The sequence below is a fragment of the Rattus norvegicus genome, chromosome 5 (assembly GCF_036323735.1).
Source record: "Rattus norvegicus strain BN/NHsdMcwi chromosome 5, GRCr8, whole genome shotgun sequence".
Classification (NCBI taxonomy): Eukaryota; Metazoa; Chordata; class Mammalia; order Rodentia; family Muridae; genus Rattus; species Rattus norvegicus.
The window spans coordinates 127,242,788-127,310,419 of record NC_086023.1 but is presented as its reverse complement, the minus strand read 5'-3'; the positions used below and the strand labels follow the sequence as shown (position 1 = coordinate 127,310,419).

The window sequence follows — 67,632 nt, the reverse complement described above, 5'->3', positions numbered from 1 at the left end:
ACCTGACCTTCATTTCTTCTCAAATTTGACCAGTTCAAGAGACTCGTAGACGACTTTGCCTCCACAGCTGACTTCCTCATCATTTACATTGAAGAAGCTCACGCCACAGGTACAGAGCCTCCCGACCTCCCGACCTCCCGACCTCCCGACCTCTACTCTTTCCATTTTTATCTTTCTCCCATCATCGGAGCCCATGTTACAGTTGGGATGGGAAGGAGGGAGTGAGGGGAAGGAGGGAGGACCAGAGAAGCCCAGTACTGGCTTTCCCTCCCTTCTCTCCCTCAGCTTTTTTTTTTTTTTTTTTTTTTTTTTTTTTTTTTTTTTTTTGGTTCTTTTTTTTCCGGAGCTGGGGAGCTGGGGACCGAACCCAGGGACTTGCGCTTCCTGGGCAAGCGCTCTACCACTGAGCTAAATCCCCAACCCCCACAGTCTGCTTTCAACAAGGGCATAGAGAGCAGAAGTCTGAAGAGGAGCATAGTTAAGTGAGGACTTGGGGGAGGGCAACTGGTTTGAGCACACTGACAAGGAATTGAAACCTGGTGTGGCACAGTGAAAAGGGGTGCTCTGTAGCTATTTTTCAGGACATATCCTAAGATCTAAAGGACAGGACAATGGTTTGTCTGGATCATAGCTCATTCAGCTTTGGTAACCCCCCATACTCCTGGGGACACTGCTAACACAGATGCCTTCACAGATCTGAGTTGAGTTCTAGATGATGCTACCACCCCTGGTCTGAGGACCACACTCGGAGGAACACTGCTGTAGAAAAGCTCTTTCGTACATAAGTAGGAGTCCCTTTCCAGCCCTAACCATGCCATTACCACTGTTGCCACACAAGGCACCTTGTTCCTATGCAAAGAAAGTTGAAACGGTGAGACAGGCTTTCCTTACAATGGATGGACAGAACTTCCTTCTAGAACCATCTACATCATGGTTCTTGAACTCTGCAGGATAATCAGGATATCCCCCATTTTCCTGGCCCTCGTGGGGACTGGAGCCTTAAATTTAGTCCCAGTCACAAATTCAGAGCTTGAAGAAGGCTTCCATGGTGGAGGGGAACCAGTACTCACCTGCTTGTACACATGGTGGGAGGCTCTGAATCCTTGTCACCTGGGACTCTGAAGGGTCCATGTCCCAGTCAGGGCTCTGTGGAAACTGGGTGAATGAGCATCCAGGCTGCATTATCTTTGCTGGCTTGCCCACAAGTGGGGGCACAGAGATCTCTCCGATCGCTTTCATCCCATTTGGCCAAGTGGTGCACCTCTCAGTGTGGTCTGTGCCCTAGTGTGGTATTGAAGTCCTTGAAGACAGGACCTCCTAGATTGCTGGTTGAAAATGCATAGTCCAGGACCCTAACCTAAGCCTACTATATTTTTAGTTCTCTGCACTCATAACACCTGAGAATTTTCAACTTAATACTGTGTTCATTTGACAGGCAGCTTCCCCTCTCATTCATATTTTGGGGAAATTTTAAAATATCACCAGATAATAAGTGCATGGATATTTTTTTTTTGGTTCTTTTTTTCGGAGCTGGGGATCGAACCCAGGGCCTTGCGCTTCCTAGGCAAGCGCTCTACCACTGAGCTAAATCCCCAACCCCAAGTGCATGGATATTTAAGATTTCCCATAAAACATATTTTCAAAGAATAGCTTATGCATCTGACCGTGGTGGTATATGTCTTTAATTCCAACATTTGGGAGGCACAGTAGATGGATTTTTAGGTTGTAGGCCAGCTTGGTCTATAGAGTGAGTTCCAGTACAGCCAGGGCTACACAGAGAAACCCTGTCTTGAAAAACAAAACAAAACAAAAAACAAAGAAAAAAGGAAAGGAAAGGAAGAAAGGAAGGAAGGAAGGAAGGAAGGAGGGAAGGGGGAGGGAGGGAGGGAGGGAGGGAGGAAGGAAGGAAGGGACAGTTTAGGTAACAGGCTCTTCAGCACACGGCAGTGAATCTCTTTGTGAGAAGCAGCCCTGAGCAGTCAGTCCACTGAGATCTGTAGTCTCCATAGCTGAGAAGAGACAGGGCTTTGACAGTTTTAGAGATGACAGTTGGTGCTCAGCCAAAGCTGGTTATTTCTGGGGTGGCAGTTCTCAACTTCCATAAGGTCACCTGGAGATCCTATCTGGATGCTGGCGGGCTGGGGTGTGGCCAGGGAAAGCCAGGACAGCTGGCCTAGGGGACCACACTTTGAGGAACAGAGTCTTAGAGGGTCCAGGTTTCATTTCCAAAAGAGTAAGTTGCTAGCAGGCTAGGGTCAACTCAGCACTGACTCCTGGTTCTGGTGTCCGATGCATTTGTCTTGAAGTCAGACCCAGGACGTCTCACCCTTTCCAGAACTCAGACCTGTCCACCCACCTGAGCCCCTAAGGAAAAGCTTCCTGTAATTGTCACCTCTGGGTCTTGCTCCCCCACGGCAGACAATTCTTCCTTCCCGTCTCCTGCTCTGAGATGCTTGCTTTATCAATCAGACAGAACTGGACATGAACTTCAGAGACAAAATGTCCAGAACTGGTGTCACCAAATATAGGGACCCCGGAGTCTGTAGCCAAAGTCAGTTGCTTGGCTTTCACGGTTTACCCAGGTAAAATGCAGGGGCTCATGACGCAGTGGGATGAATGGTCACAGGCTGTGTTTCAACTTGGATCCAGGTCCTGGTCCATCATGTGCTGACCATGTGACCTCAGTCAACTTCCTGACTTGTTTTTCTACTTCAAGCATAGAAGGACAGCGCTGCCTTGCAGAATCACTCGGCTGTGTTCAACAAGCTCTTGCTGTGCTCCAGCCCGTGCTGGGCCCAGGGAGGGAGAAATGAGCCTCCTTCCTGTAGGAGCGCACCTTTAAAACTGAAAGACATTAAGGAGCCTGGGATCTAGCTTGAGAGTGACAGGAATCCATCAAAAGGTCAAGGCAGGGGAGTGACAAGGGCAGACTTGCATTTTGGGAAGAACACTGTGGTAAGAAATGGAAGAGTTGTTGAGATTCCAGAAGAGTAGATTTTGGTTTGGTTTGGTTTTGGGTTGTGCTTTTGAGATGGGTTTTTCTGATGTGGCCCTGGGTGGCCTGGAACTCAGTCTGTATCCCATGCTGGCCTCTGCAGACCCTGCTGTCTCTGCCTCTGGAATGCTGGGATTAAGGCATGCAACACTGTTACCCAGCCAGACTAGTGGTTCTTAAACTGTCCAGTACATAAGAATCATGGAGAAAAGTGTGAAAACGCAAGCTTAAGAACGCCTTCCTTGATGGCCTAGAGCAAGACCTGGTTACTAACAGGGGTTTGGGGTGAGGATGGGAGTCACGGAGAACGGGAAGGGGTAGAGGAGTCGGGGAGATGGGATGGGACCAGGACTGAACACGGGACCTCACACCGAGATAACCCCAACTCTGACCTTTGCTTCTAACTTCGGTTGAGGCACCAACAACCTCGACATGCTGGGAGCTGGCTCCACTCTCGCTGCCACCCTAGACAGGCTGACTCTTCCTCTAACAAAGCCCCCTCAGTGGTTCAAAGGTAGACGGAAGATCAAGAGCCACTTTGTCCAACTATCTCTCATTGAAGACCTGAGGCCTGCCAGTCGGCTACACGGGTAGTGCTTTGGTTCTGGTAACCTCCTGTGTGGCCTTGCATTTCATCTCTGACGGGAGACTTGGCCGATTTCTCTAACAGGACACTGCTATGTGAGGCTTTCTGTTAAAAATAGGTGGGACTTAGACTCTGGGAACTGTCTGTCACATCTGTGCGGCTGCAGTCTAACCTTCCTCTTGCAGATGGATGGGCTTTTAAGAACAACGTGGACATCAGGCAGCACCGAAGCCTCCAGGACCGCCTGCGGGCAGCACATCTGCTGCTGGCCAGGAGCCCCCAGTGTCCTGTGGTGGTGGACACAATGCAGAACCAGAGCAGCCAGCTCTATGCAGCTCTGCCTGAGAGGCTCTATGTGATACAGGAAGGCAGGATCTGCTACAAGGTGATGAGCTAGGCTCAGGGTCCAGGGAAGGGGAAGGGGATTAGTGTCACAGGGGCAGAAGAGGATTTCATCCTAGGGAGAGCACCACTCCATTATTTCTCACACATGTAACCTGGGGAGTCCTCACACCTCAAAGCCTTCCTGTCTTCTCTCTTGCAAAATGAGATTGGTCTTTGCCCCGTGCTGTATGAAGCGGTGACCACAAACACGCTAGTTGTTGACTAGAGGTGCAATCTCCTGGCTTCCCCAGCATCCAATAGCTGGCTTAATCTTTATCTCTTGGTGTTGTTTAGTTTTTATTTATTTATCTGTCTGTCTGTCTATCTATCTATCTATCTATCTATCTTATTTGAGACTGGGTCTCTCTGCATAGCTTCAGCTGTCCTGGAACTCACCAGGCTGGCCTTGAACTCACAGAGCTCTGCCTGCCTCTGCCTTCCAAATGCTGGGATTGAAGGCATGTACTTTAATTCCTAGCCTTCAGTTTTGTTTTTAAAATTACATTTGAATTTGTCTTGCACATGTGGAGGGGGAAACGCTGCCATGAGTGTGTATGGGTCAGAAGGTAATTTGTGGGGGTCAGTTTCTCCTTTCACTAGGTGAGTCTTGAGGATGAAACTCGGGACATCAGGCTTGGCAGCAGACACACTCACCCACTGAGCCGTCTTCACTGGCCCTTGGCTGAATGGAAAATGGTTCCATTTTATATATGATCTTCAGAGAAGGAATGGCTTGCTCAAGGTCACCAGGCAAGCAGTAGAGGGAGGCTCTGGTACTAACACTGCTGAGGTGACCTGCTGGCTAGAAGTTAGAAATGAAATAGGAAAATGCCTTGGAAACAGGGTCAGCCCAGCTTCATGGCTGCTGTCACACAGACGTCGTTACTGGAATACTGACTGCAAACAGGCAAATCTCTGGGGAACCATGGACAGGGAGTCTAGCCTAATTGGTAAACTCCGGACCAGTGAGAGACCACGTCTCAAAAAAGCAAGGCTAGAGCTGGAAAGATGGATCAGCAGTTAAGAGGCTTCCAGAGAATCTGAGGTCGGTTCCCAGCAGGAAGCTCAGAACCATCTGCACTTCCACCTCCACGGGATGCCATGCCTTCTTTTGAAGTCCATGAATACTGCTCTGGGGTGTATAGACTCACCCCTTCCCATATAGAGAATTTTAAAAATATGACTAAAGATCAATACCCAAGGTTGACCTCTGGCTTCCACATGTACCTACACACACACATACACACACACACACACACACACACACACACACACACACACAAATATACACACATACACTCACACAGACACAGAGGAGGGAATGGGGTAACAATAGAGTCAGCCTAGAAAGCTTGAGGAGGGTTATTTAATGGGAATATGGGAACTCTGTAAGCAAGGTGTGAGGCACACTAAAGCAAGGCATGGGTAGGGAATTCGGCATTTAGAGGGCCAGGATCTGGTTCTGGACCAGAAATCATCTTCCTCCAAAGGCCAAGGAGAGCCACAGGAAGTTTCTGGGCAGGAAAAGCATGGTCTGATCAGGTCTGTGCTTTCAAAAGATCACTGGTGTCTGTGGAGAGAGAGGACAAAGAGCAGCGACTAAGGACAGGAAGTAAGATTCTTGCCCAAATCGGGTTGAAGAGGACTGAGCTAGGGCAGAGGGTCTGGACGGCCAGAGGTCAGTCTGCAGAAGGAACTCAGCATGAAGGCTGATGTTTCAAGAGGAGCTTATGGTCTGGTCCCCTTCTCCCAGACCTCTCCTGTTTCCCCTCCTACTTCTCGGCCCTGTCTTAAATTGTAGAGAGTGTTGGACCACTCTCCACAATTTCCAAGCGACCTGACCCACCTCAAGGCTGTAACTGTCCTGTGCTGACAACGTAGATATCCTTAGCTGAGATCTCTCAGCCATACCCCAGACATGACAGGCATTGTACAGTGAGATCTCTGACACCTGACTCACCTCTCTTGCAGGGTAAACCTGGCCCTTGGAACTACAATCCTGAGGAAGTCCGAGCTGTTCTGGAAAAGCTTTGCATCCCACCTGGACACATGCCTCAGTTCTAGGGGGCCAGCAGGAAGGTCCCCCAAGCTTGGTACTCCTCCCCACCAGTACAGATGTCCTTTAGCTTTGACCTTCGTTCCCAGATCAATTACTAGCTCAGATTTTTCTGATCTGAACAAATAACTACCCGGGAGGCAATTCAGTTCACAGCACCCAACCAGCACAAATTGTTACAACCAGAGATAAAGCAATACCGAGCTGTTAGCAAAAGTAAGTGTGCAGCTTTGCACCACTCCCACAGCGGAGACCAATCCAGTGTGTGCCCCTTCTGGTGGAAGGGTACTCATGCTTGGTTGGCTGACTTCTGAAGTGTAGTGACTCATGATGATGACGTCAAAAGCTCAATCCATTTGCCCAAGTTTGCCACTCATAGAATCAGTTGTTTAGTACCAAGCGACAGGCAGGCGTATTTCTACTTGTAGGAACCAAAGACATTGGAAACACTTTTCTGGCCCTAAGATTGAAATCCGTTAATATTGTTGGTGATAGGTGTTTCCATGGCAACCTATAATCTAATTCTGCTCCCTCTGCCATCTTTGAATAGATTGCAGAGAAATCTGGCTCTCTGGTACTGACACAAAAGCTTTATAACTTTAACTAAACCAAATCACAGGCGCCAGCAAAAGCTGCCATTCCCCTGCTGTAACTCTGTTCCACTGGCGCCCAGTCTCTTACTGGTCTTTCATGTTAGATGGCTTTGGACTGACGGGTAGCCATGGGTTCATCTGTCATGTCTGCTTCTTTTTATATTTGTTTATGATGGTCACAGTGTAAAGTTCACACAGCTGTGACTTGATTTTTAAAAATGTCGGAAGATGCAGCAAGCTAACGATTAAAATCCATCAGGCTAATTTTGAATGGCTCCGGTGTGATCCTTACAATTTCCTTTCTGACTTGTGTATGTGGGCCTGCTCTGCCGTCTTTTCCGATAGCCCACGTGTAATGTAATCAGCTAAGGCATCGTTTGCTGGAGGGACCCCGTCCTGGAGGAAGAAGCTCGTATGTGGCACGCATCCAACATGTTGTCCTGTGAAGTGTTGTGGAAGGGACGTGGCTGTTCACGTCACAGCAAAGCACCTTTAGGGGTGATGTGTGAATGGACCTGGGGAGCATTCTCCAGCATCCAAACAGTTCCTCCTTGGCTCTGCCTTAGGGGCTACACCCAATACTGTAACATTGCATTTATGTATGGATTTAGGTGAGTCAGGATCTAGCTATAAAGTCGAGAGTGGCTGTGAACTTACAATCTTCAGACTCAGAGTAGCTGGGATTCCAGGTCTGTCCCCCTATATAAAAAATGTTTTACTCTTACAAGCACTCGGTTTATTTCATTTTATTTAGACGGTGTCTCATGTAGTTCACACTGGCCTCAAATTCTAGGATAACCACAGTTATCCTCAAATTCCTGGTCCTTCTGCCTCTGCTTCCCAAGTACTGGGATTAAAGGCATGTGTCACTATGCTTACTGCTTTACCCTAAAAAAAATCAGGTCGGGTATGATGCCTCACTCTTTAATCCCAGCACTCAAGAAGCAGAGGCATTCAGATTTCTGTGAGTTCAAGTCCAGCCTGGTCTACACAAGGAGTTATAGGCCATCCAAGGCTACACAGTAAGAATATATTTCAAAAGGGGGAAGGGCCCTGGAGAAATGGCTCAGCAGTTGAGAACACTCATCATTCTGGTAGAAGGCCTGAGTTCTGTTTCTGGCACCCATGTCAGATGGGTCACAAACACCTGTAACCCAGTTCCAAGGGACCTGACAACCTCTTCTGGTCTATAATACTCTAAAACGCACGACAGAATGCACACAGACACGCACACTCAAAAATCCCAAATAATTATAATAATAAAGAGTAAAGAGATGGCTCCGTGATTGAAAGCATTTGCTGCCCTCACAGAGGACCTGAGTTTAGCTTCTAACAGCCCCATGGAGACTCACTAGAGTATATAACTCCAGTTATAGGTGGTTGGGTTGCCTCCTCTGGCCTCCTTGGGTACCAGGCACACATGGTGCACTTACATACATGCAAATACTCATGCCAGCCTCGAACTCTAGAGTAGCTATGGCCATTCTCAAAGTCTTGATCTTCCTGTCTACCAAGTACTGGGATTATAGACATGTCTGCTATAAAAATAAATACTGCTGGTGTGGTGGTGCATGCCCTAGGGGAGGGTGAAGCAGGAGGATCCTAACCGAAGCCAACCTGAGCAACATAGTAAGACTCTGTCTCAAACAAACAAGTAAACAAACAAAATACACATTAGTAGTTAATCATCTACTTATCAAAAGCACCTTCAGGTTTATTCTCATAGAATTTCTTTCTCCCCATTTGTGGACGAGGAAGTCAGGGCTCAGGGTAATGTGAGTTCTCTGAGCTAATAAGCCACACAGGCCAGAGTCCTGGATCTGTTACAACTGACCTTGTGACATTGGTTAAGCTGCCTCAGTATCCTGAAGGATAAAAGAAGACCTGAGCAGAGTCTCTCCAGAGGATTCATCAGCAAGTTCTCAGAACCATTCCTGGCCCAGAGAAAGTGCCACGGAGGACCGCTGCTGTCCTGCTGTCCCGCTGTCCCACAACTGCCTCCTTGGATCCCCCTTTTCTCAGAGCCAGCATGTGTGAAAGGACAATACAGTCACTGAATAAAAATTTTCTGCGCTGCTCTGTAACTTGATAACCCAGGTATGGGTCTGTGTGGTGACCCAAGAGTGGACAACTGTGAGAGTGGCAGGACTGATGCAGGGTGGGGCACTGCCCTCCTTCTGCTGCCTTCGGTAAGACTGCAACCCCTGGACCACTTCTCATGCTCCCCCAGTCCCTGTCTGTAAAGCATAGCAAACTCCCTGTTGCCAACAAATGCTAGCCGCTGAGACCAAATTCTTGAAGTTAAATAGGCCTCCATTTTCCCAGTTCATTTCTCTACAATACACTAAGCACTGAGAGCTGATTCTTTTCTGGGTGCAGAGCAATGCAAGATGGGCAGGATATATGTCTGCTGTGAAGAGACACCATGGGCCCAGCAGCTCTCATAAAGGCAATATTTAACTGGGGCTGGCTTATAGTTTCAGAGATTCAGTCCATCATGGTTATGGCAGTGTGCAGGCAGACATGGTGTTGGAGAGGCAGCTGAGAGTTCTACATCTGGATCTGCACACAGCAGGAAGAGAAAGACCCTGGGCCTGGCTTCAGCATTTGAAACCCCAAAGCCCACCCCTAGTGACATACTTCCTCCAACAAGGCCACATCTACTCCAACAAGGTCACACACTAATCCTTTCAAATAGTGCCACTCAGGTGAGTCTATGGGGCCATTTTTTGTTTAAAGCACCATAATGTAGCTGAAGTGTTCCAACGTAACCTTATGGGGATCAGATCTAGGCTATGGAAACAGTCACTCAAAGTAGGCTAGGATAAGCTCAAGCTGAGGACATAGAGGAGACTCTCTGAGCTGGGAGAATCCAGCAAAGCTTTAAGGAGCTGGTGGCACTTGAGCTTGGTCCTCAAGGGTGCCCTGCACCTCCACACTTGGGAAAGGAGCCTGTAGAAAATGTGTATTGGTTAATTTTTATTGTGAGTTTGATGAAAACAAGAGTCACTTGGGAAGAGGTGACCTCCGTCAAAGAACTGCCTAGATCGGATTGGCCTATATGAGGATTTCTGTGATCATTTTCTTGATTGCTAATTGATTTAGGAGGGTTCAGCCCACTGTGGGTGGTATCATTCCTAGACAGATGGGTCTGGACTCGTGTGAGTGTGTGTGTGTGTGTGTGTGTGTGTGTGTGTGTGTGTGTGTGTGTGTACATACATACAGGAAGGGATGAAAGGGGTAGTAAGAGAGAGGGTGATAGTAAGTAACATTCATCCAAGTTCCCTGATTCCAGGTTCCTGTCTGGGGTTCCTACTATGACTATCCTCAGTGATGGATCAGTAACCTGCAACTGTAAGGTGGGGTAAACTCTTTCTTCTCCAAGTTGCATAGTGTTTATTACAACGACAGGAAAGTAAACCAGGTGGACAGAACTACACTGCAGAGAGAAGCTCAAGTTTAATTGATGATGGAGAGAGAGAGAGAGAGAGAGAGAGAGAGAGAGAGAGAGAGAGAGAGAGCTAGCTCGCTCTAGGTATAGACTCTGAGAATAAACTCCTTCTTGCCTGCACCCATTCTGACAGGACAGAGGCAATTAAAATAGTATATTAAGCCCAAGAATGGTAGCACATTCTTGTAATCCCAGCACCAAGGGGGCCAAGATAGATAGATTTCAAGTCAAGACCAGCCTTGGCTGCTGTACACAGGGTATTTTAGGATAAACTGGGCTAATGACATGTGAACAGATTCTTTTCCCTTCTCCATGTATGTGTGTATTTTATCAAATATCATTAGCTGCTCCACTGAGAACAGACTCCAGGATTAGAATCCCTAGCACTTTAGTTCACTGAAGCTACCAGTACCAAGGAGGCCACATGGACCCTCTGCCCCGAAGCCTCCCATGTTCACAAAACCCAGCGGTTGCCTTTAAGCTGAAAGTACGGTGGCTGAGCTAAGGCATCTCAAGCTCCAGTCTCTGAGATTTATGGACATTGTTAAATGGTCTTCTGGCAGCTAAGCTATAGAGAGGGTGACTTGGGTCGACCTAACTTACTCCTCCTGGCACTTGAATAATTTATTCTGCTAGGGAAGCCATAGATCCCTTTATACTTGAAGTCCAGCAACTCTACCAAAGCCTGCTCCGGTGAGGATTGTCCTAAAGCAAATATTCCTGGCATTCAGGAGTCACAGGGGTTGGCAGATGCCTACCTCCAGTCCCAGGTACCCTGTCAGAAGGATCACTTGAGTCTGGGAATTCTGTGTGTAATTCTCTTGCAAATCATGTTCTGAATCTCCTTTATTTTCCGGAGACTTGACTTGGTTTACAGTTTCCAGTCATCTTCCCCACAGCACAGTGGTTCTCACATTTGTGCATGTGTTAACACTACCTGGAGGGCTTGAGAAAATGCCGATGCTTGCAGAGGTTGGGGTCCGGTAGGCTTGGCGGTGGGCTGAGGGACCTGCATCCCCAGCAAGTTTCCAGAGATGAAGCCACCGCTGCTGTTCCAGGACCACCCTTGCAGAGTGCTACCTCAATGGATGTTGCTGGTGCTCTGCCCAGATGCCGCCTATGCTAGTGACTCATGTGGTAGCCGATGTGAGTGCTGGCTGCTGAGGGCTCACAGACACCCCTGTTTCTGAGAACTGCCCTCAACTGACAGGAGCCATCTACCAGAAACACCTAAGAGACCGCCCTCCACCTGAGTGTGGGCTGAAAGTGTTCAAATGCTGGTCTCTTGTTATAGGTGAATAGCATACTCTGTCACCTCTCACACCCCGAGGCTCGCTGCATGATTGGGACAAGGGGAGACTTTGGGTGAAGCTATCTAGAGTTCGTCTTTGTCTCGCTCTCTGCTGCTCCTTACTTCCCTAGAGGCTTCTCCCAAGAGTACTGTCGATAAATCAGCCCCCAAAATCCATCGGCTGGGCATAGTGAGGTGCAAGCTTGTAAGCCCAATACTCAGGAGGCAGGAGAATCAAGAGTTTGAGGCCATCCTGGGTTACATGAAACCCTGTATTAAATCAAACACCCCCCCCCCCTGCCTGAAACAAAACCCAACTTTCCTTAAAGAACCTACCCTAAGCCCGATAGTCAGGCTTGGCAGCAAACACCTCCATCCACTGAGCCATTCGCACAGTGCTGGAGCTCTACGTCATACCCAGAAGTCTCTTGGATGTGTTTTTCCTAGTTTCAGTTTTGGTTCCCTATTTCCGCCCCTCTGCGTTATCCAAGCTAACTTGTATGGGGTCACTCTCCCTCTTCCTACAAGCCACCTGGGATTGCTGCCTAAGCCTTTTATAACTAGGACGTGTTAAATCTCTATCCCTGGGAGGTTATATGTTAGCTCTTAGCTTCCTCCTTCACCAAAGCCCTAGTTCTGTAGTTCTTAGTCAGTAATAGGTATGTATTCCAGTTTGAGGTCAACAATTATAACTGTTTCCTTGATGGCATTCTTTTTTTGTTATCAAAAGCAGGTTTTGAGAAAGAGGGTGAGACCATGCCTGTGTGCACAAGTGCGTCCTCGAGCGTCTATCTCTCCAGCCCCGTACCCATTTTAACAGATGCCGCTTTCCTGTCTTACAAACAGCACTGCTGAAAACCTTTATCTTTGTGTATTCATCCCTTGTCTATTTCATTCAAACATATCTTTACAGACGGAGAATGTTAAAGGCTGTGTGTTTGTCTAAGTCTCTGAGGCACACTACCATAGCCCTATCGTTTGGAAGGCTCACTATCAGGCTCAAGTTACAAAGGACTGTGGGGTGCTCATGGGGAAGATGAAGCCCACTGTCTTAGGGTTTCTATTGCTGATAAAACAATGTGACCAAGACAACTTGGGAGGGAAAGGGTTCATTTCACTTTACAGTTTATAAGTCTATCACTGAGGAAAGCTAGACAGGAATTCTGGGTAGGCACCTGGAGGCAGGAACCCAAGCAGAGACCATGGAGGAGTGCTACTTACGGCTTGCTCTTCATGGCTTGCTTATTCTGCTCGCTTATAGCACCCAAGACCATCAGACGAGAGGTGGCATCAACCAAAGTGAGATGGTCCCTCCCAACATCAATTACCAAGCAATAAAGTGCACCAGCAGTCTGGTGGGGGTATTTTCTCAATTGAGGTTTCCTTTAGCTGGTATCAAGTTGATATTAACTTACTAGTGCACAAACTGTTGCGTTTATCAAAATATAAGGGGAGAGAAGGAATGTTTTGTGGATGTGTAGTCAGGTATGGGGAAGGGGGTTCCTCCGTGGGCTCATGCTGAGGCGCCCCTTCCCCCTGAGGGACCAGCCACCTGATGGTATAGTATAGAGTATAGAATAGAGTTTATTCAGGGCATGGGGAGGGAAGTTGAGAGGGTAGGAGTGAAAGAGAGAGAGAGAGAGAGAGAGAGAGAGAGAGAGAGAGAGAGAACAGAGAAGCAGAGGCCAGCCATGAGCACATGGAGAGAGAGGGGGTAAGGAAATGGAGAGGGGGGGAGGGACAAGAGGACAGAGTGAGGGCAAGAAGACAAGAGAGCAAGAAAGTGGAGGGGGCAAGTAGCCAGCCCCTTTTATAGTGATCAGGCACACCTGGCTGTTGCCTTCACTCCTTATCTTTTTATAAACACAACAGCCACCTCTACCCCATGACCAGTACCTCAGTCTCCCTCCCCTCAGCTCAGCTTGGTCTCACCTTGTTTTGGAAAATGGGAGTTTGTATATAAAGGCACATCAGCTGGAGAGGGGGCCTCTCTGAGGGCACAGAAACGTGAAAGAAGTCCTGGGAGCAGCCCTGGGGACAATAGAAAAAGTTTCCAAAACTTGGGTGTTGGGCCTGGTGCCTTCTCATCTTACAGATGGTCAACTCTACTTCTTTTTGATCCAGAGGCCATTTTATCTGCATGCGGCTTGCTTTCTCTTTGTCAACAACACCAGGACCCCGATGAATCAGCTAAACCAGGAACACCAGGAAGATTTATTCCTACATATTGCCTACAGTGTTCTATTCTACAAAGACAGGGGAGTCCCTTCCTTGACCTCCACATTCCCCTTCTTCAGAACCCGCCCTTAATGTTCGAGGTTGTCTCCCTGGCCCCTTAGCCCCTTTCCTGTGCTTCTTTCTTTCCCCTTGTTTGGTCCCCATTTTTGCTAAGTCTCTCTGTCATATCCAATGATTGCTTCAGTTTCTACATCTTTTCTAATTGCCCAAGGGGCTGAGAACCCCAACAATCCCTCGATTTTACTATCTTCTTCTGTTAGGGTAGATGGAAGAAATTGAAATTGTGGGGAAAGGAAGAGGATGCATCAATAGAACGAACACCAGGTTGGAATTTTCAATAGTATATATATATTGTTAGCTAACTATATTAAAAACTTGGGTCTGAGATTGGAGCTCAGTTGGTAGTGTCTGGCTTTGATACTCAGAATCCCATAAACCAGGCATTTCTAAAAGCCCAGCACTCCAGGAAGGAGTAAGGCAAGGAAGAAGAATAATCAAAAGTTTAAGGTCATTCTTGGCAGTTCAAGAGCTATGTGAGACCACAGATAAAACTCCTCCACAAGGATTTCAGTATAAAGACACAGACAAGCACACCAAGAGTTCCTTTCAGTCAACAAACATTTACTACGGATCTGTATATCTAAAGCTACCAGGAAGGGAACTGAAGAATGAAGGCTCTGGGCAGAGAGAACAACGGAACCTCATCTACATACAGCAAGTTGGGATGGTGCGGCAGAACTTTAAGAATGGGGTTCAGCAAGTGGGGTCAAGAGCAGAATCAAGGGGGGTTGGGGATTTGGCTCAGCGGTAGAGCGCTTGCCTAGCAAGTGCAAGGCCCTGGGCTCGGTCCCCATCTCCGGAAAAAAAAGAAAAAAAAAAAAAAAGAGCAGAATCAATAAACCTTAAGAATGGGGTTCAGCGGGGTTGGGGATTTAGCTCAGTGGTAGAGCGCTTGCCTGGGAAGCGCAAGGCAAGGCCCTGGGTTCGGTCCCCAGCTCCGAAAAAAAGAACCAAAAAAAAAAAAAAAAGAATGGGGTTCAGCAGAGGGAAGGCAACAATGTCAATGTGTAAAGGCAAGCTGGAATGGAAATGGAATGAGGTGTCTTCCAGGGGAGCTTCTACCCTGTGAGAGCGACTGCTTTAAGGTCTAGGGAGACAAGCCAGAACAAGCAGCTTTCTTTTTTTTTTTTTTCCTTCGGAGCTGGGGACCGAACCCAGGGCCTTGCGCTTCCCAGGCAAGCGCTCTACCACTGAGCTAAATCCCCAACCCCAACAAGCAGCTTTCAAATTGTGCACGGTGTCTGTCTTTGTTAGTTGTTTGCTTTTGTTTCTGGGAATGCAACCAGGGCCTTGAGCTGCTAGGCACACACTCTACCATTGAGCCCCACCCCCAGCCACCTTCCGGTCCCGTATGAAGCAGAATTACAGGGATGTCAGTGACCCCTGTTCTCTGAATGCACAGAAGCTGCTTAAAGAGAATTCACCAGAGATGTGCCAGAAATGGATCAGATAAACCCTGGAGACCCCGTCCAGCAATCTGTGGGCCTCAACAGAGAGTTTCTTACACAAAGAATTTGAGTTTAGGAACTTGGCAAAAAGAAAATTCTCAGTATTGAGAATGAAAGCAATCGCTCTCAGTCACATTCTCAAAAACAGTAGTGGCTCCATGTCACAGGACACCGAGAGCTGTACAGGCTCCATGACTAGATGGCTCTTTGCTCCATTGGACTTTTCTGTTCATTCTTCCCCAGATGTGATCCATGAGCAACCCCTCACCACCCCATCTTCAATGACAACATTGCTCCTCACACTCCTTCCCGACTTCCTTTGTCCCCCACCCCAGACTTTACTTTTCTGGGGTAAATTGGTGTCACAGATTGTTGTAAGCAATTTATCATGAATCCCAAGGGCGTTAAAACCCTGGGCTAAGGATGTAGCTCACTGATAGAGCAATTCTGCCTAACAGTGTGAAGCCCTGGCTGTTATTCCTCACCCCTGCAAACAAATAAAACATTCAGCTGGTATTCCAGCTTGGATTTAATTCCCCGGGAATCTCATCTGAGGAAGCTATCTGAAGGACATATAAGATGTAAGCACGAGAGGTCTTCTGAGGTGTTCCCCTTAGAATCTACCCTTTTACTTTCCTTCAATAAATAAACAATAAACAATAAATAAAGTTTTGTAGGGTATTTTTACTCTTTCATCCTGAACAATCTTTTTTTTAAAGATTTATTCATTTATTATATATAAGTACACTGTAGCTGTCTTCAGACACACCAGAAGAGGGCATCGGATCTCCTTACAGATGGTTGTGAGCCACCATGTGGTTGCTGGGCATTGAACTCAGGACCTCTGGAAGAGCAGTCAGTGCTCCTAACCACTGAGCCATCTCTCCAGCCCCATCCTGAACAATCTTAAGAATACATTTTACAGGGTTGGGGATTTAGCTCAGTAGTAGAGCACTTGCCTAGCAAGCGCAAGGCCCTGGGTTCGGTCCCCAGCTCCGAAAAAAAAGAAAAGGAAAAAAAAAAAAGAAAGAAAGAAAGAAAGAAAGAACAACACCCAGCCTACAGGCAAATGTTCCAAATTATCTCTAAAATACATCTCTCAGTTGGTTTGTTCAAACTGCCTCTAGATAAGACCCACACATGACACGTCGATGTAGAAGCTCCATGTCTGTGAAGTGGAGACTCTCCCTTAACATTTTCCATGACAGTGACAGAGCCAGGTCGCTTGTGTATGGTTTGGGATCTGCAAGGTCAGACTGTAAGGACAGGCAGCTCCAGAAGCTCCCAAGCACAGCATAGTAAAGCCTTTTGATTCCTGTGAAGATAACTCAGATGAAGACGATCTGTATGCCATTGGCCTCACTTCCAAACCCAGACTGGATTTGCCACAGAACATTGCTGGCCATCTGAGCACAGAGAAGAGCCTTGAAGGCTCGCACCAAGGCAATTTAATGCTTAGCCTTTAATTATATTACTCTTGATCTCATTGGCCGCACTGACCACATGGCACTACCCAAAGAGGCCCGGAAGACTACCAGCCCAGCAGCAGTTAAGTCACGGATAGGAACATTTTAGCCACTTGTCTATTTATTCTCCTGGCATCATTTTCTTTGTTCACCTACCTTGAGAATTAACTGAAGACGGAAGTTAATTCTGGAGCTCGATTAGATTCATGCTCAGTCATTTTGGCCAGCATATCTCACAGGCTGCTCTGTGCTTCTTCACACAGTGCCATAGCAGGAAAAACCAAGATGAGTCTAACAGATTGTAAGCATCCCCACTCCCACACCTTTTACGCTCTTGCCCTTGGGAAGACTTGTATTGCGGCAGTGGCCTTCCCTCTGTGACATAATCTGGAAACCCCTTCCCTCTGTGACATGATCTGAAACCTGTAAACGTGCTTGCACTGGCTTTCCCTCTCCCTCTTTTGCTACTCTTCAGAATCGCTGAAGAGGCTCAGAGTAGACCATTGAAAGCTCTTCCTGGGGCTGAGTACTATCCCTGCTTGAGGCCACCTCGGTGCAACAAACCAGGTTGCCAGCCGACCACAGAAATCAGCCAATCAGGAATAAAGTAGAAACAACACTCCAGAATTGTGAGGTGACGCTGTTGTGTCTGCCAGGACATTTTGGGCTGGTTTGGAACTAAGCAGAAGCTAGGTTACATTTCAAAAAAGCTAGCAAGTCCAAACTTGCTAGGAAGTGAGAAGACTTGCAAAAGGAAGAGCCACGGGAGAGCCAAGTCTGCAGTTTGTCTTCTTGTTGGGGGAAGTAATCTTTGTTCTGCTAAGAGCGCCTGTGGGTAAGTAGACCATGCCAGAGACTTGGTAAGGTGGAGTGGGGTTCAGAAATCCCGGCATCTCCTACCTGAGGACGATAGATGTTTTACCTACAACCAGATTCCTGGCCTGGGACACATGACCACAACTCCCCATATAAAGAACATGACCACTGGTCACACAGCATAGGACACAGAGATCTCCATGCTAATGAGGTGTTTAGATGGATCCCGAGGGTTTAGCCAATGAGTGCCCCTTCCCAGACATTCCTTCCTGCAAAAGATATTTAATCTCTCGTCCACCCTGAGGAAGTGGTATGCACCCATTTCCTATGAAGGACAGCAAATAAACAGTATCAAGAACCACCACACGGGGAAGCCTTTGTTGTACAGAGCTGCCAACTAAGTCTCCCACAGAAGGCCCTTCCTTTGTTCTAGACACTTGCCCACTAAGAAAAGCCAGAGTTGCCCACCCCAGCCTCATCAAAGGCCTACGGGCCCCCTCTGTTCCCCATGGTTCCTCATGTTCCACATGGTTTCCAGCAGTGGCTGGGCGCTCAGGAGCTTGGTAACTCCTGACTCTTCAGCCTCAACCTACTTAGTTTCTCACCCAGGCTGAGGTCCCCATCTTAGGCTGCATTGTTCTCCCACCCATGAGCAGTGCATTGGTGCTTTTGCAAGCCCATCACCCGACAGCAGCATAGGGGGAGCCCAGCCTAGAGCTCTGTGGAGTGAGTTCACACACACACCAGTGATGATAAGCTCCAAATGGCTAGCTTAGGCTTAGTGCTGTATGGAATTCAATATACTTTATCAAAACCCTACCAACTTAAATGCTTAATTTATTAAAAGCAAACACCTCAAAGAAGCACCTAGAATAATGTTTGACAAACCTTTAGTTACCATGGGCCAGCCAGTTGATAAATAAAATTAACCCTTATATAAATAAAGTATGTAGTGAGTCTAACTTCATCTCCCAAAAAGACACATTAAAGTCCTAATAACTAGAGTCCATGAGTAGTAGGATCTTCCTTGAGCACTTCAGTGCAGACATGGCTAGTCAGGATGAACTTACTATATTGAGTAGGGTGGGCTGTTAATTCAACAGGACTAATGCCCTTAGAAGAGGAGACACATAGAGACATACAACCAGAGGGAAGAAGGCATATTTTGCAATTGCTTTATAATTTAGTTTTTTTGCTACACTGGTTATTTAGGTTTTCAAAATAAAACAATAGTAAAATATAGTCAAAGAAGTCTTATTTCACCAGTCTATCCAACTATGTTCCTTGCTTTATAAAATTATCAGGACATATAAAATGATGTCAATAATGACTGTTGTTGGGAAATAAAGATAACTCTGTGAGTTTGAGGTCAGCCTGCCCTATAGGGCAGGCCAGTTGGGGTTACAAAGAGAAAATCTGTTTTGGCAATAACCAAACCAAACCAAGCAAGCAAGCAAGCAAACTACAAATTGACTTGCTTTACGAGGTCTGGCTCAGGTTCCAGGACTGTGGTGACCCTTTCCATAAGGACTCCTCCCCTTGGCTCATACACTGTACTGTTTACACTGCTCACTTAGCCTTTTGCAAAAATCACTTAATAAATTAAAAAATCCATGCACCAAGATCTGATGGGCTCTGCGGCAGATGCCATGGAGGCACGGTAAATTATAGATAAATTTTCATAGAGTCATTTCCTTGATTACACTGTATATAGAAGTCAAAATTTCCTCCTAGCCTCCAATACTGCTGATTCATGGAACCAGAATTTCTTTGCCCAAACTACTGAAGAAAATACGAATAAAAATGGAAACAGAGTGATACAAATCTATTTAATAGTAAACATATCAAAGATAGCTTTGTGTTTCAATAAATATATTCTAAAAGTAGTTCAGAGCATGCTGTTGTAATCACTAAGGAAGACTTGAGACTGTCAGTCCCTCTGCAGAAATGCTGTGCACAGATGCAAAATGATCAAACGCTGAGACAATAATGAATCTCAAGAAAGTGGCGTAGCCATCTCGTGCCTGTAAGAGAAAAAGAAATCAATAAGGATGCATTTAGCAATCCTAGCAAACTATTAGAAGCATTTGGCAGAATGCACGCTTTGATGAAGAGTAACTTTTCTAACATGTAACAAAATAGAAGGCAAGGGTGTTCAGAAGGCAAGCTAGCGTCCTCACAGTTGTCAGAAAGTGATTCAGCACACTGTTACTCTTGGTTTTGGGAAAAACTGAGAAGACTAAAAGTTACAAATGTCCATTTCTGACCAACTCTTTTACAAGTGTCTTTGTAAATGTCTTTGTCATGCTAACCAGTTCTGTCGGTTAATAATGATACACTACCTTAAAGCATGACTACACTCTCACATTTATATAATTTCCCTGGAAAGCAATTTGGCAAGATACACAAAAAGCTATAAAATGTTTATATTCCTGTCTTGAGTAAGTCCGTCCTGTGGAATTTATTCCTAGACAAAATGAAAAAGGTGAAGGCCACACTGTGCACAGCATGTGCTGATTAATATCCACTGTGAATCACTGAGATGACAGAGCATACAGTAGCTTAAATATGTGTAAACAAGTAAACGGTGCCATAAAACATAATTATAAGGCTTGGGATATAATATTAAGTTTAAAAAGATGATATAAGTTTTCTATACTTTTTGTTGTGCTACCTGAGGTTTATGGTCAGCAGCTAGAAGGACAAATGGAGTCAGTCAACTATCAGAAATAAACGTGTGGGGGTTGGGGATTTAGCTTAGTGGTAGAGCGCTTGCCTAGCAAGCACAAGGCCCTGGGTTCGGTCCCCAGCTCCGAAAAAAAGAAAAGGGAAAAAAAAAAAAAGAAATAAAAGAAATAAATGTGTGAGTATTTTGCCTTACCACTTTTCAAATGTTCTATAACTCTCCGCAGCAAGTCCTTAACATATAATACCAAAGAATGCAGAAGCAATTTAGTATAATTAATCTTTCTTTCTTTCTTTTTTTTTTTTTTTTTTGATCTTATTGGCCTCCCAAATTCCTGGAGGAACTTATGTGGGAGAAAAATGAATTGTGGGGTTCAAACAATTCCGGTAGAGTTTCTAGTGTGTGAGCGTGTGAGAGTGTGTATGTATACCAGCAAACCCCAAAGACCTTGCCTCCCAGCAAGGTTACAGTTTGTGACGAGAACAAACTCAAGTCTTAACATTTGCACTATAAGTGGACTTAGCTCTCCGCTCCTGGAAGTGCAAAGCCGCAAACCTAGCAGGTAAGAAGCCACTCAAAATGTCATGAAGAAGAGCTGTATACCAACACTGGCAGCTAAACGCACTTGGAGAATTGTACCAGGACCCGATTGTCTAAAACTAGGGCGTGACAAACTGGCAGAGACAGAGACTCCTGATGAAGCGGCAGCTTCCCTGTCAGTGGGCGTTCACTCCACTTGACAAGCAGAGCCCAGTGGAATGCTGTCAGAAAACCTCTGGTTCTCGGTCCACTTCAGCTCTCGGGCTTATTTGTTCTGATCCTATGCTCTAGTTCCCCTCATCTAAACCTCTCTTGTCCTTTCACGCCTAATTACCACCCAACTCTGACAGCTCAACCCCCTTCGAGTCCTATTCTAAACAGAATCAAATAAACAGCGTAACCAAATACTTAAAAAATGAATCACTGACCAAATAAAACAAACAAATAAATTCAATTCTGTCTTATCCATGCAGCCTCTTTCTCCAGGATTAGGTTGTTTTTGTTGTTTTTAAAGAACCTAATTAATAATATATTTAGCTTATAATATTATTGAGAATAATCTCTAATGGTTGAATAGGCAAAGAACTGCTAATATCACAAGGTTTTTCATCATGAATAATTCATATTAGGAAACCTTAAAAATCTCAATTGGGCTCACTGGAGACAATCTTATCTCTATAAAGTATATACACTTACCATAATTTCTTCATTTTGAAGCTGCCCCTCTGTGTGTACTAAATCTAAAGCATAAATTTAAGAGAAACAGGTTAAGGCTCAAACATCTGAAGAAAGCCATGGAAATTGGTGCCAGCAAATGTGATTATTTGGCAAACTATAAGTTAAAGCTAGATTTAAATGAATTATTATCTGGGGGTTGAAATCTGATAAGACATTTGGCTTAAAGGTTTTAAAAAATGAGCTATAAAATACCTCCAGTGATTATAAATAAGACAATGCAAATGTAAATTATACTAAAGAAATATTACTAAAGAAATTACACTAGAGAATAAAGAAATAGATAAAATGCAGAAAGTCCTCCATTTTAAAACATGATTTCTTTATTTATTATATGTATACAAGTGCTCTATCTGCATGCACATCTGCATGCCAAAAGAGGACATCAGATCTCACATAGATGACTGTAAATTACCATGTGGTTGCTGAGAATTGAACTCTGGACTTTTTGAAGAGCAGCCGGTGACCCAAGCTCCTCCCTTTTATTGATCAAGCTCCTTACAGACTTTTATGTAAGAACCCATTTTCCTACATGAAAATTTCACCTGTGACATGACCTCTTCTTATACCCAAGTTTAATAATGTACTATTTGCATAATGGTAGGCTAGATTAGTTTATTTAGCCATGAATTACTTTGAGTATCCTTTCCGAAACAAGAATTATTTAGTTAATATAATATCTTTTTAAAAATTGTTTATTTATTTACATTTCAAATGTTGTCCCCCTTCCCACTTTCCCCTCTGCAAATCCCCCATCTCCTCCCCCTCCCCCTGTCTCTATGAGGGTGCTCTCCCACCCACCCACCCACTTTGGCCTCACCTCCCTACCATCCCCCTATGCTGGGGCATCAAGCCTTCACAGGATCAAGGGCCTCTCCTCCCATTGATGCCTGACAAGGCCATCCTCTGCTACATATGCAGCTGGAGCCATGGGCCCCTCCGTGTGGACTCTGTGGTTGGTGGTTTAGTCCCTGGGAGCTCTGGGGGATTCAGTTAGATCTTCCTATAGGGTTTTAATTCCCTTCAGCTCCTTCAGTCCTTCTCCTAACTCTTCCACTAGGGTCCCCATGCTCAGTCTGATGGTTGGCTATGAGCATCTGAATCTGTATTGGTCAGGTGCTGGCAGAGCCTCTCAGGGGACAGCTGTATCAGGCTCCTGTCAGCAAGCACTTCTTGGCAGCAGCAATAGTGTCTGGGTTTGGTGTCTGCAGATGGGATGGATCCCTAGGTGGGGCAGTCTCTGGATGGCCTTTCCTTCAGTCTCTGCTTCACTCTGTCTCTGTATTTCCTGGGTGTATCAGAACTCCTAGGGATCAAGCTGCCTCTGGGTGTGATTGGGGGGTGGAGGGCTTTGTAGCACAGGGTCCACTCCTGGGGTGCAAATGCAAACCAGAAGGCAATACCTTTTGATATTAATTTGTATCAAATAATGCACAGAATTTCAAAAACTAGCCAGCACCAAAGGGGAAATCTTTGGGCAGTAAGATTCTGGAGCCATTTTCCTGCTTCCTAATGTTTTCCTTAGATAATACAAACCATTTCCCCTGCTTTCCCATGCCTTCTCTAGTCATGTTTTCTGCTTCTAGGCTGGAATGATGGTACACACCCAAAATCCCAGCACTCAGGAGACTGAGACAGAGGATAGATTATAAGTTCCAGACCAGCCTAGGCTACATTCAGAGTAAAAACCTGTATAAAAAATAGTAGTGGAGGCTGGGGGGGAAGGGGACTACAGAGATGGCTCTGTAGTTAGGAGCACTGACTGTTTTGCTAGAGGACTTGGTTCAGTTCCTAGAACTCACATAGCAGTTCGCAACTCTCTGTAACTCCAGTCACGGGGGTCTGATACCTACCTTCCGGCCTCTGTAGGCCCCAGGCATGAATGTGGTGCATAGATATACATACAGACAAAACATCCATGCACACTAAAATCTAAACTTCAGTTGTTTTTCCTATAATACGGCTATATTCTCTTTCTTATATATTTGCTATTTAAGTCTATGTCACAGTAAGTAGAAATCAATACCCACTTCTTGGTCTAAGAAGTGTGCTGAAGGGGTTGGGGATTTAGCTCAGTGGTAGAGAGCTTGCCTAGCAAGCGCAAGGCCCTGGGTTCGGTCCCCAGCTCCGAAGAAAAAAGAAAAAAGAAAAAAGAAAAAAAAGAAGTGTGCTGAAATAAGAAATCAATTATAAACCAATCCTCCCCACCTCATTCATATGCCATGTCACTGGCTACTCTCAGATTCTAGGCTTTTCCGGGGTTGCATGTAATACGTGGGCTTACTTCTTGTTGTTCTCCTTGGAAGGCACTAGGTTCAACTGAACCTGCTGGGTTCTGGAAGCTTGGCCTGTCCCTCTGGCATCAAATTTATTGATCTACATTTGCCTGGTTCACTGGGTTTATATTTTCTTTTCTTCTTATAGCTTTATACCTTTTTGTTGTTCTGTTCTCACAGCATTTGCTAAGAACAAGAAATAGACACATGAAGTAATTGTGTGTGTTCATGCTTAACTGGAGGACAGTGGTTATTAAAGATTTTTTTTTTAAATAGGGACTCACTATGTAGTGATGGCCAGCCTAGAATGATCTATGTAGATTAAGCTGCCCTCAAACTCCTGGGCCTGAGGACATGTACCACCATACCCAGCTCAGCTGATATTTAAACGTTATTATTAATCCAGAAGAAAAGGTACGAAGCTAATATTTGTTTGCTTGTCATATATAAGCCACTAGCTCACAAAAGCCTTAAATGTGTCATCTCTGTTTTTTATAAGAAGCCTAAAATTTTGAAAATGTTGCTACATAAATAGTATGTCGAGGACTGAACAAATTTGTGTTTTTCTAGGCCTTAAGTGTGTTAAAGAATCATTAAAGTTCCCTGTTATTTACCAAAATCCAGCTGGACTGATAGCATAAAGGCAGAGGCCAGGCATTCACCCACTCCCTCACGCTCACTGGAGACATGAATACACACCTTTTTCAACCCACTGCTCAAAATCCAATGGCTCTTTAGATGTGGTCTTTTCAATCCTCAAAGTCCGCACTAGCATTATAAATAAACAGAATAAATAAAAATGTTAATTAGCTACTTAATTCTATATTGTTGTGTCTGCGCTTCTTTTCTCCGCTGCCCTTGTCTGCCATGGACTGTGGGGGACAACACAAAGTACTGGCACCAGGAATCCTGGAAGCTGTGACTTTTCCCATAAATCCTATAGTAAAGCACAACCTTCTATAGTGGTGCCCTGTTAGTATTTATCACTACAGAGCACAAATCTAGTAGTGCTTTTCTGAGTCCTGTTATTATCTGCAGTATTTGTATACTGGTGGGGATACTAGTAATCATGTCCTAAGTCTTTACAGAGAACACGCCTTGAGTCAGGCATATTTGTTCATTCTCTCTTGGCTGAAGTCTTTATGAGGAAGGTATTAACCTACTTTCCTGATGAGGACACAGGCTTTACAGAAGTCAGGAAAGGTGTCCAGTAAACTAGAGCTAGTAAATGCCAGAACAGGAGTTTACACACGAGGCCTGTCTAGGGTCTCCATAAGGAATGACAAGCATAGCACGCATGCACCTTCCTTCTGCACAGGGTTTTGCCATTGTCCCCACATGACCTCCAGAACCATCCTTCCCTCCTGTCCTACTCTGGAGGACATGACTCCTACAAATCATACTTTCTAGACTAATTTACCAATTCAATTGTCTTTGGGAATGGCCAGTGGCAGGCACCAGAAGATTGGAGGGCAGGGAAGTGAGACCAAGATATTTTATCTACCCTCTGTCCTGCTTCATGCCATGCCTTTGATGGTCCTTCCCCTTCAAGACTGTAGCTCCCGCTAGCCAGGCCAGCTAGTACATTCCCTGACCTTCCCCCTCCCCCTCCTCTCTCCCCCCCCTTCCTCTCCCCCTCCCCCCTTCCTCTCTCCCCCCCCCTTCCTCTCTCCCTCCCCTCCCCTTCCTCTCTCCCTCCCCTCCTCCCCAGGGCTCTGGTAACACTTTCCTTTTCTTGTCTCAGGACTCAGTGGCTCCCTGCTATAGCTGGTTTCTGAGGGCCCCATTATCCCTTATTCATTCCTGCAGCCCAGGCCAGAATTTTATAAGTAGATCTATTAATAAAGGCTCTTCATTTGAAACATCTGGGACCTATTCTGTTTCCTGCCATGATTCTAATATACTTTATCACAGACCGGACTTTATGTTCCAAGGGGAGATTCCACTCCTAATCCCCAGAAAATGTCATTAGCAATGGAAGAATCAGAACTATCTAATGGGAATAATTGGGGTTATCAGATTTACAGCAAGAATCTGAGAACTACAGGCTAAATGAACCTAGGACGAGGATGTCATAGAACTCAGTATTTGGGCAAGCCAGCTTCTTACATTCCTAAGAGTCTTCTGCCAAAGACATTCACACAGTAAGCTGCATGGAAATTATGATGTGCTTTGGAAGGGTTTGCAACTTAGGAGACTAATTGTGCTGAAGGCAGTTAACTCAGACTCCCCACCCTCCCATTGCAGTAATAAAACTGGGTCCCATGCTGTAAGGAAAAACTAGTCTTCTGCCAAAAGTTTACATGTGTCCTCTGCCTACAGAAAATTAAAGGATAATAAAAAATTAATGTGTGATTTGCTTACCCAAGTAACTTTGAATCACAAGCTTTTCAATCTTTACGTGTTTGTGGAAACAAATAATGAACTCCTGGGGAAACATGCCTGTGGTGGTCCAAAAGGTTTCTGGATTCCTAGTGTTAATTTTAAAGGAGGAAAGGGAATAGACAGATATAAAAATATAATCATAATGTTATAATGAATAAATATTAAAAACAGCTACTGCTTTATCTTATAATCCTTTTCTAATATACTTCTGCCTATAATCTCAACTTTAGTACTTTCTTAAACTGACATACTTTCTAAAATGCTGAAAGAGAACTGATGTCACTCCCACTGTCTCCCATTACGACATCACCCATCCCTGCTGCCACGGCCAGCTGCTTGTGACTCTCAAACACATCATGCAGATGCACGCTTCCATACCTACGTTAATGAGTTCTCTTGACCCCAAAGTCCTTCTTCCTTTTGTGTAGCTTATGGACCTTCTCTAACTGCAGCAGATGAGAGGCACATCCTTGGTGTTCTGCTTGCTTTATAACGTTTGTGCCCACTCTTTGCTTTTATGTCCCTAAGGGCTCAGACACTTGCCTTTCTCTATTTTTATGTCCCTAATAGCTATCTATTATAGTGGGGGGACTCACAGTATATAAACAATGTTTGCTGAAAAAACTGAAGTTTCAAGTATCTCATGATTCACTATGGTGACCAATACCCCCAAGGAGGATACAGAACAGTCCCATGAGTCCAGAAATTCTCTTATCTTTCTTCCAGACAATTTCCGTATCCCTTAGCCAATAACTGCTTTATTTCCATCACAATAGGCAGTCCATTCCTTGCAGTTTTTTCTTCTTTCGGTCACAGAGAGCGACCTGGGGCCTTGTATGTGCTAGGCAAGGGCTGAACTGCTGAGCTATACCCTTAGCTCATTCTCTTTTTGTTTCATTTTCTTTTTTTGCACAGTATCACTACATTGCTCCAGCAGGCCTCGACTTGCTGTATATCTGAGGATGACCTTGAGATCTCCGTGCTCCTGCTTCTCCATCTCTCCAACTCCCAGGTCACATGTGTGCTCCACTACACTCAATCTTACATCATTGGGAACTGAACCTGGGCTTCATACATTTAGGCAAGTTTCTACCAATTAAGCTACATCTCCAGCTTTAGTAAGTGAAATTTAATTTTTTATTTCTATTGCGTTTACTTCCCACTTTATTAGTTTCTCCACCTCCTTATTCTCTTTTGAATTAGGTGCTACGGCAGGTCTCACTACGTAGCCCGGCTTGGCCTTTATCCTCTTACCTCAGCTTGTCAAGGGGTCGGGTTATAGGCTTTTTACCATTATGACCATTTTTGCTTTTGTTTTTGTAGATTCTTTGAGGTTTTCTATGAAAATAGCCACAGAATCTGTGAACAGAGAGTTTTACTGTGTTTCTCACCTCTCTACCTTTTATATCTCTGCTTATCTGACTGTACTCGTACGATCTCCAGAAGACAGAACGAGAGAGCTTTTCCAATCTTAGGGTAAAGTATTTCCCATTTTACCACTGAGCTGAAAAGTTTTTGTTTGTCTTTATCAGACTGGGGGACCCTCTTCTCTTAGGTAGCTGAGAGCAAATGCCAAGATAAACAATGAATTTTCATGCACATAGCCCAGGCTACCCCCACACTCATTGTGTAGCCAAGATTGGCCTTGAGCTTCTGATTGTGCCTTTACCTCCCTAATGCTGGACTCACAGGCATGTGCTCGTTCTACTAACACTGCGAGTTATTATAAGTGCAGCCTTGTGTTCCTATGATTTTATGAATATCTATTCCCAGGGTAAACTACATGTTTTTAGACTCATCCTTTGGGCTTTCGTGCTTTTGTTTTTGTTTGGTTAAGACAGGTTCTTGCTACGAAGATCATCAGGCTGGCCTCAGCCTGAAATTCACGATACTCCTGCCTCAGCCTCTCCAGAGTGGGTATTACAAGAATGGGCTACAATGCCCAACTTAATTTAAAATATTTCGTTAAAAATTTTTAATTGACTTCAGAAAGAACACTAGTTTTAAATATTTCTTACGGGCTGGAGAGATGGCTCAGCGGTTAAGAGCACCCGACTACTCTTCCAGAGGTCCTGAGTTCAATTCCCAGCAACCACATGGTGGCTCACAACCATCTGTAAAGAGATCCGATGCCCTCTTCTGGTGTGCCTGAAGACAGCTACAGTGTACTTATATATAATAAGTAAATAAATAAATTTAAAAAAAAAGAAAAAAAATAAATATTTCTTACTATGCTCTGTCTGGTTTTGATAATGGGGTGCTAGCGTAACACTTGTAACACTCGGTGGGCAATCTCTCCTTCCCCTCTGAGGAGGATTAACTTCAGGCAGCCTCGAGCATGGTAGGCAAGCACTCTGTCACTGAGCTCTGCTTGAGCTTTGTTTGTTTATATAAGGATTTGTTAGATATTGATGTTTCTTCTCTGAGTGCTTGATAGTTTTGGTAGTGGGTAGAAGTCTGTTCAGGTTTTCTACTTCACTTTGTGTCGTTTACATTTTTAAAAACTTTTATGTGTATAAGTGTTTTCCTACATGTATATCTGGAGGTCAGAGGAGGACATCAGATTACTGGAACTGGAGTTACAAACTAATTTGAGTTGCCACGTGAGTGCTAGGAATTGAACCAGGGTCCACTAGAAGAACAGCCAGTGCACTTGACGGCTGAACCATCATCTCTCCAATCCACTCTTGTGCTATTTCTATAGTCTAAGTGACCTGAGGATTTGCCCCTTTCCTCTTAAATTGCTAAATTAGCTTAGTTTTGTTACTTATAATGCAATGGTTATTCTCTTAGACTCTCTATTAATAGTTTCTTTCTTTTTAGCATTGGATATTTACACATTCTGTGCATGTGCTTGCTTATTGAATCAGGCTCTATGTGTGGCCCTGAGCTTAGGACTCTCCCGCCTCCCCTGAGAACCAGGACTACAGACTGGAGCTGGAGGTCATACTCAGGGCTTCGTGGATGCTAAGCAGCAGTTCACCGCCTGACCCCAGCCCTGTCCTATTTTCCACTTTCCTTCGATTTAATTTGCCCCTCTTTCTAGATTCCCAAGTTGAAACTTAATGTTGCTTTTTCCCCCTCTTTTTGAGACAGGGCCTCACTGTGTGGCTCAGAGGCCTTCTGAGTACTGAGATTGGAGCTGTGAACCACCATTCCCAGCTAAGAACATTCTCCTCATGATTTCAGTTTTCTGAGATTGGTGGGACCTAGTCAGGGAAATTTGGGGAAATTCAATGTGTACTTGTTTGATATGCCACCACTGATGCCAGTATTTCAGGTCAATTAATCACGATAACAGACAGCGCTGTGCATATCATCTGAATCTTTACTGGCCTATGTGCTCTAGCTTTATTGAGAGGAGAGTGTTAAATATCCAACTGTAGGTTCCTTTCACCTTTCAGTTTTGCCCTTATATACTTTAAAAAAATTGATTATTAGGTCTCAGATGTGTAGAAATATAACTTCCTAAGTAATTGACCTAAGAGTACAAAAATATCCCTTTATTCCTAGTAATCTTCTGTCTTATCCTCTACTTTATTATGAATATAATTAAGCCTCTTTCAAATGTAGAGTTGGTGGGGAAGATCATTTCTCACTCACTTTCCACCTATTGATGTGTTAAATTTTTTGATTATAGTTTCTTTTGTGTGTGTATGTGCAACCCATGGTACATTTGGGAAGAGGACGGCAAGGAACAACTTTTAGGAGTCACTGTTCCCTCCCTGTGTGTGTCTCAAGTCACTATACTTGGTGGCAAGTACCTTATGTACTGAGCCTTCTCACTGCCCCGTGCAGGGTTTTTTGTTTTAAAGGCAGTTAGCATTTAATTAATGCACGTGGCTTCAAGCCATCAGGACACAGAAACCCCCAGCATCCTTAATCTCCTTAGCTCCTTTTCTGAGGCGTTTGGCTTTCATGATGACAGGCTGCTTAGGGAACTTTCTCTTCCCCAGAACTGTGTGGTATCGGGATCATACCACATCAGTGATTGGGATAGTGCCAGTCTTATTCTGGCAGTGGTTACCAACTTACTGACCAACGTCCACCATTTATCCAGGTTGATGGCTGGGCAGAGCTCTGGCTCTTCTTTAAGAGGAAGTGTGTAGTACTAACTCCCCCAAAGTCACCTGGAATTTGTCACAGATGATCCTGTGGTGATGCATGTTATCAGTTACCCTGACCTCCTGGCTGCTTTAATGCTGACTGATACAGTCATGGCCATGAAGTTTCTGGATCTTCTTCAGTCTGGGTGGCATAGCAACAACCAAAAAGAAAGTTGTTGGTTTTTTGAAGACAGGTTTTCACCGTTTATCTCTGCTGGCCTGGAACTCACTACATAGACCAGGCTGGCCTCAAACTCACAAAGATCAACCTGCCTCTATCTCCCAACCACTGGGACTAAAAGTTTGCAGAGCCACCACCATGCACCACCACCCCCGCATCTTAAGAGGGGTCTTGTTACGTAGCTCAAGCTAGCCTCAAACTTTTGGTCCTCTTGCCTCAGGCTCTCGAGCAGGAGGATGACATCATCATGACACCAGGCTGGCTCTTTCTGCTGTTTATTTTTAAAAGTGTGATAGTGGTTACTCCCAAAGTTACTATAGAAGGACCTCATGGGACTGGGGAGATGGTCAGTGGCTAAAGTTCTTACCATGGCAGCAAAGGAGACAGAGTTTGGCTCTCTAGAACTATCAATGCCAGGTAGACACAGTAGCTTTCCTAGAATCCAGTCTAGGAAGGCAGAAACAAAGGATGCCCAGACCAAGCTGACTGGCAATCAATCAGCCGAATCATTGGTGGGCTCTGTATTTTACTGAGGAATCCTGCCTCAGTGAATAAGGTGGGAACAATTAATAGAGGAAGATTCCAGATTTCCAGATATCAATCTCAGACCTACACACACACACACACACACACACACACATACACACACACACACACAGAGAGAGAGAGAGAGAGAGAGATACACACACACAGAGAGACAGAGACACAGAGAGAGACAGAGAAACACATATCACACACAGACACACACAGAGAAACACACACACACACAAAGAAACACACACAGAGAGAAACACACACTGAGAAACACAGACACACACAGAGAAACACATACGCAGAGAGAAACATACCCACATACCCCCACACAGATAAACACACACATGCACACACACACACACACACACACTCATGTACACTATCTTAGTTACTTTTTAATTGCCGTGATAGAACACCATAGCCAGGACAATATATAAAAAAACAAAATTGGAGACGCACAGTTCCAGAGGTTTAGCTATTCCCACATGTCAGGGAACATGGCAGCAGACAGTCATGCATGGTGCTGAAGCAGATGAGCTTCCATTCCTGGCAGCAAAGAGCTATCTAGCAATGGTGTGAGTTTTGAACCCTCAAAGCTCACCCTCAGTAACACACCTCCTCTACCAAGGCCACACCTTCCAATTCTTCCCAACTGGGGACCCAGTGTTCAAATATATGAGCTTATGAGGGCCGTTCTTATTCAAACCACCACATACACAATACACACGAACAAGTGAAAAAGTAGAAAAGGGGGGAGAGAGCTTTGTGATCGTCAGATCACCCAGAACTTCATGTCTATGCTATTGTAATATATTTTACATACAATTAATCTCACAATATAGTGGTTTAAATCATAAAGTGATTAGCTATCTCTCAAAGAAACTCAGAAAAATATAGTCATTTACACTTATCCAAATATTTACTATTTCTAGTACATTTCATATAGGTTTGAGTTTTCCCCTGGTATTAGATCTCTTCAAATCACAAAGTTCACTGAATATTTTCTGCCATGCAGGTAACAAATAAATACCTTTCCTTTGGAAGTATGTTTTAGCAAGAGAAAGAATTCCGGGTTGACAGTTTTTACGTCTGTTTGATTCTCCAGTTCAGCATCTGTCAGACACTCTACTGCTGAAGTGCTCTCTCTAGTAAGCAGGCCTGCTGTCATCAGCACTGCCGTGCTTCAGCAAACGCAATTCTTCTTCTCCAGCTGTTTAAACATTTCTCTCTTTTTCAGTGTTTCCTGGGACATAGTCGTTCTATTTATCCAGTTTGGGGTTTCCTGAGTTTTTGATCTGTAAATTGATGATTTATTTCTCTTTATATTGAATTTCCTTATTGTCTATATTATTATTACTGTCATTGCTACTATTATTAGTGTGTGTGTGTGTGTGTGTGTGTGTGTGTGTGTGTGTGTGTGTGTGAAAGAGAGAGGGGGTATTATTGCAAATGGTGGCCCTTAAGCAGAGGTCAGAGGGCAACTTTTCAGGACTCAGTTCTCTCCTTCTACTGTGCATTCTGGCATTCAAACTCAGGTAGTCAGTCTTGAGCAGCATGTGTCTTTACCTGCAGAGTCATCTCACCAGCCCTAAGCTGGCATTTTTAAGTAAAATTAGAAAAGTAGAAACAATGTCTCTCAACTTAAGAATGCATAAATACTATATGCTCTATCAACATATTTGAAAATTTGACAATAAGAAAAATAGTAGTAATAAGGGACTGGAGAGATGGTTCATTGGTTAAGAGCACTGACTGCTCTTCCAGAGGCCCTGAGTTCAATTCCCAGCAACCACATGGTGGCTCACAACCATCTGAAACGGGATCTGATGCCCTCTTCTGGTCTGTATGAAGACAGCTACAGTGTACTTAAATAAATAAAATAAATAAATAAATCTAAAAAAATAATAGTAATATGTACTACAAGACAGAGCAACCTTAAATCATGTAAGTGGAAGGAGCCTCACAACAGTGGACATGCTCTGTGTGGTGTGTGGCTCATGCTACGATGGGAGGATCCTGCCAAGTTCAAGCCAGTCAGATTTCCACCAAGAGTTGCAGGCCAGTCAGCTCCACACTTAGACTTTGCCATAAAAACACAAAAATGGGGGGCTGGAGAGATGGCTCAGAAATTAAGAGTACTGGCTATTCTTGCAAAGGACCGGAGTTCGATTCCCAGTACCTACATGATGGCTCACAACCATCTATGACTATTGTGCTAGGGGATCTGACACCATCTTCTGGCCTCTGTGGGTACCAGGCACATATGGAGTATACGAGAAAAGCATCCATACTCTTGGTTAAAAAATCAAAACAATAAACAACAAACACTGAGACAGGCATGGAGATACACATCTATAACTCTAGCATTTGGAAGGCTAAGGCAGGAGGATTGCTGTGGGTTTGAGGCTGGCCTGGGCTACACAGTAAATTGCTTCAGTTACTGACATCCTATTCTTTAAAAAGCTCAAACCACAACATATATGATTCTATGTATACGATTCACTACAGTATGCAACCTGTACTTGCAAACAGGGCCACTTCTTTTTCAGAGCATGGGGTGGATGAAAACTTCCTGGGCACTGGGCCTAGATCACATGTGTGCAATGATCTACCATTGCAGTCCTACATTTTTTTTAACATCTGAAACAGTATCTTGCAGATGCCTAGGCTGGCCTCCAGCTTTGATGAACCACTCCTATCTCAGCGTTCCAAATGCTGGGGTTCCCAGTGTGAGAGATCTCAACCTAGCTTTGTTGTTTTCTCTGTGGAGTTCCTTTCCTCCCTTTTTACTGGCATACTAGTACAGAGGACAAAGGTGGGGTCAAGGGGAAATAAACATTCTCTTTAACCCCTCTTTCTAGCCAAGTGTAATCTCCAGACTTGGGGAACAGAGGCAGAAAGACCAGGAGCTGCAGGTCGTCTTTGGCTATATAGTGAGTGGTTCTGCATCAGCCTGACTACATGAAACTATCTCAAAATAACAACACAGACAAACGGTAACAAAAGACAGAACAACTAACTTCTAAGGAAACTTAAGGTATGCAGCCGGAGCTGTGGGAATAAACTTACAGCACCATTTTCTCCAAGTAACTCTGCAGCTGTTTCCATTGATATAAAACAATCTCTGAGCAGAAAACAATTTTAACGCCTATACAAAGCCTGTTTATTTTGCCAGAACTACAGAGATTAAAACTCTCTGAGGCTGAATAGATGGCTGAGCAGTTAAGAGAACTGATCTCTCATTCAGAGGACCTAGGTTCAGTCCCCAGGACCCACACAACAGCTCACAATTTCCTTCAACTCAAACTTCAGGGGATCTGATGCTCTACTCTAGCCTCCATGGGCACCAGGCACGTACACGATACACATTCATACACGCAGAAAACACACACAAATAACTTTTTTAACTAAAGGCTTTAGAAAGGGAGGAGATAAACTGATCTTGCCTTAGAAAAATGATTTATCTCCCATTAAAGCGAAGGGTATTTCTGGAAAGATCTCTATTCTAAATGAACAACTTAAAGACAATTTTCTGCAGTTCTGTGTATATATGTACATTAATTTTTCTATACCAAGTTGTTGGGATAAATAACTATTACTTGACTTTCATAGGAACTATGACACAGGCAAAAGCAGGTATTAAGTTTCTGATCCAGGGGTTGGGGATTTAGCTCAGTGATAGAGCGCTTACCTAGGAAGCGCAAGGCCCTGGGTTCGGTCCCCAGCTCCGGAAAAAAAAAGAACCAAAAAAAAAAAAAAAAAAGTTTCTGATCCAAGCCTTACATTTGTGTTATCATATAGAACCCTTAATTGAGAGTTAGAAAACACGCACGTTAATTGATTCTATCATTGGTTTATCTGTGTGATTTTTTTAACAAACTATTTTACCTTTGGTACTCTTTTTGTTAATCTTTAAAACAGGTTGAAACACTTTTTTTGTTTGTTTTTGAAGACAGGGTTTCTCTGTGTAGCCTTGGCTATCCTGAACTCACTCCATAGACCAGGTTGTCTATGAACTCAAACTCAGAGATCTACCTGCCTCTGCCCAAGTACTGGGATTGTCCAGCCAAAAATACTTTTTTAAAAAAGTTTACTTACTGTATTTATGCGTATACGTATGAGTCCATGTGCACACGTGTATGTGTTTATGCTACTTGTATGCAGGTGCCCACAGTGGTCAGAAGAGGATCTTCTGGAGTTACAGGTGGTGAGCCATCGAATGTGGATGCTGAGAACAAAACTCTAGTTTTCTCCAAGAGCAGCAAGCACTCTAAACTTCTGAGACATCTCTTTAGTCTGTTCTCCTTGCTTTTTTCCAGACAGTGTCTCATTATGCAGTCCCAGACTAGCCTTGAATTCAAGGCAATTCGCCTCCTGCCTCAGTCTCCCAGTACAGTAAGATTATAGGTATGAAACACCATGCCCAATTGAAAACAGTTTGTTTGTTTGTTTGTTTCCAGAGCTGGGGACCAAACCCAGGGCCTTGCGCTTGCTAGGCAAGCGCTCTACCACTGAGCTAAATCCCCAACCCCCTAAAAACAGTTTTTATATATGCTTACTACTTCCTACATTGTAAAAGCTCTAAACAAATTTGCAGTCACATATACATATGTGTGCACATACATTTATACATGTGTGTACATGCATATAAATTACACTAGCGTGCTTTTTAACATTAGCCAAGTTTTACAGATATTTGACATCTAAATCAACCTAGTCAACAAATGTTCAAGATTCTATAGAGTCAAAGATAAGCAAAACACAGGCTGATTTCTAAGAATTCACAACCGAGGGTTGGGGATTTAGCTCAGTGGTAGAGCGCTTGCCTAGCAAGCGCAAGGCCCTGGGTTTGGTCCCCAGCTCCGGAAAAAAAAAAAAAAAAAAGAATTCACAACCAAGAGAGGACATAATATTACAGATAATCAATTACAAAAAAAGAAACGGAAAGGTCAAATCACACAATTTCATTATAGGGACTAAAACCAAATGCTCCCAGAGTGTAGCAAAACCATGAGGTGATCCCACCTGAGGGAAAAGGTGTGAGGAAAGAGCAGCAACCGACCTTGATTGTTGAGGCCTTGTCCAAGCACAATAAAACATGGAGACTTATAACAGCTCCTTCTTACAACTGGCTCTGCCTCAATAATTAAAACTAGTGTTTAATGTGCACACCTATCTTCTCCAAGTCTAAAATAAGGATAATCTAATAAATCCTTTTGGCTCTAAAGTAATATGATTCTACCAGTCAGGTGTGGTTATGTACACAAATCAAAAGATTTTACGAGTAAGCTTGTTTATTTAAAAGAGGTGTTGTCAGTCTAGAGAAGTACCGGATGCTCTCCCAGAAAACCCAGAAGCCACACAGTGGCGGACAATGGTCTGAAACTCCAGTCAAGGGGATCTGACATCCTCTTCTGGCCTTTCCAGGTACTGAACACATCTGCACAGTCATATGTGTAGGCAAAATCCACATATAAAATAAAATTTAAAAATAAACAAAAGTGGTGTGTTCTCCATTGGCCACTTTTCTTGGAATGACAGGTCTCAGAATACTACTTACCTCTCCCTAGAATGTGCTCTAGCCCTGGCCCCGGGATTGGAATGAAGCACACAACACAGGCAGGGCAAGAAGTGAGGCATTCAGCTTAGCAAAGATGCTGCTTAGACCAGCAAGCAAGCAAACAGTTCGTAGGAAGTGACAACATTTATATACTTATATTTTAAAGAAAAATCAGAATTAAGCCAAAACCAGATATTAAATTTTACTCTTCCATAAAATGAAGTTGCTGTCTTGGTTTTTTTGTTTTGTTTTGGTTTGGTTTTTTTGTCTCAGTAGAACATCTTTTAAAACTGATTCATGGGCTGAAGAGATGGCTCAGCAGTTAAGAGCACTGTCTGCTCTTGTAGAGGACCTGGCTTTGGTTCCCAGCACCCACATGGCAGTTCACAAGCATCTGTGACTCCAGTTCTAGGGGATATGGAATCCTCTGTCCTTGGGTATTGCACACATATGGTACACATACATACATATGAGCAAAGCACCAGCATACATAAGATGAAAATAAATAAATCTTAAACCACTCGTGTGCAACTATTTGCATAGCAGCAATGGCGGAACACAACTCTAATCCTGGACTCTGAGACAGGAGAATTTGAGTTTAAGACAAATCTAGGTTACACAGTAATGCCCTATCTTAGAAAACTCAAATCACAACAAATACGAAGAAAACTGATGGTAGAGTACTTGTCTACCATGGAGGGCCCTGGGTCTCATTTCCAGCACTGCGAAAAAGAATACAAATTTTAAAATTGGACCTATTTGCACAAGGGATCAGTCAAAAAATTACTAAGGATAAAAAAACGTACTCACAATTCAATTAGTTCAATAATGACTCTGCAAATAGACTCAAGAAGTCATCTAGTTCACTAAATATTTATTAAACTACTTAATAGTGTCAGTTTAGTTATGAAATCGGGCCCCAGTACTCGAGGGGCTCCCTGATCTAACATAACCCAAGAACTAGGACAGAAGGAAGAGGCCTCTTACCCGTCAATGATGTTTTCAGGCGGGTGCTTTTCATCACTCGACGTGGCCAGAATCACTTCTGTCCCTTCAGTGCTCGAGCAGAGATCCACCTTCCTCATCTCAAAATGTGTAGCCTGCAATTTTTATAAACATACAGTCATAACAAAGCAAACTCTTGATTCTCAACAGAAGAGAAAGCAAGGCTGTTGCCTAGCACACAGTTTAACAACCAAGCTATTCAAACAGTGGGAGGGACGTGCACATTTGTTTCTGCAAACTTCTGCCCTCTTCCTGGGATGACCTATAAAATACAATCATTTCCGTTTCTATCTTCCACAAAATGTCTTTGACTACTTGAACTGATATCATTATTCTACTTAAAATTAAAACCCTCAGTAATTATAGGAAGATAGTTAACAAGTTATGGTGACATAAATTATGAGTGACTTACTGTTTATAGCTGTATTTGTTTGTTTGTTTGTTTTTTAAGTTTGGGGGCTAAAAATAGGTATTTTTTGAGTATCTATACCTTTTCGATCGAAGTATCAAACAATACTTACTTTTAGGGTTTTTGTTTTTCAGTCTGGGTCACTCTGTAGCCCAAGATGGTCTAAAAATCACTAGAAGCCTAGGCTGGCTTAGAACTTACAGTAGTCTTCCTGCCCCAGCTCCCACATTCTAGGATTACAGACAAGAGCCGCCACACCTGGCTGCACTTTGGGGGTAGTGGCAAACACAAGGTCTCTCCTACTCAGGATCATCCTTATCTACTCCCTGTGAGCTGGGGTTTCAGGCCTACCCACCACACCAGGCTAATTTACACTTGACACACTGGTTTTGGTTACTGTTTTGAGATGAGAGTTTTGCTCTGTTAGCCATGCTGTCCTCAGAACTCCCAGCCTCCTGTGATTCCCCTCCTTTAGTCTCTCCAACAGCTAAAATTACAGGGATCTGTAACAACAGCAGTCATTATTTTCTGAATAGAAACATGAAATAAGGAAAGTGATAACCTTACTCTAAAATTCTAAACTATGAGCTGGAGAGATGGCTCAGTGGTTAAAAGCACTGACTGCTCTTCCAGAGGTCCTGAGTTCAATTCCCAGCCACCATATGGTGGCTCACAACCATCTGTAATGGGATCCAATGCACTCTTCTGGTGTGTTTAAGACAGTTACAGTGTACTTATATACATAAAATAAATAATTATTTCTAAAAAATTCCGAACTAGTCACCTGGACTAAACTCATCTCTGCTGAAGGAATCTTGTTGAGCTCCACCCCAGAGGATATTGGAGGGTAAAACAGAGAAGAGTCTCTCAGATCTTATCTTCTGCTTCTCATACCTGTTCTGATACAGACAGATGCATAATAACCAGATGTACGTGTGTGTGTGTGTGTGTGTGTGTGTGTGTGTGTGTGTGTGTTTACCTGCTTTGAGATAGTGTTGCTCATTGGTACCTCTCTAACACTGAGCTGACTAGCACAGTCATCTGGTTTTTTTACATGGGTTCCAGGGACCAGAATTCAGTTCCTAGCACCTACACTGGGCAACTCACAACTACACACACAGACACACACTCTCTCTCTCTCTCTCTCTCTCTCTCTCTCTCTCTCTCTCTCACACACACACACACACACACACACACAAACCAAATCACAAGCAATGTATTCAATAAAGCTTTACAAATCAAACTCATTAAGGTAAAGAAATATTAGAGCCTGTGAAAAGTCTTCCTCATCCCTTCCCAAATACTACCTCTTGTTCCTCCCCACAGGGAACAGTGGTCCTAGTTCTAACTCTGAGGGTGAAGTCTGTCTAAATCTTATGTACATGGAATCATAGCTCAGGCTTATCTGTATCAGGCATCTTCCCTCACTGTGTTTGTGAGATTTATCAATGTCGCATGCACGTTAAGTACAGTTAGGTGCAGCTGCAGCTGCAGCACAGCCCCCATGCATGTCACCTGAGATGAGATCAAAGAAACAAGCCCCAGTGAAACTCCACAGGAAGCTGCTGCTAGCTGAACAGCAAAGAAAGGTTTCTCTGGTCTTGTGTACACACGAGACAGACCCAGTGAAGGAGAAACTAAGCTTACTGTTTAATCATTTGAAATGAGAAGTAAATTAAACATATTTAAAACTGCATCTAAAGAAGCAGAAGAATTGATTTGTCCCTTACGCCATCTCCCAGACAAAAGAAAAGATGTGAAAGACGTGAAGTCTCTAGGGAAGGAATTACCTGTTTAGTCTACCTTCTGTTGAGATACTGAACAAGCAAGGTTAGAATCGGCTCAACAGATGACTCAGGTGCTGGCGGTACCCGTGTGCTAATTTATATCAGAAGATACAATGATACCTCTATAGAACTCTGTTAAATAATTTAGAAAGAACACAGACAAAATGGGTAAACAGAAAGTGAGTTTAGCAAGAGAAGCGAAAACTCAAAAGGAATAACACAGAAATTCAGGAAATGAAAAAATATAAATATAAATAAAGATTTTTTTTTAAAGAAATGTTAGCTAGGCTTAACATCAAACAGAATTTAGCATTAATCAAAGATCAGTAGACTAGCAAAAAGGCTCAGTCAGGAAGGGCGCTTCTAGCCACACCTAATTCAATCCCCAGAACACTGACATGTAGGCAAAATACCCATTCACATAAAATAAAAATAAATTAACTTAAAAAATAACTAAGAGAACAGAGCATCAGACCTATAAAATAATATCATCTAGTCGGAAACATGCACGGTTGGAATTGATATCTTAGGAGAGGGAAACGGAATAGTGTAGAAGAAAAATATGAAGAAAGATGGTTAACACTTTACCAATCTAAAATATAAATTCACAACTGCAAATAACTCTGAGGTTTAACTTGAGCAAACACATAGAAGATTCTACTTAGGCACGATTAGTCTATTGCTGAAAGAAAAAAGAGAAAAAGCAAAGCAGTCACAGCAAAGAGCACACTAACACATCTCTGGAAACACTGATCCCGCCAGAGGTGTGCTTTACTCATGTAGGTGGGGGTTAGTCCAATCAAGCTTAACCATCGAGGTAAGTGTTTCTAGATTAGATCTAGCTCTGTAAGAATGAAAGCACTACTGATGTTACATACTGTGAACAAAGACTATGTTATAGAGAAACTAGCTTAAAACTCTCTGTAAAGGACTCTGGATAAGAATAAGAATACTTGCCTTATATGCAAGAAGTCCTGGGTTGTGTCCCCAGCAGCAAAACGAGTGCAGGAAAGACTCCCAAACTCTACCGAATGACCTAAAAAAATAATAGCAATGAAAAGTGGGGACTTAAGAGATGCAGAGGTAGCCAATAGGAGCCGGATTTGGTGACACATGCCTGTAATTCAAGCACTCAGGAGCTGGAGGCAGGAGGCTCAGAGGCTCAGGTCTACCCTTAGCGCATAAGCAAGCTGGACACAACCTGGCTATATAAGACCTTTCTCAAAAAATAAAAACAAAACAAAGACAATAAATAACATGAAGCAAGAAGACGGTAATAAAATTACATCCATAGATCATGTTAATAAGTTCTTTTTTTTCTTTTTTAATGTCTAAAATTATTTATTGTCAATAAATTTTTATTTAAGGGGTTGGTTTGATTTCTTTGCTGTCCATCCAGGCCATCCTTTCTCAAGGTCATCCAGTTATGCTTTTTTTTTTTTTTTAAGATTTATTTATTATATATAACTACACTGTAGATGCCTTCAGACACACCAGAAGAGGGCATCAGATCTCATTACAGATGGTTGTGAGCCACCATGTGGTTGCTGGGATTTGAACTCAGGACCTCTGGAAGAGGAGTCAGTGCTCTTAACCACTGAGCCATCTCTCCAGCCCCCCAGTTATGCTTTTTAGCCCTCTTTTATCTGTCTTTTGCAGTCATTGGCAACTTCTAAGTTCTTAGCCTGAAGATTTGAGGACTTCTTCAATTTACTTTAGGGACCCTTCTTCAATTAGCTTTAAAAACCATTTTAAGGTTTCACTTGTGACACCCAACATCTCTTTAGAGTCTTTTCATATCCATTCCTGGAGAACAGTACATATGACTTTATTAGAAAATACAGTTAAAGTTTACTTCAACCTAACAGCTGTAACTAGTTCTGTCAGAATTAAATTTTAGTTCATGTCTGTAAGTAAAGTTCTTAACACTGAACATGAAGCAAAATAACATTAACTCAAAATAGACTAGGAGGCTGGGAAACAGCTCAGTGGTAGAATACTGGTCAAACATGTACAAGGTCTTGAGTTAGATCCCAGTACTGCAAAACCAGACAGAGACAGACAAGGAGAAACACTAGGATGTTAAGGATTCGTGACATGATCTTAGGATTGTAGAGTAAGCAATAAAGATAAAACCAGGGCTGGAGAGATGGCTCAGTGGTTAAGAGCCCTGACTGCTCTTCCAGAGGTCCTGAGTTCAATTCCCAGTAACCACATGGTGGCTCACAACCATCTATAGTGGGATCTGATACCCTCTTCTGGTGTGTCTGAAGACAGCTACGGTGTACTCACATTAAATAAATGAATGAATGATTAAATAAATAAATAAATAAATAAATAAATAAGGCTTCTTTGGTTCAAATGGTGGAAGTTTGGACACTATAGTGTAGTGGAAGGTGGTGGGACCTTTAAGAGATGAAACCTACTGGGAGGCGAACAGGTTACAACGGTCCTCTTAAACTGATTACTTGGAGAGTAGGCTGCCTTTATAGGAGTGGGTTCATTTCCCTGTTCTCCTGCTTCTACCTCTGGCCTTGTGAACTCTCTTTCCCCCTACATGCCATCACCTGTGAGATCCTTACCCACACCAGCAATAGCAGAAAAACACATGACTATACTAAAAGAGGGCAGGAACACAGAATTAAGCATAAATACATTATCTTCCTACTTTTCATTAATAAACTGAGCACTAGATATTAGACTGGATTTAAAAATCAACCAAATAATATTTTTGAGATACACTATAACTTTATAAAGACACAGACTGAAAGCCAATGATAGGATATAGTACACTTTGTTTTTCTTTCTTTCTTTTTACCCAGATAGGGTCTTTTTACATGCCTAAACTGGCTTTAAACTTGTGCAAGTGTACACACACACACACACACACACACACACACACACACAGACATAAAGGGGTTATGATCCATACCTGGTTAAGTGTTTATAGGGCCTGGTTTTTTGTTTGTTTGTTTGTTTTTTTTAGGACAAGTTTTCACTATATTTATAATGCTGGCCTCAAACCTATGATTCTTCTGCCTCAGTCCCCCCAGTGCTAGAATCACAGGTGTGTGTCTGTGTACCACCAAGCCCAGCTCTAGTTCCATTTTTTTATTTCAAAATTGGTAATTCTTGAACAGTTTTATAATTTAAATACTTTTTAATAATTATATTTACGGGGTTGGGGATTTAGCTCAGTGGTAGAGCGCTTGCCTAGGAAGCGCAAGGCCCTGGGTTCGGTCCCCAGCTCCGAAAAAAAGAACCAAAAAAAAAAATTATATTTACTACTAATGCTGACTGTGTAATATGATGTTTATGTAGCTGTGAGCTTCATGGTGGCTGCGAAACTTTGAGGACAACTTTAAAAGTCAGTCAGTTCTCTCCTTCCACCTTTATGTGGGTTCTGGGTATCAAACTCAAATGGCACAGATTTATGTACCAAACACTTTCTCTGCTGAGGCACTTTGTAGGCCTTGTGTTAGGTGCTGATAACTTTCATTTCATTTCTTTTTGATCTCTATATTATCAAAAAGTTCACTTTCCATTATAGTTCAAAACAGTATCAAGAGTACTGAAAGCTGTAGTCATACTGTGAGAGACACGTTCTAACATTTCTGTGTGCATTTTTCTTGACTAATCTAACTACAACCTTCATACTACTAATACCAGAGAACTGGTATAGAATGAATATTGTTAATTCTTAAAGATGAGGAAAATGGAGAAAAAAAGATATATATCATGCTGATGGACCTAGATGCTAATTACAAACAGAATTCTTAGTTTATTACAAATTGAAAATGTAGATTCAAGTTAAAATTGGAGGTAATAATAACATTAACTACCAAATTACACTAAAGTAACTTTCTTTTTCCCCCTTTGAGTTCCTACCAATTAGGAATATGTTTGTTTCTGAAATTTTTAACAAATATTTTCAAGATACACTTTGGGCCAGGAAAATAGGGGCTGAATGACAGACAATGCTTCAACAATTACTTATAACTCTCTGAACAGCCACACTTGGAGAATAATTATTAGCAGAATAAGATGTACTGCTTACCACTTCTTAAATTTTCAATTTATTTTTATAGTGCTAGGAATTAAACCCAGGGCTTTCAGAATGCTAGGCACGTGGTCTACTGTTGAGCTATAATCCCATTCAAAACTTCTGTGGCTTGGCATAGTGGCGCAGATCTGTAATCAAAGCACATGGGAGGCTAAAAGCAAGATTACCACAAGTGGGCAGGGAGCCTGGGCTACAGTAAACTCCAGGCCATCCTCAACTATAGAGTAAGATCCTATTGCCAAAGCTAGTGGGGAATGGAATTAAGTAAAGGTATTTGAAATAACAGCTTTGTTAAATACTGGTATAAGAAGTATGCTTATCCAAATTGAGCAAGCTGGGGGAAGCAATCCAGTAAGCACCATCCCTCCATGGCTTCTATATCAGCTCCTGCCTCCAGGTTCCCACCCTGTGTGAGTTCCAGTCCTGACTTCCTTTGGTGATGAACAGCAATGTGGAAATGTAAGCTGAATAAACACTTTCTCTCCCCCCCCCAAAAAAGAAGTATGCTTATCAACTCTGTAGACATGACAAAGCTGAGAAGTCAGCTTATATGCTGAATAATAAAACTGGCCCTCAAAAGAAATGCTGGAGGGATAGGGGTATAGTACAGTTGTACAGCATGTGCTTAGCATGTTCATGATCCTGGGTTCAATGAAGGAGAGGGAGGGAGGGGGGAAGAAAGGGAGAGAGAGAACAAGATAGAACAGTTTCATTGGTACGAGTTTATGTTTATCAATTTACATATTGTCTATGGCTGCCTTTGTGTGGCAGAATTGAGTAGCCGACACAGACTATAAAATCTAAAATATTATTTGGCCCTCTATGCCCCTTGATCTAGGTGTATTAAAATTTAACTTGTTTAGTCCATGACAAAATCACTGTAAGACAACACTGTCCCAAAGGCAAAATTTAAAATTGTTATTTTTAGATTTACTAAAAGTTAGGCAACCAATGGAAAAGTGCCAGTGGGCAGGCATGGGCCTCAGGTTGGATATTCAACAGCCTTACAAAACAAAACGCCACTTAAGAAGTTAAAGAGATAGTACATTCCATCAAATTCTTTGAACATCAGGAAGGGGTCCCCGTGTACTAACATGTATAATGCTGATATGGCAAGCTGATAACAGACACACAACTAGCAGCTGGATGCTAACAATGTGATTCACATCCAGAACACGAATTTTCTCGTTGACCTTAGGTCTGGGTGCGCTTACACCTGCCTGCCTCAAAATCCTTTCCTATACCATCCACTGGTAACTGGTTCTAAGTTTAAAACAGGTCATTATCTGTCTCCCAGGGTGGCAGCCCGGACACAGTCCTCTCACCTTCGCAAGTCCCAGACCCAAAGGATTTCGAATAACTTAAAATGTGCCCACATCGACTTTAAATATTATTCATAACTGTTGGAGGGTGGTCGATGCTGATGATGTCTTACGTTTGGCATATTAACTGTAATTTGTAATTGTTCTTGCCTTTGTGGGTCAACATCATTTCAGGGCACTAAAAGTTCTTGGGGAGGGGGCCTAGAGAGAGGCCAGGCCCTAGTCAGATTGTCCTCTACCAGCGACATCACTGCTCCTCCCGCGGTCACCCACCGCGCGTCAGCTCACAACCGGTTCCTTCCCGCCCGCATCCCTCCGCCCGCCTCGCTACCCGGCTCCCACCTCTTCGGTGCCCGCCCACCGTGCTGCACAGACCCGCTCGCTTGGGCCTCGAGTAGCTCTGCGAAAGGACCCAGTCCGCTCGCGATCCCCGCCCGGCAAGCCAAGCCCCGCCCCACCCCGCCCCGCCCCCGCCCCAGCGGAGTTCCCAGGCGCGCGCCCTGCGAAGCTCCGCCCCGCCCTCTCCTGGCACTGGACCCGCCTAGATGCGCCACCTCGCCTGCGCGTCTTTCCTCAGGACTACCCTTACCCTCCTCCGCGCTGCCTCCGGGGCCCCCAGAGGTCTTGGGGGACACGCCCTCGCGCGGGCACGCACACGCACGGTCCGGCCCCGCCCCTTTCACCCTTCCTGCGACTGCCGGGCTTTCTCAGATCGGCTGTCCCACCCCACTCCCGGTCCCGCCCCGCCATATGCCCCGCCCACTACAGATTAGACCACGCCCCTAATGCCGGCCCCGCGCACGCGCGCCTACCCAGCCGAGGCCTCCCCCTCCCCGCTGGTACCGCGGTCCCGCGGCGCCAGGTCGCCCCCCAGCCCCTCCCTCTTGCCACCCTGTGTGTGTGTCCCACCCTCACGGGCTTTGTGGCCTAGGTGCTGAGCCGCTTCCTGGTCAGCCGCTCAGTGGAGGAAGGAGCCGCCTGTGAGGTGCAGCCGCTCGCTGCCCCGGGCAGGGGCACAGGTAGGTGGCGGCCGCGGGTCGGGCCGCTCGCCGAGCCTCGGGCAGCGCGTGGGTGCGGGGGCGGAGTGTGAGGGGACTGGGGGAGGGGAAAGGCCCTAGGGACGAGGTAGAGCTCGCGGTGGGAGAGGTGGGAGGATGAAGATATAGGGGTGCCTGAGGTGGGTTTAAGGGTGGGGTCGGCGGCGTCCGGGGTTAGACTGAGGGTGTGTGAGAATTAGGGTTCTGGGCGGGAGAGGGAGCGTATTTAGCTTGGGTGGACTTGGGGAGAGATTTGGGTGGGAGTGTCGGGGAAGGGGGAAAAAAGGGGTTGAGGAGTGCACGGAGGAAAGGAGCTAGGGTTGGAATAGGGGGAGGGGTGGGGCTTGGGGGGGCAGGGAGGAAACTAGTTGAGACCGCGGATTGTGAAGTTGGAGATAGTGAGGCGTGAAGAAAGGGGATTCTGAAGGTTGAGGTCGCAAAACCGGGAAAGAGATGGAGAGACTAGGGTGCTAAGAGGAACCTCGATGGCGAGAGGAAGGGAAGAATCGTGAGGGAGAGAAGGATGGGGCTGGAAACGGGTCTCTAGGAGGCAGGTGGAGGTGGGGTTGAGTCTGGAGGACCGGGGCCGAATTTTGAGGGGCACGGGAAGAGTCTGGGCTGTGAGGTAGATGGGTAGAAGATCTGGGAATGAATAAGGAAGGTTAGAATTTGAGAAATGGGGATTTTTTTTTTTTTTTTGGTATGAAAAGCTAAAGGGTGGGTAAAACTATCAAGATGTGGGAGAGATTCGTTTGCTCTTGAACAAAGTATGGGCCTGGATATGACGTGAGTTTCTGCAGTTTGGGGGAGAAGGCGGTAGGGAAGTGTAAGTTTCAGGGAAAAAGAAGTAGTGGGAAATTGAATAATGGCGGTGACACAGAACAATGAAGGTGGATGTTAGTTGGTTAGAGATACTTCAGAACTACTTTCTCTTTGGATTTTGTTGTTGTTGTTGTTGTTAAGAAAAAGTCTTTAAAAACCACACATGTTCAAGTAAGGCGAAGGTATCTGCAGTCTTGAGATGAAGGTCATGGGTTGACAGATGTTTTTCTGGTGTGGATATGGCGGATTTCTGCCCTGGCAGAGTGAAGGAGGAATGCCTCATCCCTTAAAGTGAGCCCTGGTTCTGTTTCCACCCACTCTTTTCCTCAGATGAACACTGTTTGGTTTTTCAATATATTCCCGGCCCTCTTAACCCTCAGCTTGAGCCAGTGTGAGTACCAGAGAGATCAAATGGCCGGCGAGATTAATTTTGAGTGTTTTAAAACATTTTTAAGGCTGGTGCTGTAATTTTAGTCTTGAGATACAGCAGCAATGCAAGTGGGAAGATCTTGGGCTTTGGAGTTACACAGCCCTGTGATTGAATTCGGCCTTTAGGAGTTGTGAGCCTTAAGTAAGGACTTTCATTTCTCTGAGGCTCTTCATCCAGTAAGTGGCAGAACTGACCTCATAGGATCAGTGATTGCATGACATCATTTTATATTGTACCTAACAGTGCTTACCAGCTTGTAGGTATATAGTAAATGGTAGCTTTCAGTCCCATCTGGAAGAATTACCGTTGATCATTACTTCGGCCTACTTACTACTCTTAGAAGACTAGCTTGGCTACTAAGGTTAGGTGTTCTTTTTGATTGTTGGTTTTGGTTTTATTTTTATTTTTTCTGAACCGTAGGCTCAGCTCACAGTTTTAGTACTATTATCCTGTTGCCTTCTCTCTTCTTTCTCCTGACTGGGATAATTTTTATGCTTTCTGCTTGGAAACTGGCTTCAAGGTTTTAAAAATTCCTGTTTAGTTATAAACCATTTTATCTTGTCTCTTATTTAAAGAAGTTGTAGAGAACTGAATTTTTATGTTTCATTTATTTGAAGAAATGATATGCATGTTTTGTGCTAACTTTAGCTTCACCAATGTAATGCTAATGTACTGTCGTACCATACTTGGTAATGCTCAGGTGGGTCACAGAGCTGCTTCTCTGTAGTGGGCTAGACCACCACCAGACTGCCTGTCACTCTGTTAATCTGACATATAACTGCCATGAGATCTACACTGAACATCGTTATTTTTGCAGATAGCCATTACGTTAATTTTCCAGTTTAAATGAGCACTCCCATCCCCAGGCAAGGAAGGCTCTGTCTTTTTTTTTTTTGGTTCTTTTTTTTCGGAGCTGGGGACCGAACCCAGGGCCTTGTGCTTCCTAGGTAAGCACTCTACCACTGAGCTAAATCCCCAACCCCTGAAGGCTCTGTCTTTTAAGGGGCCGGTTTGTAGTAGGCCAACATGAACAATAATGAGGGGCAAACAATATCCAGTTTAGAAGCTTTACCCTTTATGATTCTTCAAGTTGAAAGTTCAGACATTCATTTAATCCTTAGATCATTTTATAGTACCTCACAAACTTCAGGAAGTACTTGATTAGGAGAATGCAGGGTGTTTTAAAAAAAAAAAAAAGGTCACCATGCATGATTCCCTAAACTGAGTAGTTCTTCAAATAACTGAAGAAAACAAAGCCTTGGACTGTGGCCTGGACAAGACGTAGATTTACTCGTCAGTAAATACTGAGTTTGTTTTCAACGTTTAAAAAGAGAACTGTTTGACGAGAGTCTGAAGATGTGATACAGTCATAACTGGGCCCTCTTTTTTGAAAATGATCCTTGGAGGGTAAAGTTGCCAGGAGGGGCAGAGTAAAGGATTAGCATCCAAACTCTCGGCGCACACTACTTGTGCCCTCTGCTGGATGGAATCATACGTCTAGTTTTCATAGAAGTCATCCATTCATTGTGTTTCACTCCAAAGTTTGTGGGAGGTTAGAGGGGTAAAGAGCAGTGCATACATATATGTAAATATTGGGTTTTTGTCTTTCCTTCCTTCTGCTTGTCAGCATTATGGTGTGCTGGTCTATTCAGATATATTATCTTCCATAGGATTTGCCTTTCCTCTGTCACAGATCATTAGGCTTATGACTGTAATCCCAGTACTTGGAGAGCTATGGTTGAGGGATCACTGTGAGTTTGAAGCCAGCCTGGACTACACACTAAATTTCCGGCCACTTTAAAATGGTGATAATGATAAAATGTTTTCTTTCCTTCATTCACCCATTTGGTCATTTCTTGTCTGTGTATCAAATAATTTGTTTTTACGCCATACAGAGTATCTACTTTCTGATATCTAGGTAGAGTAGGCTCTGAAAGTCTAGTCTTAAAGATCAAAGGATATTTTCTTTTTCTCCTAGTTAGGATTAAGGCCTGTGAGGTCGAAGGGACCAAATGCTTGCCCCTGCTGAAAGAAACTCTTATAGCGTGGGGGTGGGGGGAGTGGGGAGGGACATCTTTTCTGCAGCAGCCCTTGAATGCTGGCAAGAGTATGAAGTATAAGAGCTGGCACTATGACAAGACTTTTTTTTTAAACTGGTTTTTACTTTAGTTGTTTTGTCCTCCCTCCCCCCCACCCCACCCCCCATGTAGTACCAGTAGCAATATAGCCCCATCATCTGCTGTGCTTCTACCACCTGCAGAAGGGTCTGACAAGTGGGGGAGGAGCCTGCAGCTGTTGCCTGGAAGAGCCGCTGGCTCCTAGCAACAATATCAGCAGGCCCTTCAACTCAGCACTAAATCTACCCCTTTGAGGTCTCATTCAGTTCAGCTTATATCTGTTGAGTGCTTAGTACTAAGCATCATGTCCAGCCTGAGAAAGAAAAAACTCAAAGCTTTGGGCATAGTAACAAGTGAACATAGTACACGGTGCTAAGTGTTGTGTAAAAGGAAACACTGGGTGCTCTGGGAAAACCAGACAGGCATGGACTGGTCCTGGGTTGGAGAAGTTTCCCAGGAGAATGCTGAGTGATGGTTGAGCTGAATGTTAATGATGAACAGGAAATGGCTAGGTCAGGCAGAACAACCAAAAGCAGTAAACTAAGCTAATTCCAGTGGGTTGAGTGAGTGGCAGTTTACCCATGTAGTATTGGCAGGGCCACAGAATAGGACATAGTAGATGAGCTGGGAAGGGCGAGGCTCCAGGGCTAGGCTGGCCCTCCTTTCTGATATGCTTTATGCACATAATTATTCTTGGGAGAAAAATGAATAGTAGTGATTCTCACAAACAGGATCATTGTTTGATCTTCAGAGACTCAGCATTTTTGTCACTGACTTAATTGTTTGCTGACACTCGTTAGTGGCTTCAGGCCACATTGTAGGTATTGATGTAGAAGCTGACCTAATACACTCTAAAAGTCGACCAGAGTCTTTGAGCGATAATTTGAGTCCTTTAGAAATACGGATAGTCCTACATGGTATTAAAATTCACATTTTCCCCTTTCTTATTGTAAAAATGATAATCAGATGCTTTTATTTAACGTAGCAGTTTCTCGTGTAATTTGAAATCTCAGTTCCTCAAGAAAACAATATTTATTACAGTTAATTCTTGATGCATAATGTCACCAATGGGATTAAAGAAAAACAAAACTGCTTGTGGGTTTTTAACTTACCTCAGAGTGCTCTGACAGAGTCTGAACAGATCTAACACTGGAGGAGTGTAATGACTTTATTTAGCCTTTGTTGTGGAGGCCTTTATTTGTAAATTCAAGACAGCTTGTTGCTTGTGGTTTACCTACGGCTTATGGAACTAGTAAACTAGTTCCAAGAGGGACTGCACCGTACCAGTCTGAATGAATTAAATGCAGCCCTTCTCTCTGTGTACAAAGCAGCAAAGACAGGCCCAGAAGCAAATCAATAAGACAGTGAGCCAAGGGCAACAAAGAGAAGAGTGGAAGGTGCCAAACCAGCGAGGGGAGTTCCTTTTTACTGTGTGTAAACATTTTTTAATTCCAGAATTTTGTGGGCTTATAACATCTGATGAAATACTGTATGCTTTGTTTATTAATACTCAGTGTTGAGCATTTAGGATGTTCCTCATTGCTAACATAAGTTATGCAGCTGTAAATCTAGTTCTAAAAGTATTGTTGGGGTTGGAGATTTAGCTCAGTGGTAGAGCGCTTGAAGCCCTGGGTTCGGTCCCCAGCTCCGAAAAAAAGGAAAAAAAAAAAGTATTGTTGCTGGCATTTTTTGTAACTTCTGGGTGAATTTTAGAAATGAAATTTGAGCTCAAAGTTCTGAAAGATGAGTAGATTACTAAATCGTGAGAAAAATGGAAAAGAGGCACTTCGGGTAGAAACAGTGGAACAGCCTCATAGTGATAAAGCTCTCAGCAATTGGGGAGTCTTGCTTTCATCATGGTGGGAGGATCATAAAGCTGTGGGCACAGCCAGGTGAAGTTCATACTGCAGATGACATTCTAATTGGATTTGCTTCCGGGCTCATTGCTTTCACAGTTGCAACCAAGGCAATGGCTTACTACCTCAACTCAGAAGCCCACCTGGATCCGGGGCCCATCTATGTTCGAGAAAATGGGCAGCTCCACATGGTCAGTCTGGCCTTGGATGGTGTTAAGAACAGCCTGCAGAAGCCACGGCCTTTCAGACTCTTTCCCAAAGGCTTTTCTGTGGAGCTATGCATGAACAGGGAAGACGACACTGCACAGAAAGAGAAAACTGATCACTTCATTTTCACGTACACCCGAGAGGGGAATCTGCGCTACTCTGCTAAATCCCTCTTCAGCCTGGTGCTGGGCTTCATCTCCGACAATGTTGATCACATTGATTCCCTTATTGGCTTTCCTGAGCAGATTGCTGAGAAGTTATTTTCTGCTGCTGAAGCCAGACAGAAATTCACAGAGCCAGGTGCAGGGCTGAGGGCTTTACAGAAATTCACTGAGGCCTATGGAAGTCTGGTGCTTTGCTCACTGTGCTTGCGAAACAGGTGGGTATTCTCATTAGCTAGTGAGTACTTTAGTGGATGTTTATCCTGTCAAGCCCCGACTGGGGCTTAGTGGGCTCATAAGCTCTACCATCAAACAGTACTTTCGATTTCACACTTAAACCTTTAAAGTACAGAGAGGTTGGGGAGGCAGCAGGGGATCACCTGTCTTTCTCTCATCTCTTAGACAACATTTAGCCTTGTTTTAAAATGTTCTGTTCGGCTGGCTACCACAGCTTTTCTAATAGATAAAAATACTTGGCAACCAACTTCTTGTTCCTTTTTCCTTAAGATATGGTCTTGCTATATTGCCCCAGGCTGGTAGAGAACCACTAGGCTCGCCAAGTGATGGTGGTCCACACCTTTAACCTCAGCACTCGGGAGGAAGAGGCAGGTGGATCTCAGAGTTCAAGGCTAGCCTGCTCTTCAGAACAATTTCCAGGACAGTCAGGGCTATTACATAGAGAAACACTGTCTTGAAAAAAAAAGAACAAAAAACCTGTTCTGTTCTCTTCTTCAACTTTTAGGTATAGGCGTATTCCATCTTGCTCCCTTGGAGTCAACTTTTCTCATAAGAGAATACAGGAAATTTATGACCTGCCAAATATCTCTTGGTATAGCCTTGGGAATAAGATTAGTACTCAGAGTTCTTGGTCCTTTTTCAGTTTTGAGAACACTAGATATTGATTGTTAGATTAAAGGTAACATTTTTAAAACACATGATTAAAATTTCAAACATCCTGAAGTTTGGAAATGCTCCCAACATCCAGGCCTGTCTCCTTACAGAGCAGACTTTTCCCTTGTAACTGATTTGCCTTTGTTCATGTACTTTTTTGCATTTATTTAAAATATTTATTTCATTATCATTTAAGAAAACTTTGAGAACATCTACTTTTTTTTAAAAGAGTAAAAATGGCCCTGGCAAACAGTTCAAACATGAGTACAGAAGACTATAACGTCTCTCCCTGTCCTGCTTCCTTCCCTGAGCCCAGCCACTTTTATCTCATTCCAGAGATACTTTGAACATTTAACATCTCTTTCCAGTTTGTCGAGCTGGAAATGTAGAGGACTACATGTTTTATAAACCTGTGTAACTTTCTTTCTTCACATAATTTGAAAATCATTGTGGTCAGTGTTGTAGACAGTTTTATAGTGAACCATCTGAATTTTTTTATGATTAAAAGGCAGCTTGCTATTAATTCATTTTTTATGTGTGTGATACTGAAGATCCAACCCAAGACCTAATACATACTAGTATAGTGTCTATGTGAACCACATTCCCCAGGCTACCAGTTTACGGTTCAGATGAGTAATAAATATGACCTATAAAATGAAGCCAAACAGCACATCTTTAGTCCTAGCACTCAGGAGACAGAGATAGGTGGATCTCTAAGTGTGAGGCCATCCTGGTCTACAGAGTGAGTTCTAGTACATCCAGGGGTACACAGGTTAACCCCCCCCCCCAAAAAAAGAAGCCAAACAAGAAGTGTACAAAAGAGAAAGCAATAACAAAATATAAAATTCATACAACACGAAGAAAAGTGTAACTAGTCTTTACTTAATTGGTTCATGGAGTTAATGATTTTACCCCAGGGCAGGTTGCATATGTTGCTTTAAAAGGATTAGGCCAGAGGACACAAAGAACAGAACCTTGGACTTAACACAAAGCAGGCATTTCCTGAACTGTCTGTGCTATGGCCTACATGGGAATGCTGCCAATGAAAGGAAAACACTTATCTTGCTGAATGACAAAGCCAATTTATTTCACATTTTATCCCTCCACCTCCCTTATTCTTTCCTTCCTTGGTAGGATCTTGTATTAATTAGCTCAGGTTGGCCTTATACTGCCAAACTGGTGCCTCAGCCTCCTGGGTGCTGTTATAGGCATGGGCAACCTTGTGCTGCCTCACTCCTGTACTTTATTCCAAGTAATTTTGTTTATTCTAGAAAATTAGCAGGGTGAAAAGCAGAATTATGTATAAAAACTCCATATTGAGAATATATAAAACTAAAATGAAAAACTTTACAATCCTACCACAGCAATAATGTTCAAAGACATACTTTCCTTCATTAAGAAAGTACATGCTCGGGGCTGGGGATTTGGCTCAGTGGTAGAGCGCTTACCTAGGAAGCGCAAGGCCCTGGGTTCGGTCCCCAGCTCCGAAAAAAAGAACCAAAAAAAAAAAAAAAAAGAAAGTACATGCTCTATAACTGGTATTCTACTTTCCCATGTTCTCCAGTTATCTTTACAGTCTTAATAGTTCCCATGCTTTTGAAAATGCTGGGGGTTGGGGATTTAGCTCAGTGGTAGAGCGTTTGCCTAGCAAGCGCAAGGCCCTGGGTTCAGTCCCCAGCTCCGAAAAAAAAAAAAAAAAAAAAGAAAGAAAGAAAGAAAGAAAGAAAATGCTGTTTGTCCGTAGTATTCTGTATTCTGATTGTTAGATTGTGATAATAACACTTTTAATTCACATTTGATGAGCATATAAATAATATAACAGCTCCAGTACCAAAATAATAGGTGCGTGTAACATTTCTAGAAAGTAGTTTGCAGTGTGTACTGAGAGACCTAAAAACAACTACATGATTTGTTCAACATCTAGTTCACTTTGTTTGCTTAGGTTTTTTGAGACAGGTCTTTCTATGAAGCTGCGCTTGCCCAAAACTCAGTGTAAATCCAGCTGGCCTCAAACTCATGGCTAATCCTCCCTCCACTGCTTTGTCTGAGTATACAGGCATGGACCACCATGCTTAGCCCATAATTCTGCATATTAAGACTGTTTCAGCAAGCATGGTGATCACCCTAGAGAGCAACATCTATCTTACAGGAGAAATTTGGACTCCAAGTAGGTGATTGTTGCAAATGAAGTTACACAGTGAAAGGATTCAACCTTCTTGTTTCTCTTCTTACTCCTGGCTTCAGGCAAAAACAGGAGGTGAAACTGGACAGGGGAAAGAGCCTCTCTTGTGAGCCTAATCATAATGGCGCACAGCTGCAGCCCTGGAGCCAAAGGCCCAGTTCATTGCCAGCTTAGATGGCATAGTGAGGACTTCGCTTAAAAATAACTTTTAAGCTGGACATGGTAGCCCACACCTTTAATCCCAACGTTCAGGAGGCAAAGACAGGCAGATCTCTGTGAGGTCTAATCTAGAGTTCCAGGATAGTCAGTACCACATAGTGAGACCCTATCTCAAACAAAAAATCCAAATAATAAATATTTTTTAAAATGTATTCAATCTGATAACACTTTTTTTGTAGCAGTGAGAAGCTGAAAGCTAGAGAATTTGTTGGGCAGATTATGGTATAGTCAGATAATTTAAATGATGGTCAGAATGTGACAAATGAAAATAATGAACCTAGCGGGCTGGAGAGATGGCTCAGCAGTTAAGAGCACCCGACTGCTCTTCCACAAATCATGAGTTCAATTCCCAGCAACCACATGGTGGCTCACAACCATCTGTAAGGAGATCCGATGCCCTCTTCTGGTGTATCTGAAGACAGCTACAGTGTACTTATATATAATAAATGAATAAAAAAAGAAAAAGAAAATAATGAACCTACAAATATGGACTAACTCTGTAATCCCAGCACTCAGGAGGCTGAGGCAGGAAGAGCACCGTGAGTTTAAGGCAAGCGATGGAGCCAGGACAAGGCCAAACAGAGCTATTAGCAAAACCCCGTTTCTAAGATTTTTTTTTATTATTCTTTCTTTAGATAAATGGGCTTTTTTTTGTTTTGTTTTGTTTTGTTTTTGTTTTTTTTCGGAGCTGGGGACCGAACCCAGGGCCTTGCGCTTCCTAGGTAAGCGCTCTACCACTGAGCTAAATCCCCAGCCCCCACAAATGGGCTTTTTTACTTATTTATTTTTTCAAGACAGACCTTTTCTGTGTAGCCCTAACTTACTGAATAAACTAGACTGGTCTTGAAATCAGAGACCTGCCTGCCTCTCCCTTCCGAGTTCTGGGATTAATGGCATGTATCACCATGCCCAGATGCACGTGGGCTTTTAAAAACCCACTTTATTATTGTACACTTTAGTAGATGCGAGTATGACATGGCATATGCTGTGTGCTGTGATGTGCATGGAGGTGAGAAAACAACTGTGTGGAGTTAGTTCTTTCTTTCCACCTTTTTGGTTGATGTGAGGGATTGAACTCCCAAGTCATGAAACCTGAATGGCAAATGCTTTACTCACTGGGCCATTTTGAGGGCCAGATACCATTATTTTTTTTTTTAAAAAAAAAATTATTTTCACATTCTACTTGTGATTACATTCAAGGTAGTGACTTTTTTAAATTTTGTTTAAAAAATATTTTTATATATTGTTGAAAGAAAAAACCTAATGTCTGTGAGGGAAAATTATAATTGGTTTTATTTTCTTTGTACTTTCTGTAATTTTGTTTTCTTGGTTTTTTGAGACAGGGTCTCTCTGTAGCCCTGGCTTTCCTGGAACACACCCTGTAGATCCTCCTGCCTCTGCCTCCCAAGTCCTGGGATTAAAGGCATAAAGGCATGTCCCACCACTGCCCAGCTTCTGTAGTTTCTTAATCCCTCCCCCATTACCTTATCCTGTATTTTGTATTTATATTGATCATGTATTTGTAATAAAATATAGGGAACATTTTCAGTATAATCTTTCAGATTGTATTTTGTTAAATTCCAAACTTTGCACTTTTGTGCAGGTACAAGTGAGTTTACAGTTGTGACCAAAACCCTCTCTTTTGACTAATCAGAAGAACATTAGAGAGCAAGGGCTGTAGAGATGTTTGCAATCTAGAGCTACAGTAGCAGAGGTGTTTGTAACAACACAAAGGAGGTCAGGCCAGAGGAAAGAACTTTGAGAAAATAATTGACAATAAGAGAATCGGGCAGGTGGGAGCACCTCATTAGGCCCAGAAGCTGCCTGCTGAAAGAAGGCCGTGTCTTTATGGCGGGGAGGGGGGGTGCCAGGCAGACAAAACTCCCTCATATTTTAAACCTAATGGTGGTCACAGAGAGCAAGTACATTTTTCTTAAGATATCACTCTATGTTAACAAAGTAGTAATAATCACTTCTATTTAAAGGGTGGACCATATACTTCATAAATGTTTTTTTTTTCTTAATTTGGTAAGAAAGAATGAGAAGGTGCAGTTTTATAGTTGGAAAAATTGAAGCTCAAAAGGGTCAAGTGATGGAGCAAATAATTAAAGCTGTTTGAATACAGACTGGGCCCAGCAATGTGGCTCAGTAGGTAAAGAATGACACCTCCCAGTGACTCCTGCAGCTCACATAAACACGGAAAGAAAGAACTATCTTCTCATTCTCTCCCCAATCTGTCTCTGTCTCTGCTTCTTCACCCACAAAAAAAATAAAAAAGAATTCAAACTCAGGTCTGTTTTGCACTAAAATATGTGTGTTTGTGTTCTGTTGTTTCTTTACTCTTTGAGCCTTCAGAGGTCATTTGGAAGACAAGCTGCAAACAAGAATCTGGAGCCTTCTGTCCTAGATTAGCATGTAGTATTGTCTGTACCTATCCTCAGCTTGAGTTCCACAGTGTTTCTTAATCACATTACACAGTATTATATTCTTCACCCTTAATTTCAGCATTACTAAAAATCCAATGGTAATTGATCAAAGGACCTGTTTTCCTTTCTCTAATTGCCAGTAACCCCCAGAGTCCCCACTAACACTTCAGAACTGTGATCAGAGGGTAGAGAGCAGCTTTATTTTCAGTGCAGCTACAGTAGTCTGGGTAAGTAATGCTTACTTGTGTACCCAGCTGAGCTCTCTCCAGGCAGCTTAAACTTTTCAATTTAAAAAGGATCCTGCACCTCAGCCGTTTACCTACTAGGCCAGTCGTCAGTTTAATACTGATAATTTCATTTGGATCTAGGAAGGGAAAGCTCCACCCCATTCTTCCCTTCTGATTATCCATCCTGGTTTTGGCAGTTAAGATCCTGCTGAGTAAGGGTGCTGTGTGCTCTCACTAATCCTAGCATATTCTCCCGCTGTAGGAGTCACAGGCCTCCAAGAGGAAAGTAGATGAGAAGTGGGTGCTCTGGCCACAGTCAGGCTTCCCTAGTATCCTGTTCTGTCACACCTAACCCCTTTCATTTTTTTTCTGTTGACCTCATTAGAAATAGATGAACAACTAGAAGGCAGAGCAGAGCCCAGCCAGACTGTGGAATGCATTTTGATCTCTTCCTCTCCAGAGGCCTCCCTGATGCTTCCTGGTAACAGCTTGGCAAGGTGCTCCAGTGTAATTAAGTCACTTATGTTCATAGTTTGTCTTAATAAGCATCTAAATGAGAGTCATGCTGCAGCATACTTTGAGGTAGTTAGGGGAACAGATCCAGTGGTGTGGACGGGTGCTCAAGCTACAGCCTCGGTAGAAAGATAAAATGCCGTGTGCTAGATAGTTTTTGAAACACTTTTTAGTATATGCAGATTAAAGCCTGGGCTCATGCTACTAATTGAAGCAAAAGACTTTTAAATCAAGTCCAGCCTAAACTACAGAGGAAGACCCTTCCTCGAAAAAAAGAAAAAGAAAAGGGAGTAAGTTTGGAATTTCCCAGGTGAAATCCAGCGCTACCATGAAGGTCTGGCTAATTACCAGCTGGATTTTTTTCCTTGTGGTTTGCCTTTGCTCATACTTTTCTGTTTATTGAAAAATGTTTATTCTATTGTCATATACAAAGGTTTTTTTGAGCTATTTACTAATTAGACCAACCCATGTGATAGTCATCAGTGTATGTGCTTATTTCTTGGTATTTGGGACGATGTCATGTTGACTGGCACCAAGTCACAACCCGAATGTTTGAAAAGATAAAGGCAAGCTGTTGACAGCTCTCCACACTGCACAGGTATTTGGTGGTTGCAGAAAAACTTGAAGAGATCAAGTCTTTCCGGGAGCTGACCCGCCTGGATCTATCTTGTTGCTGGCTTGGAGATGAGCATGAACTTCTAGAACATCTCACCAATGAGGCCCTGTCCAGGTACCAGCTCACTGTTACTTGTAAATGTTTTGTATATTTACTTATTTTTATCTTCTGTACAGTGGTGGTTTAACTGCATGTATATCTGTGTGAAGGTGTCAGATCCCCTGGATCAGGAGTTACAGACCATTGTGAGCTACCATGTGGATGCTGGGAATTGAACCTGGGTCCTCTAGAAGAGCAGCCAGTACTCATAACTGCTGAGCCATCTCCAGGCCCTGTTTTATTTTTAAAGGATGGTCTAGTGGGATCATTTTAAGGATTACTTTCCTGTATTATTTACTAATTTTTTTTCTAAAAACCTTTTCAACTTCTGTTCACTTGATATAGCAGTATAGATTGGAAAGCTCTTAGGAATGATAATTTGTTCTTTTTTCTAAATAACTTTTTTTGGTTTGGTTTGGGGGTTTGTTTATTTTTGGTTTTTGGTTTTTTTCGAGAAAGTATTTGTGTAACAGAGCCCTGGCTGTCCTAGAACTCATTCTGTAGACCAGGCTGGCCTCCAACGCAGAGATCTGCCAGGCTTTGCCTCCCTAGTGCTAGGTGTGCTCCACCATGTCCAGCTTCTAAGTAACCGTCATTATTTTTTTTTAAAGATGTACTTATTTTATGCATATGAGTACACTGTAACTGTGTCTTTGGACACACACCAGAGGAGGGCATCAGATCCCATTACAGATGGTTTTGAGCCACCATGTGGTTGCTGAGAATTGAACTCAAGACCTCTAGAAGAGCAGTCAGTGCTCTTAACCACTGAGCCATCTCTCCAGCCCTAAAATTTATTTTTAAAAATTTACAGAAATTCAAGAATATCAGCAGGAAAGGACAGTTGGAAACAGAAGAATATTTTAGTGGGATTTGGGTGAACTTTTATAATATTTAGAGATGTTAATATTTTATGTTATAAGTGAAATGTTTCCAAGTATGTTCTTAAACATTCATTAAGTGATACTTTTATGGCCTTTGTTTCTCTAGTGTAACTCAGCTCCACTTGAAGGATAATTGCTTATCAGATGCAGGCATTCGGAAAATGACAGCGCCAGTACGGGTGCTGAAAAGAGGCCTTGAGAATCTAACGCTGTTAGACCTGTCTTGTAAGTTACTGGGTGTTAGTGTCTGGGGAATGGCTTTAGGGTCATTGATCCCCTATGTGAGGAGATAAAAGACAAGCTGATCTAGGAGCCATAACAGTCCAGTGACAGAACTGAGGCCAACAGCTCTTGACTCCTGGCCCAGTGCCTTTTGAAGATTATCACCACTTCCTACAGAGAGGGAAAAGGCCCTTCAGATTTCCCATGCCACTCAGCATATAGCCAGCAGGGTCCTTCTGCTACGGTAAGAGCATCCATAAGGGCATTTGGCTCTACTTTGATTCTCTGAACCATGGTGTCTGTCAGCTACATTCTTTTTCTCAGTATTTACCTAGTAAGAAGCAGAATTAATCACTCTTGTGGTAACTTAAGATTAACTTGACTCCAGTGATAGGAAGCCAGCAGTTTGGGAGTCCTGTAATACCATCTGTGGCAAGGTGGGTTGGTTCCCAGTGAGTAGAAACCGCAGAGGCTAGGGCAGCAGGTGGTTTTGTACCCTTGGGCAAGTTACTTGACTTCTGAGCCTTGGTTTTGGCCTCTGCACAGTAATGTTGCTGAATCCCCTCTACCTACTTGAGCATCTGCTGTATCGCTGGCACTATGCTTAGTGTTCCTAGACGGGACGGCTAGAGCAGTACTCTCTGAGGTGAAAAGGCAGTATGTAAGAAAAGCTTCTGAAAATCAAGATAGTAGTAAGAGCAGTGATGGTCCCTTTGTAAGTACTCTGAAAATCTTCTCAGACTGAGCACATGCCCGTAATTACTTGAGAAGTGAATTGGTGAGGAGCAGGATAGTATGCCCCATTTGAGTAGTTCTGCTCCTAATTGACTGTGGGATTAACTGCCTTAGTCATGTTTTTTTTTTTTTTTTTTTTTTTTTTTTTTTTTTTTTTTTTTTTTTGCTCATCTGAGTCCTAGGTAGTTGGACTGTGAAGGATCTAGTGTGGTTGCTTCACGTTGCAAGTAGAAAAAATAAGAATTCATACTGAATTCACTCTGGAACTCTCATGCACTCCGCTCATTGATGCCTGGGTGCTTTCCTCTGAGCTTACTGTGGGGGTTTTTTCCAACAGTTATGACAGAATGCTGCCTTGTTTTTGATGTCTAGGTAACCCTGAGATAACAGATGCTGGAATTGGATACCTATTTTCTTTTAGAAAACTAAACTGCTTGGATATCTCTGGAACAGGACTAAAGGTAAGGCATTTGGTCTCTTATAGGCTTTATGATATGGGACTTTGCTTCTTTTACAGCTTGATGTTTAAAAAGAGCTAGTATTTATGATGGTCTTATTCTCTTTTGTTTTTGAGATACAGTGTTACTATGTAGCCCTTCCTGGGCTTGAATTTCCCATGTAGCCTAGGCTGGCCTCAGACTCATGGCTATCCTTAGCTTATTGAATATTAGGGTCACAGGCAAATGTCACCATGCCTAGCATTTGGCATTTTGGTCTGGTTGGCTAGCCCAGGGTGGTTTGGAATGCATGATCCTCCTGCTTCAGTCTCCAGAGTGTTGGAAGTATAGGTGTGCACCACCATACCTAATTTATGGTGGTCTTTGCTACTAAAAACAAGTCAGAATTGGAAAATTCATTCATGTCTCTGGTGTTTCTTTCTCACTAGGATATCAAAGCCGTTAAGGACAAGCTCCGGACACACATAGGCCTTGTTCACTCCAAAGTGCCTTTGAAGGAATTTGATCACAGTAACTGTAAAACAGAGGGCTGGGCTGACCAGGTATGCCAGGCTTTTCACTAGAGTTAGTACAGCTGCTCTCTTTCATTCTAGGTACCTGGATGTCACAGAAACATGATCCCTTTGATACTTTTTACCTCAGTTGTCCTGTTGTCTCTTCAGTCATCAGTGGTGATAGTCTCTACTGACCCATCTACTTAAGGAAGGAGTAGTGTTGGACCTCAGATCTTAATACTAGCCTGCTTTGGTTGAGAGACTGACCGGGCCTCATGCCTAGAAAGTCATCTTTTTTTTTTTAAAGATTTATTTATTTATTATATATAAGTACACTGTAGCTGTCTTCAGACACACCAGAAGAGGGCATCGGATCTCTTTACAGATGGTTGTGAGCCACCATGTGGTTGCTGGGAATTGAACTCATGACCTCTGGAAGAGCAGTCGGGTGCTCTTAAACCGCTGAGCCATCTCTCCAGCCCTAGAAAGTCATCTTATTCTACAAATGATTCAGGAAATAAGTAAATTATGACTCACTAAGCAAAAAGGGGGCTGGGGGGTGTTCCTGATCTGTTGTCTTCACAGTGTGCTGTATTCCAGAGAGAATTAACTGGTGTCACACTGTAAAGATTTCAAATCTGACTGTTCTTTTCTTTTCCCAGAGCCTTCATGAGGAGTCTCTTTGAGCTTTCGCTCTCTTGCCTTTTGCCAGTGAAAGATCTAACTTTTGAGTTTCTCTTGACTTTGTAATGCCTTTCCCTGGTGATAAAGTATAGCTTTAAATAGAAAGTCAAAAGGTACCAGGTAGATAGCAGCTTACCTGTGTGGGCACCTTCCCCTTCAGACACCTATCTGTTGTTTCTTGGCAGAAGCATGGACAACTTTATCCTGAGTTCTTCCTTGGCTCTGAGCCAGAAGGCATGGTGGAAAATCTATCTACCAGCCTGAACACAGATAGCATCACCTCCCAGTAGATAAGAAGGGGGACCTGTGTCAAGTGTGTTAGAACCATTTGGAGCTGGCTCCAGTTGGGCATGGTTCAGTAATTGCCAGAGTGGACCCAGATTCCATCGTAGGTGCATCTGGGGGACACATGGCTCTTGCCAAGACCTCCCTCAGGTTGGTAGCAAGTAACGTGGTAGAAAGAACATAGGTTGTGGGGCCAGAGACTGAGAGTTGAGAGTCGAGCCTCATAAACTTAGTAGCTAGCTGTACGACTGTCTCCAAAGTTCTCCACTTCTCCACCTTTTACTTCCTTTATTTTTTTTTAAGGAAATAACTATGCAAGTTTATTTTAGTGGTAAGCCCTTGTTTGTTTATTTCTTCTTTCAGTCTTATTCCTGAAAGCCTTCAACTTCCTTTGTCATATTGCATTTCCCTGGCTTCCTCACCACCTCATCCCCTGTGTCACCTTCTGGTGGTGCTTTCTTTCTCTATGTAAATGTCCGTTATCCTTACTCTAGTGAGTCCCTCACCACCAGGGCATCTGCATTCTCTTTGCTCTTAGCTCTCACACCCCTTGCTGCCTTCCCTTGCAGTCTGGTTTTGGCCTCCACTGCTCTACTTTAAGTGTCTCTGGAAGCTGCCAAGTAGCCTAGTGTTCCCCTTCCATGGCCTTAAATATAGACATGCATGCCTTGGGGTTTTTCTGCCTTAGCTGATTCCTCCTTCCCTTTTATGCCTCTGTTTCTCAGTGTCCTGAAAGGAAGACCAATCTATCAAAAGCCATTTGTATTCCCAAATATTTTTTTTCTTTTCTTTTTTCTTTTTTTCCGGAGCTGGGGACCGAACCCAGGGCCTTGCGCTTGCTAGGCAAGTGCTCTACCACTGAGCTAAATCCCCAACCCCCCAAATATTACCTACAAGTATCTTCCTGGCACCTCAAAGTCAGTTTGTCCAAACTTGTTTTCTTTTTCTGGATTCACAGTTAGCCCTTCTGTTTCTGCTGCTGGAAGGACAGTGTCTTTATTTTCTACCCAGTCACCAAATTGATTTAGTCCATTTTGGCTTCCCTTAGATTAGTACCCATTTCCGGGACCAGGAAATATCATTGAAGGATCCATAACTAATATGTTCCAAGTGCTTTCTGCATAACAGACACTGATAGACCCTCTATGGAGTCCTTGTACCAGCCCTGTGGAATGCATACCATTACTAAGCTCTATTCAACATGTCAAGAAAGTGAGACTCAGAAGTTAGATCCCTAGCTATGGCCTGTCTGGCTAGTAAATGTGCTCTTAACGGTTTGTGGTTTTGTCTGTCTGTATCTTGAGTCTCACTGCGTATCCCAGGCTGGCCCTAGATTCATAGTTCTGAAACTGCAGGTGTGTTCTACTGTGCGAGGTCTATTCTTAGTGCTTGACCTGCTCTGTATCCTGCAAGTGTTTCATCACTCATGGTCATTATGATCGTTGTATTGCATTAGTAAGAAATATTAAATGCAAAGTCCTTGTTACTCAAAATATGTTGAAATGATTACTTTTCACTCTGTCATGTATAGTTTATTATATCCAGTCATATTTCTAAAGAAAGCAGCAGTAGCTAGTAAGTAAAATTACATTTGTAACGTGTGGCTATAGAAATATGGGCATCCTATATAGGCACATAGAGATGGCAGGCATAAGGGTCTGGGGTTGTGTGAAACATACTGTGACTGTGGTTTTAGCTTTTAGTATTTAAAGATGTGCAGTTCCTGCAGTTGATTCCTTACTTAGAACAGGATGGACTGGGCATGCGTGAGCTCAGCAGGCTGGCCTGTAGTATGCACTTACAAATTTTTGGATCCAGTCTGACTTGATTCTTACGAATAACAGTTATCAGTAGGTTTATGTTTCAGGAAAGGGAGCAAAGACTAGGAGGAATAGTGCTTGCCTACCTGGTACAAAAAAATGAAAACAACAAAAAGGAGAAAAAAGGGAAGGGGCCAAGGAGGGATGAGAAAAATTTGAGATTTAAAAAGGCAAGGTTTTGTTTGTGTTCAAGTCTTTCCGAATTCCTTGTAGATTGTCCTGCAGTGGGAGCGAGTGAGCGTGGAAGCGGTGCGGCAGCGGAAAGATCCGGAGCCTCGAAAGGCAGCTCAGTACTTCTGTGAGAAATTCCGTTTTGGAGTTTTTGCTCTTGGGTTTTTATACTTTTAAAACAATCAGCTCGTCTTCTCTCTGTAGGAAAATGAGTTGTACTAGTATTCACTAAGACAGATCATTCCCTCAGCGTAGCTCATGGTGCAGGCACCACCACTGGGAAGGCTGCTGCTTATTATTTGTATCTTGTGGTGGCACTAAAGAAAACAGCACAGAAAATTGTCACCAACAGATGGAAGCAGGACTAGGAATGTTGTTTAGGGATCAAGGGTTTTTCCACGGGCAAGGCCATGTGTTCAGTCTCAAACATGAGAGAAAAAAGACTTTAATCTGCACGCCCTGCAGCAGACAGGTGGGTTAACAGAATGCAGTGTTTATGTACACGGGAGTATGATCCAAGTCTTAAAAAGCAAGAGCATTGTGGGATGGAGATGGCTCTCAGCGGTTAAGAGTGCATGTGCTCTTCCAGAGGACCTGAATTCAGTTCAGCAGCAGCCATATCTGTGCCTTCCAACCACCTGAAACTCCAGCTCCCATGTGCACACAGTCACACACTTACATATGATTAAATGACAGAAATCTTTCTTCTTTAACTTTTTATTATTTATTTTATATGCATTGGCACTTGTATGTCTGTGTGAGGGAGTCAGATCCTGGAGGCATAGACAACTGTGGGCTGCCATGTGGGTGCTGGGTCATCTGGAAGAGCAGCCAGTGCTCTTAACCACTAAGGCATCTCTCCAGCCCCAGTCTCTTGTTTTTTTAAAAGGTAAGGACGTTTTGACACACGAGCATTAAGACTACATGAGATAAGGCAGTGGTGAAAGGACAAGTACTGTATTATGATTGTTCCTTTGGGAGCTTCCCAGAAAAACCAGGTTCACTGGGAAAGAGAAATAGTTAGAGGGCAGGGTTAAGGAATCTCTATTGAATAGCTACAGACTTTTAGTTTGTATGGTAAAATGTTCTGTAGGCTGGTGAGATGGCTCATTGGGAAAAGGTGCTTGCCATCCATGCAAACCTGGCAGCCTGAGTTTGATCCCATGATGGAAGGAGAGCACTGACTCCTCTGACCTCTACGCACTGCCACATGTGCCTGCACATTCACATCATACGCAGGCAGTAAAGTGCTCTGGAGGAGGGGGGGCTGCAGCTTGTGGCAGAATACTTGATAAGCATGCACAAGGCTCTGATCCATCAGCTCTGAAAATAGAAACATTCTGGAGATTCTGGAGATTGGTTAAAATGTTCATTTTGTCACTTTAAAAAGAATTAAGCGGGGGGTTGGGGATTTAGCTCAGTGGTAGAGCGCTTGCCTAGCAAGTGCAAGGCCCTGGGTTCGGTCCCCAGCTCCGAAAAAAAGAAAAAAGAAAAAAAAAAAAAAAGAATTAAGCGATAAGCTGAAGGAAACAGTAACCAAATCAGAGCCCTAGGGCAGACCACATACTACAGGGGCAGAGGTCAGAGTCAGGTCCAGGTTGGAAAAGGAAAAAGGAAGCCAACAGCTTATTAGCCTTGAGGATGTGCCCGACACTGTCCCTTTGTATACATTATTTTATTTATTTATTTCTGTGTCATTCTAGATTTTTTATTCATAGGAAATTGAAAAAATGGATTCTTGAGGTATTTTAGAGTCACTGAACCCAGTGAGCGCCCTCCTCTCCCTCTGCCGTGGTAGTATATCTGCCGCCCTTGCTGCTGGGCATTCAGCCCAGACCACCCCAGGGCCTTGTCTTAGTCCTGGGTGGTCTCAGACTTTGGCAGGTCCTGGCCCACGAGCACAGAAAACTCACCCACTTCTTATTTTTACAGATCAGAAGCGAGCTCTCACAGAAGCTTCAAGGAAATGTCCCCTAGCAGAGACCCACATGAACTCTTCTGGAAAACTCCAGTTCTATAGGGAGAAGGCTCCGGACTGCCATGAGCCACTGTTGAGCCAAGAATCAAAGAAGAGCAAAAAGAGAGCTTTCGAGGAGTCAGAGCAGGAGCAGAGCTCGCCGCAGTCAGCTAAGCAGAAGTGTGTGTGTCTGGCTGTGGAAGACTGGGATTTGCTCAATTCCTACTGACTGACACATACAGTTGATACCCCCTCACCTCAGCACATGAGATGTGGAGGACTGCTGGTGATTTTCTTTTGGTTTGGATTTACCTTTGGCATTAGCATAGCAAGCAGATATTTCTACTTTTGTGGTGGGGGAGGGAAGGCTATGGACGTCTGTAATAATTTCTAATGTATATTTTCAATACATAGTAATTTTTTCAAATAAACTCTTTTGCTCTCGTTGAATTCTGCTTGTGGATTGGAGATTGGAGCCACAGGAGGCAGCACCACGTGAACTAACAAATTCGAGCTCCTCTTGCTACAGTTTAGAACAGGTGATAGAATGTAGATGTGAATGAAGCTGCTGCTGATTGTATGCCCTGAGCCGTGCCCTGGCCTCGTAGTGAGTATACTAGCCAAAATTCAGAGCCAAGAACATTCAACCACAAGTTAAGTGGCGTGTTCACTGTCACAGAGCTTACAATAGCACGTTAGAGTTTACACTTCTTTGTTGGCTGCAAAGCCCATTCTGTTAGGTTGCCTTCCCAACAATCATTAGCATTTATTGAAATCCCAGCCATTGAAGGTATTCATTAGAACCCCAGTGACTCACAGCAGTCTTGGTAGTAATAGGGCAGAAGCTTTTCCCATCCTAAGACTTACTGGAAAAGGCCCAATGATAAATATTGTAGGCTTTCAGGCCACAAGAATTTTCTTACAAATACCCAGCTACACACAGTAAATCAATATGGCTGCCTGCCAATACATTTTTTTGTTTACAAAGACAGGTGGTTGGCAAATTAGCCAGAGTTTGGGTGCATGCCACTACACCTGGCACCAGGCAGCTCTTGTTTAAAAGCAAGCACCCTTGTGAGGACTGTACAGTTGAAGCAATTTAGCAAGAGTTAACCTCAGCAGGTCTGGAGTAGGACTTAAGATTCA

General features: G+C 43.4%; 3 protein-coding genes across 15 annotated transcripts in view; 2 read left to right on the top strand and 1 right to left on the bottom strand.

The window, feature by feature from the left end:
• Dio1 (iodothyronine deiodinase 1) overlaps window positions 1-7,331 on the top strand; it is a 16,696-nt gene extending 9,365 nt beyond the window's left edge. Inside the window, exons 2-4 of one of the 2 annotated variants that reach the window (NM_021653.4) lie at window positions 1-109; window positions 3,767-3,966; window positions 5,937-7,331. The exon at window positions 1-109 is cut by the window's left edge and continues 35 nt beyond it. In NM_021653.4, coding sequence (NP_067685.5) covers window positions 1-109; window positions 3,767-3,966; window positions 5,937-6,029 — 402 coding nt within the window. In that variant the 3' untranslated portion in view covers window positions 6,030-7,331. The remainder of the gene's footprint in view (window positions 110-3,766; window positions 3,967-5,936) is intronic. The other variant, NM_001324210.1, reaches the window with a different exon arrangement.
• An 11,863-nt stretch (window positions 7,332-19,194) lies between these two features.
• Window positions 19,195-45,970, bottom strand: Ift25 (intraflagellar transport 25). Of its 10 annotated transcripts, none has more exons than NM_001131002.1 (7): window positions 45,316-45,399; window positions 40,546-40,624; window positions 37,375-37,487; window positions 25,986-26,092; window positions 24,321-24,389; window positions 21,307-21,350; window positions 19,195-19,408 (listed from the first exon to the last, which is right to left on the bottom strand). In NM_001131002.1, exons 3-7 carry the CDS (start codon window positions 37,470-37,472, stop codon window positions 19,295-19,297), a joined length of 432 nt encoding a protein of 143 aa, NP_001124474.1. In that variant the 5' UTR covers window positions 37,473-37,487; window positions 40,546-40,624; window positions 45,316-45,399; the 3' UTR covers window positions 19,195-19,294. The 10 variants fall into 10 exon arrangements, with proteins under 10 accessions (NP_001124474.1, XP_008762121.1, XP_006238586.3 ...); XM_008763899.4 differs by lacking the exon at window positions 45,316-45,399 and adding an exon at window positions 45,883-45,970 and having other exon boundaries at window positions 19,200-19,408; XM_006238524.5 differs by lacking the exon at window positions 45,316-45,399 and adding an exon at window positions 45,563-45,749 and having other exon boundaries at window positions 19,200-19,408.
• Window positions 45,821-66,936, top strand: Lrrc42 (leucine rich repeat containing 42). Of its 3 annotated transcripts, none has more exons than NM_001025653.1 (8): window positions 45,821-45,992; window positions 51,335-51,821; window positions 58,660-58,791; window positions 59,767-59,885; window positions 60,990-61,078; window positions 61,504-61,617; window positions 64,572-64,656; window positions 66,462-66,936. In NM_001025653.1, the coding sequence occupies exons 2-8, from the start codon at window positions 51,349-51,351 to the stop codon at window positions 66,713-66,715; spliced, it is 1,266 nt and encodes a 421-aa protein (NP_001020824.1). In that variant the 5' UTR covers window positions 45,821-45,992; window positions 51,335-51,348; the 3' UTR covers window positions 66,716-66,936. The 3 variants fall into 3 exon arrangements, with proteins under 3 accessions (NP_001020824.1, XP_006238565.1, XP_038965481.1); XM_006238503.5 differs by lacking the exon at window positions 45,821-45,992 and adding an exon at window positions 46,025-46,150; XM_039109553.2 differs by lacking the exon at window positions 45,821-45,992 and adding an exon at window positions 46,699-47,123.
• Window positions 66,937-67,632: the final 696 nt, after the last annotated feature.

What these genes read in the sequence shown, in the direction of transcription:
- Ift25 (XM_006238524.5), bottom strand. Translation starts at nt 45,723, where the DNA reads ATGGCGGGGCGGGACCGGGAGTGGGGTGGGACAGCCGATCTGAGAAAG. An exon ending in CGGAGGCAGCGCGGAGGAGG is followed by an intron (nt 40,625 to 45,562) that starts GTAAGGGTAGTC and finishes TTATTTTTTTAG; the next exon opens with GTCATTCGGTAGAGTTTGGG. An exon ending in TTCAAAATGAAGAAATTATG is followed by an intron (nt 19,409 to 21,306) that starts GTAAGTGTATAT and finishes TTTCTCTTACAG; the next exon opens with GCACGAGATGGCTACGCCAC.
- Lrrc42 (NM_001025653.1), top strand. Translation starts at nt 51,349, where the DNA reads ATGGCTTACTACCTCAACTCAGAAGCCCACCTGGATCCGGGGCCCATC. An exon ending in AACGCTGTTAGACCTGTCTT is followed by an intron (nt 59,886 to 60,989) that starts GTAAGTTACTGG and finishes TTTGATGTCTAG; the next exon opens with GTAACCCTGAGATAACAGAT. An exon ending in CAGAGGGCTGGGCTGACCAG is followed by an intron (nt 61,618 to 64,571) that starts GTATGCCAGGCT and finishes AATTCCTTGTAG; the next exon opens with ATTGTCCTGCAGTGGGAGCG.